Source organism: Mercenaria mercenaria, chromosome 17, assembly GCF_021730395.1.
Source record: "Mercenaria mercenaria strain notata chromosome 17, MADL_Memer_1, whole genome shotgun sequence".
Lineage (NCBI taxonomy): Eukaryota > Metazoa > Mollusca > Bivalvia > Venerida > Veneridae > Mercenaria > Mercenaria mercenaria.
The window spans coordinates 65646181-65718269 of record NC_069377.1 but is presented as its reverse complement, the minus strand read 5'-3'; the positions used below and the strand labels follow the sequence as shown (position 1 = coordinate 65718269).

At 34.7% G+C, this 72089-nt stretch overlaps 2 protein-coding genes across 2 annotated transcripts; both read right to left on the bottom strand.

Annotated features, from left to right (window-relative positions):
- Positions 1 to 19573: 19573 nt before the first annotated feature.
- Positions 19574 to 20878, bottom strand: LOC123537105 (acetylcholine receptor subunit beta-type unc-29-like). Its single transcript, XM_045320668.2, has one exon. The coding sequence runs from the start codon at positions 20876 to 20878 to the stop codon at positions 19574 to 19576; it is 1305 nt and encodes a 434-aa protein (XP_045176603.2).
- A 16641-nt stretch (positions 20879 to 37519) lies between these two features.
- Positions 37520 to 58359, bottom strand: LOC123537541 (acetylcholine receptor subunit beta-type unc-29-like). Its single transcript, XM_045321339.2, has 2 exons — positions 58226 to 58359; positions 37520 to 39375 (listed from the first exon to the last, which is right to left on the bottom strand). Exon 2 carries the CDS (start codon positions 39266 to 39268, stop codon positions 37964 to 37966), a length of 1305 nt encoding a protein of 434 aa, XP_045177274.2. The 5' UTR covers positions 39269 to 39375; positions 58226 to 58359; the 3' UTR covers positions 37520 to 37963.
- Between the last annotated feature and the right edge of the window lie 13730 nt (positions 58360 to 72089).

Sequence of the window (72089 nt, the reverse complement as noted above, 5' to 3'; positions counted from 1 at the left end):
TACTGACAATGCGCTACAGAATGTTATCACGCAATCATTCATGCTCATAGATAAAAAGTTTTGATTACCCGTTAATAGCTAGGTGTCACTGCAGGAAAATGTTAAAAAGTTCAAAAAACATAATTCTAGTATTAATATAAAATACTTATACAATTTTATTGCAAAGAGTTAGAAAACACATCATACATATTCCTTCCCTTCTTTAATAAATGAGTCAATGTTCAAGTCGTAGTTCAATTACATCAAATGCATACAAACTGTTCCTAGATCAGTCTCTGTGTCACTTTCTACCGTAGAGCTACGCTGAATATATTACAAAACAAAACATTTTTGTTGCTGTGATCAAATCTATCGATGTACATTCATTTCAGTCAGCAATACTACTTTATTTTGAAAATATACCGACATTGGTATGATTGGCTGTCCTCTTATTGACATTGTTGTATTAAGTTTTTCTGTTCTTCTTTCTTTGCTTGTTCACTTAATAAAAAACAACAAGCGCTACGTATAATAATGTAAACAAAGACTGAAAAACAGAGACAATATTCATATTTATGCAAATTGGAATTTATTATTTTTGAAACATTTTAAATTTAAATAATATAAAAATATTGCTACGTTTGAATTTTATTACCAAATAAAAATGATATAATAAATCAACGTGACGACGCGACAATAATAATACTGATTTAATCATTCAAAATTCCACATGAAATAAACTTTTGTTGTTATGACCTTTGAAATTCCCTAATGGTACCACTGTAATTAAATAAAAAATACTGGGAAACTTTTGCAGTAAATTCCCCTTTAAGTAATCAATTCACATCCAATAGAAATTAAACTCGATTCACCTTTTAATCACTAACTGTATAGAATTATGAATAGTTGTGTAATCAGAAAACATCTCATTAATGAATACAAGCTATAATGGCTGTACATTATTTATGTAATCAGAAAACATCACATTAATTATTTACGATGTAATAACATAATTCACATTGCATAAGTATGTTATTTGTTTCGAATCTTATCTTTCAAAAGGAGACATAATTTTTCATTTAAAATGCTATCTTTCAAACACATATCTGCCGGTCTCAATGCGTAATGGTGCGACACCACATCTAAATCTAGCCAAAGTGGACATACAGTTATGCAATAGTTTTTGTTCACGCTTTTTTTACACAATATAAAGGTATGTATTATAATGCCTCTTTGTTCTCTTTCTCCAGTAGAGGAATTCACATCATTCATAACTGTTATTTGTAATTCTGTGAGCAAAAATGACTATTAGGAGTAAGTTGGTAAACATATCTCAAAATTGTTTTGATCTTAAATTTTGTCTAACTTTCTCCATTTGACTATAAGAATGCTGACAACATTAATGAGAATGATGCTTATGAATTGCTTTATGTAAAATAAACTTTCACACGTGTCAGGGTCAGTGCCCCACTCAACAGACAAGAGAGCACCTGTGATATATCTCACAGAAAAATATACTTCATACATATATCCAAAACAGCAGAGAAGATATTGATATCATGAATATTAATACATTCAATTCAGAGTTCCTTTAAGTTAGTTCTACACATTTGGTAAACCGGAAGTAATGGCGTAATATCATTTATACGGATAAGCAGAATATAGCCTTGACTTGGCATACGGAAGTGAAAATCATTTTGTGAATTAATGGCAACCCATAAGTAAAAGACATATTGATACGACAACGTCTTTTTAAAGACATAATATGATATTAAAATGGTTGACACGTTAAATAAGTCAAAATATTCTCTCAAAGTCAGCTTGAATTATGCGGATCTATTTATGTGCATGCACTCGTTTCAAAAACAAGGACATACACATTTTATTTCACCATATTATAAAACTATATGTTGAGTTACGACTGTGTGAAATTTCATTTAAATGTACATTGTAGATTTTTTTTTCGCGAAAATATTACTAAAACTGTAATTTTTCCATTGATTTCAATTACAAAAACTTGCGTGATGTTCAATTTTTTTCCAAACAGTCAGGCAAAAAACAAGCACATGGCCCTATGTTTTTTATTCGCCCAATTTTCTTAGCATATTCTGAAATTTTCATAAAGCAGGGTTTCATCAAATGCTACATTGTAGAAAAAAAATGATCTGAACGTGCAGAGCTGCCTTATAAAATGTTCCTCCCTCGAAATATGAATATAGACCTCTGTTGACGCCTGGGTCGATATTTATATTTCTCGAGGTGAACATTTCTTCATATACTGTATATGTTGTAATATTTTATGAATGTTTTTATGAGTCATCATTTGTGCAAATCTTTATTGAAATATTTCATAGTCGTTAATGTAACATATTATGCATTGTTCCTTTCCATCATTTTCATGTTTATTACATATATATGTTATGGCAGAAACATACATTATATAAATGAAGTTGGTTGAGAGTGAAACTGAGATAAAGTTGGATATAGATAAAGAAATATGTTAAAATTAAAACGAAAACATTTTTTTTTTACTTTTTAATAATGATGAGAAAAGACAATTCAAGTGTTTACCATATATTCTAATATGTTTGTCTCTGTTAAAACACGCTTACGCTAGAATGACGTTACTTTAACGTGCGGTGACGTCAAAGTTTTTGTTGCGACCAAGAAAGAGCACTACTATAATTTATCTACTGTTTTAGATTAAAGGCATATTAGAATAGAAATAATTTATAGCAGAAGGATATATAACTCTGCCTCACTTGCATGAAAAAAACCTTCAATACCCAGCTTATATCTAAATTGAACTAGTTTATTACAGTAGATTGTTTCCTTCAAAATAACATGATTAAAACATGTTTCTCGATTGATAAAACTGTGTAACTTATAAAGGGAAAAAACTTTTTTCGATTGTTTTAACACAATGTATACACTCGGGCGATAATACGTCGTACAAATAATTTCACGCAACGTATAATCGCCCATCGTGCATAAATAGTGTTAAAACACTCTTTTGCTATAAATTATTTCTTAATTTTTAAACAATATCAAGAACAAAATCCATTCCATGTAACATTATTTATAATTGGTTAAAGTTACAAAAGGATATATAACTCTGCCTCATTTGCAGGAACAAACCTGCAATACCCAGCTTATATCTAAATTGAACTAGTTTATTACAGTAGGTTGTTTCCTTCAAAATAACATGATTAAAACATGTTTCTCGATTGATAAAACTGTGTAACTTATAAAGGGAAAAACTTTTTTCGATCGTTCGTTTATGTTAAACAGTTTTTTTTTAATTTGTGAATATTTTAGCAGTTATATAAATGACAGTATTGATCACTTTCTCCTCTTCAAGTTGACGTAAAATATTATTATTACTAAATATCTTTTCGCTTCTAATTTTGTTTTAAAAGTGTCACCATTGTACTGTAAAAATAACCAAAATTGTCCATTTTTCTGACAAATTATGTTTGACAGGTACGAAAAAGTATGAGCACATATATATGTTCTCTTGACTTTTTTTTTTATTTATTTGATGTTGTATCAAACATTTTAATGAGATAAATCTTTCTCGTCTTAATCTAAATACAAGTTTATTAAAAGATTAAAAACCGTTGAATTTCTTAAGGTAAAGTTGTGTTTGCTCTATTGTAACTAAAACAGTCATAATTTGCAACGACAAAGAGAATATGCAATAAAAACGTTTCAAATGCTCTGATTAGAAAAACATAGAAAAACAGAACTGAATTGAGCACAGTTTTTATTTCGTACATAATGAAATGCAGTATAGAGTTAACAGAATATAGATCAATATGCATTACAATAGTTCCTACTGAAAGTTAGATATTTTTTACTATTAAAAAGAAGGTTGCCGACAGGACAAAACTGGTAGTAAGAATCAGATTCTTGAAAAGATGAGTGTTTATCTTTGTATATTTACAACTTCAGTAAACAGTACAAGATGATGTTTTGGGGTAGAGAGTATATAATTACACGAATCCCACAACGGAACAGTACAGGGAGAAATTAACGGACGAATCAGGGAAACTGAGGCTGGACAAATGAACGAACAAAAAATATCATGATTTCCACGAGTTTTTACAGTAGGATTATCTCGACCATAGTACCACCTACATTTTCCAACGGTTTTGCCTCGGAAAACATGCAAAACACTCAATCAGGATTTAACTGTATAATCAGCACGATCGAAAATATGTATGATATTTTAGATGTATTGTATGATTTTGTTCCTTGCAAGTCATAAAAGGTTTTCCCGCTTTTTGCTGGTGCTGGAAAAACTCGTCTAACACAGTGTAATCTAATTTATTAACGATTGCGTGTATTCGTACTCTACTATAAAAATAGTGACAAACAGAAAAGTATTTTTTTAAGTTATTTCTTCTATTATTTTAAAAAATGGTATGCAAGAAGAAAACTCGAATCTATCACTGATAGAAAGTGTGGATGGAAATATCTGGGTCTTGGGGTAACTGTTTCTGCGTTACCTCGACAGAGTCTCGTTACCGCCTAAACAGTTACACTGAAACCAGATACTTCAATCAGCATCTTCAACCATTGAAAGATTTTTATATTATACTTAACGAGATCTGGAACTTAGACGTGCCTAATTCTTAAACAAAATAGGAATGTTTTCATATAAATTTCGCTATTCTCGAGGCAAATTACTTTTCACGGTGTTTTCGAAAACGGTCATATAAATGCTTTTAGTGGATATCCGTCGTGTCAGTAGGACATTTTCTAAACAAAAAGGAAATTAATTTATCTAAATATTCATTTTCTATTACATGAAAATACAGTATCATCATATACTATCAGTAATGTTTTAATGGATACGTTAATAATATTTCTATATGAATTAATAATGACAATATGATTTGTAACGAAAATTGTCAGAAGACAATATTTTCAACAAACACAAATGCAAAGAGGTAAATTGCCTGACACGGGATAATTCAAACTTTCTAGAGGTCAATTTACAAGCTTAATCTCACTGTTTTACAAAAAGCAATATCACAGCATTACAAAATGGAGTTGAAATAGTGAATTTGGTAAGATTCTTGCCATAGATACTGTAAGGGAGACAAAGACGCTGAAAGATTGAAATAACAAAAGATGGTGGAAAGTCTAGACCGCAATTATGAAAACATGATAATACGATGTTCAAAAGCCAAAACAGCCAAAATGCGATGGTGAAAATTCGAAATTATTTCGTATTTCATCAGAGTACTTTCAGCCTTTTCACCATCGTTGTTTCGTTGTTTTAACTTTTCAGCATCGCTATTTCATTGTTTCACCTAATCACTATCGTAGCTTCGACTTTTTACCATCGTACTTTTTGACTTTCCACCATCACAGTTATAGATCGCCTTCCTGTGGCACAAGCACACGTGTCTGTTTACCATTACATGACGTAGAACGTAATAACTTCATCTGAAGATGAACGTGCGTTCCATTGTTTTAAATCTTTTCCGCATGTGTGACACGACCGCAGTACTACGATGATGATAAAGGAAAAGTTTTGGGGATGAAGAAAGTTGAAATAACGAAACCACGATGCTGAAAAGTCGAAAAAAAGAAACCATGATGGTAAAAAGTCAAAAGCACTATGATGAAAGTACGAACATTTCACTGTTTTAGTTTCAACATCGTTATTGTCTGTCTTACATCATCGCGGGTAGGATTTTCACAATCGTAGCATCGTTTCGTCTTATCAACATCGTAATATCGTTCTTTTGTTGTTTCGATCTCTAAATACAAATGTATAGGGCGATGACCCTAACGGGACACCGTAGTCTTATTTTCCTTGAAAAAAAGATAAATTTTAAGATAAAAAATACTGAAGGACAAAACCTTTGCACGGTTGATAAAAACATGTTGTAAATGTTAGAGAAAAAAGCCATTCTGTTGTTCTTGGAAACGGTAAACATGTTTTAAACATCAATAACCAGGGCCCAGAAATCAACAACACTTCAAGTAGCATGTAATGAAGGTTTTTAACCAATATTTTTATCTGTCATTATCACAAACATGAAATTACCCATATTTTTGCATATCACTTAAAAATATGGTAATTTAAAACAGGAACACAATTCCAAAAGTAATAACTTTACATTCGAATTATTTTGAGTACGAACATATGTAGAGAACGGATGAGTTCGAACGTAGTGAAAAGCTTTCAAATGTTTCATCCAAATTCTTCGCGAAAATAGATAAAAGCATTTCGACTGATACGTACAAAAACATTTAAATGATTCATAAAAAACAAACAATTGCACAGGTTACATGCTATTGTTATACATTCACGGTTATCAACAAAAAAATGAATCGGCTCCGACTTCTAAAAGGGATGTAAACAAAGGGTGGAGCGAGTACGTACATTTCTGGGGGTAGTGCGTTTGGGTTTGGTAACTGATACAGCAAAGCATACTATGGATTAGATTGCATCTTTTATGCTACAAGAAGAGATTATTAAGGAAGAATCAAGACGCAGATACCAGATGTCAGCCTGCGCAGAAATACATATAAATCTCTGATAAAGCATTTCAAAAATAAAAATCATGTATTAACAGTGTCGGAGAATTGTGTGGTTAGAACGTAAGAATAAAGCGTTGTGTGCCAATTTCGATCTTTTATTTACTCTTTGTATACAAACTGATGACGTCTGACGTTAATGACGTTAAAACGTATAAGTGACCATGACGCGCTAAATAAGAGTGCAGTAATAGCACGCCAATTCACGACATACTGGGGGCAGCAAAAGTAACATTTCACGTGAAACACGTAAAGTACTTAATTACAGTAGTAACTATGATCACTTGTAAATTCTTAGTAAAATTCAATGAAATGATTAAAAGTAATGAAGTTATTACTCTCTATATGGAAATCACACAGTCTCTAATTAATCATCACTTTTTACTTAAAAGTCTCTTTCTCTGAACCTTCATCACAACTTACAGTCTCTGTCTCTATATTCATCTGAAGTTATATTTGACACAACCTTAAAAGTATATATCGTATATTTGAAATACTTCGCGACTTAAACTGTTTAAGAGTCTCTATCTCAGAATATTCGCTCACTTTAAATATATTCACATAAAGCACGCGTAAATTACAGTCTATCAAATTAATTTCCGACAAATAGAATAATGACACAGTTTATTCATTTTCGGAGTCACGAATAACTTCAAGGGGATATAAATTCGCCACTGGTCTGGTTGAACATTTATTTTGGGTCCGAATTTTGGCTGCACGGGTAATTCCATCATTTCCCGGAAGTAATTCCTCGACCACAGCTAATTCCCAACGAGTCCTTGGGCAATCGTCGTCGATCTGCACAATGTCTCCCACTTTGGGAGTTACGTCCGGTGGTTTGGTAGTGTTCACGAAGTGAGCTGAGGTATTCCGATTTCCATCTTTTCCAGAAATGTTGAATAGCCATCGCTACGACTTTCATCCGCTTGTTGAAATTAATATTGCCAATGTTGATTTGATGACTACTGATGTCGTTATCGTAGTCGGAATACGGCAATGATGTTATTCTTCGGCCATACAAGAGATGTGCCGGAGCTAATGGTTCCGGGTCGTCGAAGTTGGATGAAATGTAAGTTAAGGGACGGTCATTCATGATCGATTCTATTTCTGTGACGATTGTTTGAAGTGTTTCAAAGCTTATGCAGGCTTTCCCTAGTATCTTTTTCAATGCGCTCCCAAAAACCCCCGTACCACGGTGCTCTGCTTGGGATGAATTTCCATTCAATTCCTCTCCTATTAAGCATTTCCATCACGGAAGAATATTCAAACAGACGTTTCGAGTAGTTTGATGCAGACAAATATGTTGCGGCGTTATCTGAGATCATAACTTGCGGCATCGACTTCCGGCTGGCGAATCGGCGAAATGCTTGTATAAAGGAATCCTCTGATAAGTTAGGGACTACTTTCAGGTGTACAGCTCTAGTTACAGCACATGTGAAAAGGCATATGTAGACTTTGATTTCACTTCCGGTATTGTCTTTGACGTAAAGAGCGCCTGTGAAATCAACCCCTGTGACACTGAATGGCGGCGACTCTTTCACTCTTATCTTGGGTAGTGGTGGGGTATCTGGTGCTGTGTAAGGTCTCCCAGTAACTCGGCGGCAAATTACGCATTTACACAAAACTGACTTAGCGCATTGTCTTATGGCGGGTATCCAGTATTTCTGTCGAAGTTGCGTGACGGTGGAATTAATTCCTGAATGCAATTGATTTTCATGTGCATCAGTTACAAACAAGACGGTCAGTGGATGCTTCCTTGGTAAAAGGTACGGGAACTTTGTGACGTCGGCCAGTGAGGCGTTATATATTCTTCCATTGCAGCGAATAAGTCCATAGTCGTCTAAGAAAAGCCTTAACTGCCTGATTATGGGTGATCTACACGTCAATTTGGACTGTATCTCCGATATTTCCGTAGAATATGTTACAGCTTGGCATGATAACAACCATTCTTTTTCGGCATCTCAAATTTCTCTCACTGACAAAGTACTGACCTGTCTGTCACTTAGTAGTTTCTTGCAGTTTGAAATAGATTTCAGAACATAAGCTGTAACGCGGAGTAGTTTACGGTAACTGCTGTATCTTTCTATGTCCATAACATCGTGAATTCCTTGCTGAATTGTACACTGTAGATTGGTTAAATTTGTTGACGGTAAAATGTCATCTTCTGTAAATGTCGTCTGCTCGATCTCTGGCGTTTGTAAATTTGAAGGGGCTTTTTCCTATCGTGGCCAGCGAGATTTCTCGAGAAACCACGTCCGTCCTATCTCCCAGTGATTACTGCTGATAAACTGATCTGTAGAAATCCCGCGTGTAAGAAGATCGGCAGGATTATCACATGTGGGACAGTATTTCCATTCATTTTGTTGGGCAAGGCTTTGTATTTCAATGACGCGGTTTTGGACGAATCTTTTAAGTGGCTTGTTTGTGTTTAACCAGTAAAGCACAATTTGACTATCTGACCAAAATGTTACGTCCGATACATTCATGCAGGTGTGTGGCTAGACGTGCGCCTACTAATGCTGCCATAATCTCAAGTTGCGGTAATGTAAGCGAATTAAGTGGCGCTACTCGATGTTTTGCCATCAACAGTTTTGAATCAGATTTGTTGCAGATGTATGCTGTGGCCCCATAGGATTTTGTGCTGGCGTCAACAAAAATGTGCAAATATGTGTCACATTCTGTCGTACTTCCTTTTTCAATGTCAGAAGGATAGATTAAGAGCTTCCTTGAAAACTTGACATCTGTAACTGTATTTAAGTCGTTTGCAAGGACTGTCCAGGTTTGCTGAATATGTGAAGGCAATGGTATGTCCCAGTTGTAATTTAACTTCCACAATTCTTGAAGCAGCAGTTTTGCGCGTATCGTCACTGGACTAAGTAGCCCAAGGGGGTCATAAATGCGTGATGAATATCGCAAAATGGTTCTCTTAGTAACAGTCTCTAACAATGGGATTTCTCGTATGGCAAATGACGTCTGGTCGGCAACTGGTTCCCAGCGCATACCAAGTTCTTTAGTAACCTCATCATCGTCCAAAACTCCTTCCGCTGCAGCTTTGAGACCTAAAGGCGGCAAGTCTCTCTGCATGGTTTCAGCGGCTTTAATGGGGATGTGGTTTTATACCCGTTTTTTATGGGGATGTGGTTTACAAACTTCGTAAGATCTTGGGTCATGGTAATTTTCCAAATGTATTTGGAAAGATTATCAAAAGTTTTATTAAAAGAGGTTACGACCCAACTGTTTTGAGACATACCGTATGTTTAGTGTTCAACCCGTTTACAGTTGGACACTACGCTTCCCTCTTTGATTGCGTCTGACGGAAGAAGGGGAGGACTCTATGATGAGCAGTTTTTAAATCCTACCAGGACTGAACTGTTTTGATATTTGTCTTCTGACCTGTTTCGTCGGACCCTTAAGGGTGTTTCTCTTGTTGCTCTGTCTTCTGAAAAGGCATTGAGTACATACGTTTTTGGTTCTTAAGGTTTGCTTTTTATATATTTATACACGAGCATTTTTGTGTTTTACATGCCATGCCTTTTTGTTTCCATTACGTGTGTTAGAGATTCACCTGGAGGGGATTACTTTTATTTACACTGTCCCATGTCTTTGGAACATGGTGGGGGTAAGAGTGAGGTTGGGTGCGCACCATAAACCGGTTTAAGCTCCCCAGTGGTGTTTTTGCCACTGACCGTTCCAAGGCGGTGCCCCACTGTGTTCCTTTGTTTGTTCGTTTTGTCCTTGTGTGTTGACTTTGTGTGCGCGCGTGTGTGTATGCTTATTGTTCGTCTTGTCCTTATGTGTTGGCTTTGAGTGTGTGTGTGTGTTGTTCGTTTTGTCCTGATGTGTAAGCTTTGAGTGTGTGTGTGTGTGGTGCACGCGTTTGCGTGCTGGGGGGTTCGTTTTGAGGAGGCTGCGCTTTTGGTGCGTGGCATTCCCTGTTTGATATTTCTCTTTTTGTTTTTTTTGACAGATTCGTGTAACTTCAGATGTTTTAAGAGCGTAGCATTTAGTATAAATGGGGAGCACGTTGCGCCAAATAAGACTGCTTTAAACCGGTACGTACACAATGGACTGTCGGGGTTGGCGGGATCGTTAAGCCATAGGAATCGTGTCACGTCACGATCATTCTGATGAAGGCCTACATGTAGAAATGCCTTTTCTATATCTGTACAAACAGCATATTTGTGCATGCGAAATCTCACTAAGATGGATGTCAATTCGTTCATAATAGGTGGCGTGGATTCTAAACAGTCATTCAGGCTTAGATGGTTACGGGACTGGCGACAGCTGCAATCATATTCGATCCGAATGGGTGTTGTTGAGGAGTCCTTCTTGACTTGGTGATGGGGAATGTAATGCACTTGGGACAGGGTTTCAGCTAAATTATCTATCTTCTCAATGAATCCTCTTTGTTCTTGATCCGCAATGATGTCTCCATATTTCTTCAGAATATGAGGTTGACTACTTAGTCTTCTAATAGTATTTTCTGTCCTTTTCCTGGCAATCTCATAATTTGTCGGCAATGGCGGGTGATCTTCTTTCCTTGGAAGTTTTGCAGAATATCTACCATCAGTGAATTCTATCGATGTTTGCTGGTACTGTTCTAGGTAAGCAGGGAGCTTCTGGTCCACTGGGTCAGTTGTAATACCTATACTCTCCAGGCTCCAGAATCGTTCCAAATCACTTTCTTCCGCACGATGTGATGTTAAAACATTAGATGTGGTCTATGTGCTCAGGCGTGTCAGCTTCGATTATCGGTCCGGATAACAGATAACCGATTTTCGATTTGACGGCAGTTGGTCCATTTCCGCGGATAATGTGATCCTCTATTACGTCCCAGTAAAAATCTGCACCAATCAACATTGAGATTGAGAATGGACTATCATCTGTGACGGTATGGGCTAACTTTAAACCCTGAAGATATGGTAATTTGCCTGCAGCATAATGAGCGCGATTACTGATAGGTGTCGCTATTGTCGGCACAATCAATACACGTATCGGTATTTTCTGGTGAGAGTCGGCTACCAAATACACAGTACTGTATCTTGTTACTTGTACTTCCGAAAGATGACAAATTCAGTGCTTCTGTAGACTCACGGCGTACATGTAGTTTCTGTGCTAAGTCCTCTGTGATGAAGGAACGTTGAGCCTCTTCGTCGAAAAGAATATTGGCATCCATATATGTATCCATAGAGTTCACTGTGGCGACAGCCGTTTTCAGTTATACACCTGAGCTTGTATGACGTGACGATGAATGTAGCACGGCTGTTTCCGGTTCTGTTTCATGTACTTTCGGTGTTGAACTGTTAAGGCTTCTAACTGTCTGTTTGTTACATATACTGCTATGATGCTTTTTTTGACAGTAGCGACATCTATGTTTTGAATGACACATTGACACTCGATGTTTTTCGAGACAATTAAAGCAAAGTCTTCTCTGTTTAACTATTCTCATCCTAGCATTAACATCACTAAATTTCTGACATTCGAATGAGCTATGGCTTTCCTCACAAAATGCACATCGAATAGGATTTTTGTGAACATGATTAAAGTTTACCTGTTTGGTGCTGTTCGATTTGTTCTTCTTTGGTCGCGCTCCTGTGTTAAATGACGCTGTTGGTCCAAATTGATCAACATTTGCTGTACTTAGTGAATAACCGGCTTCCATTATGTTAATTTCTCTGTTGATTGCACGCCTAAGTTCGTCGAGCTGCCAGTTGTTATCACCATGTTCGCGAGCTATATGCTTTCTCATTTCAGCTGGTAACTTATCAATAATAATCGGCACTAATAAACTGCCATATTTCTCTTGAAATTGACCTAGGGATTCCAAACCACGAATATATGTCTCCATTTTATCATAGAAATGTCTAAGACTATACAATGTATTGGAAGGCGCAGGTAATTGAAAAAATGCTTGCAGGGTTGCATGAGTGATTTTATGTTGCTGTCCGAACATCTCTTTTAGAATGTCGATGGCACGAGTGTAATTTGCATTTGTCATTGCGAATCCATCAATAACTCTGGCTGCAGTATGCTCAAGTTGAGATTTTAGATAACTAAATTTTTGAACATCGGTGAGATTAACATTGTTATGTATTGTCGACTCAAAGGAGTCCCAAAATGTCTGCCATTCTAAGATGTTGCCACTAAATGTTGGAAGTGAAAGCTTCGGCAGTCTGTGGTATTAGGAATTCGAAGAAATATTACTTACAGACTGATTGTAAATCTGCGACCCTTGGTTGGCTGGTGTTACGTTATCTACTTCACTGAAGTGTGGCTGGTTATCTTGGGGATGTTGTGGTGGCGGATGCCTCTCGGTTCTCAATTCCCCTTGATCATCATGAAAAGCTCTCAGTTGTCGCAGGTTGATTTCCATGTCTAAAGAAAACTCTTCTGCTTGAACTATTTCTTCTTCTATCCCTTCTACGTCCGTTTGCGATAATATCTTCTCGTTCAATGTCTCAATGACTTTCATCTTTGACTCAAGTGATTGTAATATCGCGTCGAACACTATCAGCGCTGATCTCTCTTTTGCATCCTCGATTTTTGTAATATAATTTCTGATAACTCTCTTATGACCTTCTCTCTGCGACTGAAGTTTTTCCAGATTTAGGATCCTGGTCACGGCACAAATAATGTCGGAGAATTGTGTGGTGAGAACGTAAGAATAAAGAGTTGTGTACCAAGTTCGACCTTTTATTTACTCTTTGTATACAAACTGATGACCTCTGACGTTAATGACGTTAAAACGTATAAGTGACCATGACGCGCCAAATAAGAGTGCAGTAATAGCACGCCAATTCACGACAAACAGCACGTGAATTACCTTGTTTGCACACGATTTTTCTCCCGTTTATACATGGGCGGATCCAGTAAAAAAGTAGTTTTTATGCAAGAATGGAATATTATATGCAATAGCTTTAAAGACATTCTGTAGAACTTATATGACATTTGGGAGAAATATCTATTACATCTACTGATTACCGCTCTCTTGAACAATAACTTCAGTTTTGACTGAATTTTGTATGTTTACCGGATTAATACTACTTTCAATATATCAACTTTTATTAATGTCTCATCCATGTACAAAATAAAACAAAATGATCCTAGAAATGCAAATACTGTACAAAAGGCGGAAGTCGATAAATTGTATCTTACGTTAGCGAAAATAAATAAGAATGCTTTATGTTTAATCTGACCTGTTATTTATTATCGGTAGTGGTAGCTACTGGCCTCGGGTTACTAATGGCATATTTGAATCCCAAAGTCATTTTCAAATTATCAATAGTCAAGTTTGTTTATCCATTTCCCAATAACTGCCTTTTTAAAGCGGGGACCTTAGTTGATTGGACTTTTTGTGTACTTAATTGTTACGTATAAATATACTCCTTTTTCTGTGTTACTGGATGTGCTGTTCATGTTGAATTACTGTTATGTATGAGACCCGTCAAACTTCTTAACCCTTTTCGCCTCCCCATACAAAACAAAGATAGCCACGCAGTAAGAGCAGTCATGTTCAAAGAAGAATGCACTTCCCCAAAGCATGACCCTATATACGTGCATGATTACTTCAAAAAAATGCATAGATTAACGTATGGGCAAATAAGACAAAACGCACAATTACAGGGACATTGTTGGGCACTACCTTGGCACTATTAGTGGCCAAAACACCACTTGGGAGTTTGAACCCTAACTCTTTTTCACAGTTATAGGCCATATAGATATACAATTCCGCCTGCCGGGTGTTAAATTGTAAAAAGGTCTGAATACCAAATATTCAGCGCGTCTCAAAAAAAGCCGTGTCATGACATCTTTTCATAGGATGCTATATAATACACTAAAATCAATAGGAGAATTGCCATGGCCGAGAATGTTGCGCAATTTGTAAATTACATCTCCAGAAAAGTTTGGTCGCAGAAGTGTTTTAGACTACTCTTTACAGGGAAATGTATAACGTTTCAACCCATTCAAATCAATGGTTACTGAAATAACGGTTTATACACATATAAATCAACTAAGATAAGCCAAGCTGGGGCAAAGTTTTTTTTACATAAAAAGGGAGCGAGATCAACGATGTTGCATTTCCATACAAGGTGTTAATTTTCTGATTTTCAGATTACGTGGTTGGTCTACATGTACATTAGTGATAAGCGGTCACTGTCTCGTTATTTTTTTAATAAAATTTAATAATATTTTTTAAAATATGACAATAAAATGTCGAACATAATATCGCTGTGTATAATTTCAATTCTAACACGACCAGCAAATTACCTATATACATGTAGAGCAAAATCTATCTCGGGTTCTTCTGCAATAAACCACTCGTGTGCAATGACATCATCCGATCCAGGTGCGTAGCACGGTCATAAAAAGTAGTAACCATTTTTTTTAACACTGCTGATACTAGTATGTCGTGTTAGAATCGAAATAACAAGTTCCCAAGTGTGATTTATCGTAGAATAACCCGAGTTTTTTCGTTCTTCTGCGAAACAATATACCACCCGGCCTTTGTAAATAAATTTCTTTACTTGTAAATGATTATAAATCAGATTTTATGTGGTCTAGTTAGACCTTCTGTTTAGTTTATCAAAAGAGTTTATGGTACGATATTTCGAGAAACACGCGTGTTATAATTATCGGCCTTGATTCCTACTTCGCTAATTGAAACTACATACGATATCTTTTAAGCAGTACCTTCCAAAATATTAGAAGAATATGAGGATTGTCCCAGAAAATCGTGAACTTCATTGTTTATGCAATATTAGAATAATTAAAAACAATTTATCTTACATGGGTTTAATACAACATTTAAGAAAACGCAAGATAACATTTCAAGGTGATACGTTTAAAAATAAAAGAGATATTAAGAAAAAATAAAAATGTTTTAGTGATGATCGACGCACACCGCGCAACGTTATTAACGTCACGTACCGCAAATATCACAACGCCGCCTTTTTTGAAGTAATTCCCATTTTGGGAAATACACTTCTCGTGGAGTGTTATCCATTTCTGAAAGACTTCAACGAACCATTCTTCCATTAAAGAACTATTAAATGCATTCACGGCGCGTATGATGTCACTGTCACTTTCAAACTTTTTTCTACGCTTATAAAATTTCAACTGTGAAAAATATGAAAAATCCAGCGGCGTCAAATCTATTGAATATGCCGAGTGTTCAACTCGTTGATATACCAAAATCGCTAATTCAAGTTCTGTATCCGATGCGTAATGGGAAGAAGCATTGTCATGATGAAAAACCTACCGCATTTATTAGATCGTCTGCCATCGTTGGACGCTTCTTTGCACGACTCAGATCACGCCTCACCACCTACATTGAAAATAAACCAATATTAGTAACTTATTACATGTACATTCAATATATTTTCTGACTGTGATGGTGTATTATTTTTAGTATTATAACATTTATTATTATTATCATCATCATCAATAATTGTTGCTTTTATTATTGTTATAATTAATACTAATAAATTACCTTCGAAAAATACTCGAAATTGACTGTTTTCTCCTTCGACACAGTATGACTCAAAATAACACCCCTTCCATGTCTGAACACTATGTACATCACTTTACCTCAGGACTTCGACGCTTTAGCTTTTTGGGTGGTGGCGTCCCGGGAGTTTTCCACACGCTTTATTCTCGCTTTGTTCCCGGCTCCTAATAGTGCAAAAACGTTTCATCCATGCTACTGATTTTGTCCAAAATGTGTTCATCTCTGCGATACCGCAACAAGAACTTGCGTGGTGCATTGAAATAACATCATTTAAAATCATTTGATACGTCGTTTATTTTAGAAGTAATAAAAAAAGTTAGCGATTTTCTGGGACAGCCTTCGTACTAACGAAAGTTTCTCGTACATTTGGAGCCATATATTGTTGTGAATATATAAATAAATTTAAACAAAAACGCTTTTTTAATTACATCAGGACATTAAACCGGATATATAACATACAAAGAATTTCATATAAATGTCAAGTATTACACTACAAATCCTGCAATGTCTTGTAAATAAGTTTGAACCGGGAAAACTATGAAACATTTTGCCAAAATACCGAGGGAGCGTTAGAAGTTTAGATCAGTATGTTTTACTCGAAACTAGGATTTACAAAAATGATTCAAGAATGAAACTGAAAAAAACATTTTCATTAAAAAATGTTGATGCAAGGTTCCAACTATCTAATTGCAAACAGACTTGTAACTAATACCATTATAAGGTATCCCAGGCCAAACATTAAAGCTAATATATAAGATCTGTTTACCTTTCTTGTACAGTCAGAACGGGGCTGCTGTGTTTACTACTTTACATGTGTAAATTTCTATTCTGAAAAAAATAGAGTCCTGCGGACGAGATCAGAAAACTTTATTCAAAGTGACAACATCTTCTTCTTCCAAATAACTAGCGCAAACTTTCAGCGGTATCTTCATCGATAAAATTGATGGTATTAGAAATAAAATTAGGTCAGAAACAGACTTACAAACCGGTGTTACCACCGAGGAAATTTCGAACACGCAAATAGATAAACTTGTTGAATTCATTCCAGTCTCACAGGGTGAAGTGAAAAAAGTTATTTCAAAATCTACAAGTAAATCGTGTGAGCTAGATCCACTTCCAACATGGCTTTTGAAAGAATGCTTAGAAGAACTGCTACCATCTCTCACTAAAATAATCAATTATTCTTTGGAGAAAGCATATGTATCGAAATCCTTCAAAAGTTAGTTGATCAGACCACTCATCAAAGAGTCAGATCTAGATGCAAATGTTCTGAAGAACTACAGACCTGTATCTAATTTACCGTACGTGTCTAAAATACTTGAAAAGGTAGTCGATGCTCGTTTGGAAAGCCACTTGTCTTTGAACACTCCACTGAGACTGCATTACTGAAAGTTCAAAATTACATTCTCAACTCCCTTGACCAAAATGATGTCACAATGTTAGTGATGCTTGACCTTTCGGCTGCTTTCGATACCATCGACCACAAGACACTATTGCACCGTCTCCACGACCACTTTGGTATCGCAGGGAAACCATTTGAATGGATAACTTCATATCTGAGCGACCGCTACCAAACAGTGGCCATAGATAATGAATTGTCAAAACCAGTGCAAATGACATACAGTGTCCCACAGGGGTCCGTTCTCGGACCAAAATTTTTCACAATGTACACTAAACCAGTTGGTACAATATGCAAGAAACATGGACTAAATCATCATTTTTACGCCGACGATGGGCAGCTTTATTTATCTTTCAAATCAACAAATCCGGTCTCTCAAAAGGATGCTTTACGCTGTGTTGAAAACTGTCTCGTAGAAATCGTATCTTGGATGAACAGCAACATGTTGAAAATCAATGCCGATAAAACTGAAGTCATTGTATTTACCTCTCAAAGAAACGAAAAACATATTGAACCGGTTACTGTAAAAATTGGAGAAGTGAAAATTAAACCATCTAAATGTGTAAGGAATCTTGGTGCTTTTCTAGACTCCAAAATTAGCATGGAAAAACATATTAAGTCAGTTTGTAGATCAGGGTACGAACAGTTACGTCAAATAGGCCACATCAGGAAATATCTAAATACAGATGCTAGAAAATCTCTAGTAAATTCACTCGTCACTTCACGCCTTGATTATTGCAATGCGCTCTTGTATGGTGTCCCGAAGGTCTTGCTGAATAGACTTCAAAGTCTTTAGAACACTGCAGCTCGAATTATAACGAGAATATCGCGTTATGATCACATTACGCCGGTATTAAAAGAACTGCATTGGATACCAGTTACTCATAGAGAGGACTTTAAGATTCTAGTTGACACATACAAAGCATTGCATGACCAATCACCGATCTATGTTAAAGACTTGCTGGAACTCTATCAGCCAGCAAGAAATTTGAGATCCAAGAACAACTCAAAACAACTAATTGTTCCAAAAAGCAAAACTGTGAAGTACGGTGATCGTAGTTTTTCATCAGCTGCACCGAAGTTATGGAATGCTCTTCCGGCTACAATAAGAGACGCTAAAAGCTTGGATGCTTTCAAACGATCATTGAAAACACACTTTTTCTTCAAGGTCTTTTGAAACTCACCTTGCACTGAAAAACAAGCTTTGAAATGGAAATCATTTCCTATTGTTTATTGTTCTTTGAAATGCCTTGGTGACATGTATTACACTACAATATTAGTTTTCTCCTTCCTGCGCAATGCTGTTTCTCTTTTCGACCAAAAAGACACGCTATTACTTGAAATTAAGCAAAAATTGCAACTTGTCGTGCTGCCTGGAAAAGTTGAAAAGTTGAAGGTGGTGCTGCCTGGAAAAGTTGAAAGCTTGAACGTTTTGACACAAAAATTGTCGCAAAGATTTCAACTTCCCTGTCCAAAATTTGCACGAAAAGAGTTTAAAAGAGCTGACTGTGACTTCTCGCACTAAGATAGTATTTCGAGTCTGAACTTCTATGTTCGTCTAAGCTCTTGTTTGCGAAAGAAAGTGAATTAGAGCTCTTAACGTCAAATTGCTGAGGTAGGACTTTGTCGTGTCATGAGCTTAATATTTTTTTAACTTTTCGAGGGAATATTACAGCACGAAAAAATTAAAATTAGCTCTTTTAAATGTACTATCCGTACAAAAGTTTGGGTTGGAAAGCTTGTGTGATATTTGTCGCACCAAAACCTTTTCATTTTTCTCGCGGTAAATTTGTAGCAGGACATGCTAAATTTGAAGTTGGCGGGTCGAAAAGCCTACGACAGAAACAGGATTCCGTAATTTTCTCTATATCATATGTATACACATACATTATATATATGAACATATCCTTTTTAGAAAAAGTTAGATATTAGTTATCCGGATACATTTTCAGTATTCGTTATGTTAAAAGTAAAAGTTATTATCCACAGAATAACACGTCAAATACATTTGGTCGTTGATTTGTGTTAATTAGAAATACTTAATTGTATAAATTTATATCATTTTTTACTAAAAGATGAAAAAGGTATTTCATTAACGTTTACATAGTTACGACTTCGTGTTAATGGTCCTACACTTTCTTTTCCTTTGTGTACACACACATGAAGAAAATGAATGCAGCCAACATAAAAATTATATTGAAAACAACTGTGCATATTTTGTCAAAAGTGACGCTCACTTCTTTCCATGTTATATATGTATTCATAAAAGAACAGGAACTGTATTCGCATACTGAATTATCTTCGATTTCATAACCCGTTGAAAGATCCAATTTGTTTACATTTGATTTGTTTCCAGTTTTCTTCTCTTTCGTTGATGTATTTGCACCTTTTACTGTTTTGTTTTTCTTCTTGCATTTATTCATGTGTAACAAATATTTTGTAAACTTGGCAAATACACCTTTTACAGAGCCTGTGTTGTCATGGTGATAAAATCGTAGACTAAAAATGTTTGCAAAAGTGATTACAATGCTTATCATCAATACTGTTAACAGGTAGAAGCTGAATACTGGCATGGGGTTTGATGTTTTAGGTAAGTTTTCACCAACAAGTGTTAGAAAAACTGCAATAGCTAGAAGAACTGTTACACTGTACGAAATACGTTCCCCGCTGTCAGCAGGAATCACAAATATCACTGCATTCAGAAACGTCATCGCAGTAATTGGCACAACGACGTTCACAAGAACGAAAAGTGGTTTTCTTGCAAAATGAACACGGAACAATACACTGGAATTTTCATAACTTACTTGTATGTCTGAACCTTTTAACTCCCATGTTTCACTTTCTGTGTAATAGTGTGTACTTACTGCGTCTGAGACAGGCTGCAACGACATTTCATCTTGTCTATACGCCACTGAAGAAAATTCGAATCCACACCAGTGGTCGTCCCATGGATAGTACTTAACATTGGCTTTACACATGGTCGACCACGTGTCTGCTTGAATAACTATAGCAACACCTTCGTGGGTGAAACGGATCCTTTGCCAAGATTCGCCGACTTTGTCTAACTTGTTCACACTGTTAGTGAGGATCAAATATGGCGTCCAGAATTTACCACTCTCTGAAACAATATCTACCATTCCGCCATAATCCGTAGGATTCCATTTCATTAAATCATCTGTCCATATTAATGTAAGACCACCAATAACGGTAAGGCTCTCTTGGACCTCATTAAAATCTTGAATAGAAACTAGGTCAAAGTTAACGTGTACAACCAATGTTGATGACTGGTTTTTAACTGGTCTGAGACTCTTTTCATAGAACAACGTTTTGTTTCTTAAAAGTGAAACAGCCTCATCGTATGTCTGACTTGAAACGATATGCAAGTGAATGGAAATAAAGGCAAACATGAGAAACTCGGTTCGGCTCAATTTCATCTTTACACTCGGTGTAAGAAGACGTTCTTGTTTTACAGCCCGTTTTATATCATTTATTCCTTTTCGCTAAGAATTCCTCTAACCAGTATATTTGACTTATTGAAAAACCTGAAAATATAATATTTCATTTAATTTCCTACAAACAATAACGTAATTTATACAAAAAAATGTACAATGAAATTCATACATTGCCAGAAATGCCGATTTAGTCCCAAGACTAATCGATGTAGTATGACCCAGGGTCGGACATTTTTAATTTGTCTTAATGTAACATTAGTACGACCATGGGTGTTAATTATATATATGACAACTGTTACAAAGTTTCATTATGAAACACAGAAAATGTTATCTGCTACTGTTAAAATGTCTTACTTGTGAACATTAAATATTTGAACAGTCTTGTTTGAAATGATTTTTGATATCTCCAGAACGACACAACACTAATTATCAAACAACTTTCAATATTCCAAATACATATTCAGTTCTGTAACATATCCATTTCCCTGATGTTACAACAGCAATTAAATAGTGATTTCAGGAATATAAAACATTCATAACTAAATTTCTCTTCGTAAGCAGTCATTATTTCTAATTTACATTACAGTGATATTCAGTCGATAGTAATTACTCCCTGATTAGCTATTTGTCTCCGAGCTGAATCGTCAATTTCTATAACTAACTATCAGTGATGAGCACAAGCAATCATGCATGACAAGTACTAATATTTTTAAAGTATTGTGACATCAGATGCCTAATCCGAATAATTCAAAAATGTATTTTAAAAGCATAGTTCCTTAAGGATGCATTTTTAATCATGTTTGTTCTACTGATTGCTTGCAGTTTTAGTTAGCTAAATATGTTTTCTTCTAATCTTTTTGACTATCTGTCCATTTAATTTGCAAATTTCAAAATAAAGCTCATTATTTCACTCCTATATATTTTCAACCAACTGAAAGCCTTTCTTTCTATCACATGACAATGCAATAGCAACCAGTATTGTACTGTGTGATTTAAAATGCATTCACATTTTCTTTAATATGTATAGCATACAAAATCTACAGTCCACAAACTCCATGTTTTATTCATATTGGACTCCAGTCCAAAAAATCCATATTTTTTTCACATAGGACAGGACAACTACATTTAATTATTTGGAATTACTTCCCTTGAATATAGCGGCAGCAGTATTGTTTTAAAAAATGCGATTACTTTTTTAATTCTGAACGAAACATCTAAGTTTAAGCACTCGATTTCTTAGTTAGGCTATTTCCTATCCAATGATTATAGTTTCGGTTCAAAATTTCATGATAAGATGTTTTCGATTATTTTAGTGTTGGAAAATTAACCTACGTATAATAAATCAGAGAAGAAGATATTAATTTGTGTTGTTGTTTTTCAGTTAAAGGTGTGATTTTTATGTCTATCTTTTTATGGTGTGAAATAAAGAGGTAATTTAACAGTTTTAAAAAAAATACTGAATTTAATTGGACTCGTTCGCAGCAGAAATAATTCATATTTGGACTCGGCATTCGACTCATCCAGATATGGATTATTACTGTTGTGTACTGGTCGAACATAATTCGGTATAGTACTCGACACTGTTAAATAACCTCATATTATTATCTTTTTGTGCCGTCTTTTTCCAAATTTTGACAAATCTATGTTAACACCGTATCAATATTTGTTCTTGTATGGCAATACTTTTGTCATGAAATGCTTTGCAGGAAGATCCGTTGCAGATGTTGACAGCAATTCTTTGTCAACCTTTTTGCATACGATATGATGTAATTATTCATTTTCACATGTGTATATTGCAAATCCATTTAGATTAATAAAATAGATAAAACAATTACATTTTTTATGTATTCATATTACTGTTTAAAGTGTTTTAAACATTCACAACCCAATAGCACTTTGGAAATATTTTCAATAAATGCAGTGTTTTTTCACTTTTGATTCGTATGATATATTTAGAAAAAGTATCACTATGCATAATATATTCGTATCGCGTATAACAGAACCGGAAAGAAGGCAGAAATATCATTGAGATTTACTACTTACCGGTCTCCTAGAAAATCCCCTCACATTTCACCAAAATTTTGTATGATTACAATGGCAATATAATACCTTTTCTCAGAATTGACCTATTGGTATTAGAAACTCAAATACTTGCCTTTTGTAGTGACGTCGAAGATATTCGATATAATTTGTTATTTTCATTAGTGAAAAGGGACAAAATACTGTTTTGAATCTCCCCTGTCAATATTTTTTGTATCAAATGTAAACACATTTACAAAACGGAAAGTTGATCCGATACTTTTTACAATTTACTCTGATTGTACCTAAAGTACACGTTACTTAAACCCATTCCATAACTTTTATTATGGTCTTTTAAACTCTTCAATGAGTTTAGAACAATAATTAGACTTTTACAAATTATTGTTCAACAATTACTGGATTTATATCGAGGGGTGAACGCGAAATAGCTCTAAGTGCATAAAGATCAAGAAGCACTTAGACTTCATTTGCAATGACCCCTCGATACCATTATCATTGTCGCCGACAGCCTTATGAAGCATACACGTCACTCTAGTTCTGTTAATGTCTTCCTTCAGGACCTGTCAAAATATTTGAATCATGCTGATCTCCAAGTTTTATTTTATGACTGTGGCTTTGATTTCATCATATGATAAGAAAATAAAATATCTTATTCTTACCACTTACAGCTGCAACAGCAAAGCAGTATACTTTCACTTCAAAGAAAATACAAATGAAAACTGTAGTTTTATTGGCGTTGAGTTCGTATGAAGAGACAAAATTCGTGACACGGCTTTGTTTAACACGTCTTGTTGGAACTTGAATCATTGTGCTTTTAGACATGATGTTGCTTACTTTAATCAAAGGTTACAATTAAAAGCATTTGCAAAGAAATCTCGTTTAGAAAAATAAAATAAACCATTTCATTGTTAACACATAATGAAGCGACAACACATGGCTATATTACAAAAGATTTATGATACGAAAGCTGCAGTTTTAGTGGAGTAAATACGCATTTAGTTAATTGAGCTTCTAGCTATTTTGTTGTAATGTCGCCGTTCCTTTCAACAAGCTTTCAAGTTGCACGTTCTCTAAATAGTAAGCGTAAATTTAAACCTTTTTTTTCTTCAAATATTATAATTCACTTAGTGTTAGTGTTCACGTAATCGATTATGGCTATAAAATACATAACCCGTATAAAACATTTATAAAAACGTTAATCTAATCGATGAAGTAGAACTCGTAGCAATAATTAATGTGATCGGTACTCGTTTGTTTTTAAATTTTATTTCAACCTTGAGTTATGAAGACGGAAGTTAAACTGAGGAAATGTGTTGACAGCGGTTGAAAAAAGTGCGAAGCATATGGCATATGTCTCTCAAAACAATGTAAAATGTAACAAAAACAAGATACAGCGACCTTTATCTTAGTAATGCCAAACCTACAAGATAACTGTTGTTCATCAGCAGTTAAGGAGTAACTTGAAAAAACAACTTGCTAGTTTAGATAGCTGCGGCAGTGCCTATAAATGTAATATTTTTTTTTGTGTTCTGTACTATGCTTACATGATCAAATCTGACATAAGAGATGTGAGATTTTATGTAAATCAAAATCAAAATAACCGACAATACAATTAATTGATTCAACAGTAATTTGAAATGACCTGATATAGAATTTCCTCACTCAGTTATTTATGTTGATTCTAGCCGTGGTCATTTAGCTGATTCCATTGAGAATATGTCCGATAAATAGTGTCGCCATGAGAATGCTGATGATAATACAGTTTGGAAGCGTAATATTTTACATTGTCAACCTATTGATCTGTTTTACTCTAAAACAAATTTACTGTAAGACAGATCAAAGAGAGAGTGAAAGAGTCACGGCCTAATAATATCATAATTAGTTAACGCCTGTATCATATTAATGTTTTACGTAACCAATTTAATGGTAACTAAAGTCTGTCTTATCTCATTTTGGACCTCAACTTTGGGCTGATATTAAGCAATGAAACGTGCTTTTATGAATTAAAAAGTCACTCATTGTCGGAAAAACAGGCTTTGAGTTGTAATACAAACTAGCGTTTTGAAAAAAGTAAAAATGAAAATAAGAAAATGAACTTACGTTGCACGAAAGAATCTAATTCCTTTCTATGACTCCATTAACTTCTCCTGGCCAGAGAGTCACTAGCGAAAAATCGACGTGATCGAGGTTCTTCAGTTTTTCAGACACGATTGTGAGCAAAGTAATGATTAAATGGCGCAAAGAAAAATATTTCCGAATAGCCAATTGTCTCTTGTCCATGGTTTTGTGCAACACATGATATCTCACGATAGGCATTTCGCAGTGCTCGACGAAAATCACCTACTGATCTATATTATCGATTCATTTTACGCCATTGATGACGTCATATACTTATTACGTTACTGTAGGCTAATTTCATTCAGCATCATGTATTTGCCGGAAAGCACAACGTCTCAGACAAATTCTTAGTGAATTGGCGCACTTGAATTTGTACTTTTATAAAAACATTTTATTAACAAACATTTTCACAAACATTTCTCGGAAAAATCTAGCTCTGTATATTTTAATTTTCATTTGCGTGTTTTTAAGAACGCCCCGGACAACCTTTGGTGGACAAATTGAGCACGACTTAACACTGTCCTAAATGCCGTATGTTTATTCATATAATAGAATGTAGAGCAAGTTAAGACTGTCGTCTACTCACAAGATAAATATATTACCTGTATCAAGTTAAAATATTTCCTTTTTCTATTCTTTAACTTACAATTTATGTTCGGCGGGAAATAACTAATAATTACGACGGTTCCGTGTTGGAAGTAATATCCGGGTGAAATGAAATGAAAGTGATAATTACGTCACGAGTTGGACTAGATTAATTATTTACTATTAAATTCCTTTAATTTTAATTCCTTTAATCCTTCAATCTTTTAAAACGACGACCATTTCAATGCACAGTTGCCATGTCAAAAGCTTTACACATCCGAAAGTTGATCCAGACAATCAGACTGACAGCGACAGTGTTTCGAAGATGTTTAGGTAAATAACTGAATCATGCATATTAACCAATAATTGTAACCACAGTAATTTTCAAAAGCGTAATTAAAAGACCTGTACGATAAAAAAGCACCTCCTCTTGCGTATTAGTTTCAGACTTGGAACAACCATGACTGTTCCAGTAATCAGGTCTGGTTCTAGATGAATGTAGATATTCAAGGCAGGAGAATTTTGATTCTTTACTATTCATCGTCAAATTGGTCAGTTACTTTATATCCTCAGTCTGTGATAACATGCAGGCAAAGGGAGACCTGAAACTTGTGTTCTTTTCATGAAGCTTTCGAGGCATTTCACAATGTTCTCTGTGTTGTTGTTTATTTTGCCAAGATTTTCACCTACTTCTAATGCTCTTTCTCTCGTGTTAAGTCAAGGCGTATAATCATTGACATTACCTCAGCAGCATCTATACTGGCAGTAGTCGGTAGTCCGAGGCAGACAGCTAGTCCTTTTCCTTTGCTCTTTTCAGATGGTTTACAGTTGGAAAGTTGCCAAACTGGTGTTGCATATTCAAGTTGGAGTTGCACTATGCTTTAGAATCTCACCATTCTACTAACTTTTAAGCGCAGAATTTTAAATATGTTTTACAATATATGACGTCACTAAAATATCACGAGCGATACAGTGTAAGGCAATGAGTGGCGCGATGTGTGAGCTCTTATGCGGGCTTATCAAAGAGACAAGTTAGTATTAAAGAAGCAAAATTTGATATAAAGTAAATAGCTGTTAGTGGTGCAAGTCCTATTACAGGGATAAAATTTAAGCCAAAGGCGGGGATGGTGACGGCTGCTTTATGCAACAGCCACAAAACGGCGAACTAATGCCGGACGAGGTGTATTTGAACGATAATCTAGCAGAATCTTTCGAGACCCATCCGGCGGCAGGTAAAATCGGACATATTAGTTTTAGCTCATCGGATGGCGCCAGGGAAAAGTTCAGAGAAAAATTAAAATCTAGCGGCGACCAGACGAATATTTTTCCTTTGTTTTCCCTTTAGATTTTCAAACTGGGAACAACAGTAGAGTACTACAACTTGTAACTAGTCGAAATATTACATTGTAAGACAGTATTCAATAAGTTTTCAGAGAATAAAATAGCCTAGTGTACAGATTATATGTGGTTTGTAGTTAGAATGCCAGGTAAAACTTTTATGTTAGGATGGGCCTCACAACATATACCACGTAAGTCGTTAATTAGCAGTATATGATTGAGTATTCTAGAGCAGTTAATGTTTGCACTTTGTCTGTTTTTCTTTGTTTTCAAAGATGATAATCTAGGACTACATTAGAGTCTCCTGGAAACAAAAGAATTCAATAGTTGTTGCATATCATTAATAATTCTAACTTATTAAAAACGTTTTGGTCGTTATTGTTTGGACCGAATATACTTATTGAAATGCCTTCTTCTTGGCGAATGCGCTTTCTGTTATACGATCTACAAATGTTCTGAAACATTCATGATTTACTTGTGAGATATATTTAACATTCAATTTTTGTTAATGTCTATAAGGTGTTCACAATGTAACGCTGTTCTTGTAGATCGTAAACCGGTTGCCGAAGTATTCACTTGCACTATTAGCTCAGTCTAAGCATGTACTGTAAATTTCTATTCACGTTACTGTTGCCTTATCTTTTCATAAAATATATGTGTATCTACTTCCCTGAAAAGACATAATTTAAAAACCCTGAACTCAAGTTGTTTACTAGTTCAAAGGTATTAATGCATTTTAAGATACCGTTATCAATCAATACTTTAAAATCTGTTTTCTTTAAATAGTTTTCCGACTTAATGTTAAACCACAAAGTGAAACGAAAACTAATAGACACCAGAGCAATAAACTTTATTCTATTTGTAAGTTATAGATATAGTATAAATATTACATTTACAGGTTTATATCATCATTTCTTAAGTACAAGAATATCCTATGTTAAGATATACATGCATTTGTCTACAGTATTATACACAAATGTTTAAAGAAATAAAAAGGTTTTTATATGCTAAAAGAAAAGACAAGACAGAACTCTTTAAAAACAATACAGCTTTGTCTTCTAACTTTTTATTAGTATGATGGTCTTTTAAGAATATTGGTGTTCCTGAAAGAGAACAGGACCTACCCTGAGTTTATACTACTTTGTTTTAGCTCGATTGTGATGAAAGCTTCAAGCTTATTGGAACCACTCTCGAGTCCGCTTCCTGGAAAAACCAGTACTGGTGTCATATGAGAAGTCATGGTCGTGACCCCAGTTGGGCTCGAACCCAAGACCCCTGGATTGAGCGGCCGCCATCTTATCCACTAGACCACCGCTCCCCTTACTTTTAGAAGGTCGATGGCACAAGTGTAATTTGCATTTGTCATTGCGAACCCATCAATAACTCTGGCTGCAGTATGCTCAAGTTGATATTTTAGATAATTAAATTTTTGAACATCGGTGAGATTAACATTGTAATGTATTGTCGACTCAAAGGAGTCCCAAAATGTCTGCCATTCTAAGATGTTGCCACTAAATGTTGGAAGTGAAAGCTTCGGCAGTCTGTGGTATTGGGAATTCGAAGAAATATTACTTACAGACTGGTTGTAAATCTGCGACCCTTGGTTGACTGGTGTTACGTTATCTACTTCACTGAAGTGCGGCTGGTTATCTTGGGGATGTTGTGGTGGCGGATGCCTCTCGGTTCTCAATTCCCCTTGATCATCATGAAAAACTCTAAGTTGGCGCAGGTTGATTTCAATGTCTAAAGAAAACTCTTCTGCTTGAACTATTTCTTCTTCTATCCCTTCTACGTCTGTTTGCGATAATATCTTCTAGTTCAATGTCTCAAAGACTTTCATCTTTGACTCAAGTGATTGTAATATTGCGTCGAACTCTATCAGCGTTGATCTCTCTTTTGCATCCTCGATTTTTGTAATATAATTTCTGATAACTCTCTTATGACCTTCTCTCTGCGACTGAAGTTTTTGAAGATTCAGGATCCTGGTCACGGCACCAATAATGTCGGAGAATTGTGTGGTTAGAACGTAAGAATAAAGCATTGTGTACCAAGTTTGACCTTTTATTAATTTTACTCTTTGTATACAAACTGATGACGTCTGACGTTATGACGTTAAAACGTATAAGTGACCATGACGCGCCAAATAAGAGTGCAGTAATAGCACGCCAATTCACGACAAACAGCACGTGAATTACCTTGTTTGCACACGATTTTCCTCCCGTCAATACATGGGCGGATCCAGTAAAAAGTAGTTTTTATGCAAGAATGGAATATTATATGCAATAGCTTTAAAGACATTCTGTAGAACTTACATGACATTTGGGAGAAATATCTATTACATGTACTGATTACCGCTCTCTTGAACAATTACTTCAGTTTTGACTAAATTTTTTATGTCTACCGGATTAGTACTACTTTCAATATACCAACTTTTATTAATGTCTCATCCATGTACAAAATAAACAAAATTGTCCTAGAAATGCAAATACTGTACAAAAGGCGGAAGTCGATAAATTGTACCTTACATTAGCGAAAATAAATAAGAATGCTTTATGTTTAATCTGACCTGTTTTTTATTATCGGTAGTAATAGCTACTGGCCTCGGGTTACTAATGGCATAGTTCAATCCTAAAATCATTTTCAAATTTTCACTAAGTCAAGTTTGTTTATCCATTTCCAAATAACCGCCTTTTTAAAGCGGGGACCTTAGTTGATTGGACTTTTTATGTACTTAAATGTTACTTATAAATATACTCCTTTTTTCTGTATTACTGGGTGTGCTGTCCATGTTGAATTACTGTTATGTATCAGACCCGTCAAGCTTCTTAAACCGTTTCGCCTCCCCATACAAAATAAAGATAGCCACGCAGTAAGAGCAGTCTTGTTCAAAGAAGAATGCACTTCCCCAAAGCATGACCCTATATACGTGCATGATTACTTTACAAAAATGCATAGATTAACGTATGGGCAAATAAGACAAAACGCACAATTACAGGGACATTGTGGGGCACTACCTTGGCACTATTAGTGGCCAAAACACCACTTGGGAGTTTGAACCCTAACTCTTTTTCACAGTTATAGGCCATATAGATATACAATTCCACATGTCGAGTGTTAAATTGTAAAAAGGTCTGAATACCAAAATATGCAGCGCGTCTCAAAAAAGCCGGGTCATGACATCATTTCATAGGATGCTATATAATACACTAAAATCAATAGGAGAATTGCCATGGCTGAGAATGTTGCGCAATTTGTAAATTACATCTCCAGAAAAGTTTTGTCGCAGAAGTGTTTTAGACTACTCTTTACAGGGAAATGTATAACGTTTCAACCCATTCCCATCAATGGTTACTGAAATAACGGTTTATACACACATAAATCTACCAAGGGTAGCCAAGCTGGGGCATTTTTTTACATAAAAAGGGAGCGAGACCAACGATGTTGCATTTCCATACAAAGTGTTAATTTTCTGATTTTCAGATCACGTGGTTGGCTTACATGTACATTAGCGATTAGGTAGCAGGGTACACTTGCGAAAATGTTGAGCACGGACGGTCTTACATGTAGCGAGTCGCAATATTGCACTTCCCTTATGAGCAGAATCAGGGTGGCCATTTTATAAATTGTGTGCATGTTTTGTGCTTTTAATTAATGGCAAGATCAGGATTCTCATACAATAATAAAGAAAGTTATCAAAACGAAAGGTTTACACCATCCATGAAAAATAGCATGCCAAAATCATCAATTTTGCACTGTTTGAACAGCCTGCAATGATCCCGCTGCAAGAACAGTGCCCAATTTTATTGCATTTCTCAATTTAATAGTCCTTATTGAACGTCAGGATATAAACGGAATGGGGGCCCATCCAGCTCGTTTTTTCACAAAATAGCGAAAATGTTCCTGAGTATCAATCAACAAGCACAGAACCCTTCCGTAATTTGAATTTTTCCGCGAAAAGGTGTCTCATTGATCATACAAAGCTATCAGCAGTTAGTTTTCCAACTGACATCACAATTTTACATGTATCGGCGGTATAAATTTTCTAAAGAATTAATAATCATTATCTCTCACCTTAATTTTCAGACATCGAAAATCACGAAGTTCTATTTATAACAAATATTGACGGGGGCCAAAATTCGAAATGTACCCTGCTACCTTAGAGGTCACTGTCCCGTTAATTTTCTAATAAAAGTTATTAATATTTATTAAAATATGGCAATAAAATGCCGAACATATTATCGCTGTGTGTATAATTTCAAAGAAATTTCTTTACTTGTAAATAATTATAAATCAGATTTTATGTGGTCTAGTTAGACCTTTTGTTTAGTTTATCAAAAGAGTTTATGGTCCGATATTTCGAGAAACATGTGTGTTATAATTATTGCCCTTGATTCCTACTTCCTACTTAATTGAAACTACATACGATATCTTTTAGCACTATCTTCCAAAATACTAGAAGTATACGAGGATTTTCCCAGAAAATCGTGAACTTTATTGTTTATGCAATATTAAAATAATTAAAAACAATTTAACTTACATGGAGGTTTAACACAACATTTAAGAAAACGCAAGACAACATTTCAAGGTGATACGTTTAAAAATAAAAGAGATATATTAAGAAAAAATAAACATGTTTTAGTGATGATCGACGCACACCACGCAACGTTATTAAGGATGTACGGGCGTTTTTTTTCAGGATATCCGCCATTTTGAAAAATGTTTCTCCGAATAGTGCTTTCGAACAAAAGTTCTGCCAAAAATTAATGATAGATAATTAAAATATGGCTAATAATGTACCATTTAAGCAAATAAATTCTACTTTTTGCGAAAAAAAAATTTTTCACCCTTATTTTTGGCTGGTATTTGCCTAAAATTGACGTAAGATTTACAATGGGGTAGGGGTAGGTAATGTCAAATATCTATTAAAGTAGATTAGGTTTGGTTTTGAAATTTTCCCGACTGATACATATAATAATGAGCTTTAACTGAAATAAAAGTTTTCAAGATAGCACATTATATTATCTAGAAAACATATATTAAAACAAAAAGAACAAAAAATATCAAAATTCACCAATTTTTAACAGTTTTTTCTTAATAAATCTCTTAGATGCACGGTGACCCCAACTTTTTTCTTTCCATTTTGAAGCATTTTTGTGGGTCATTAAAGCTGCAAAATATTTTGAAAATCTTAACGTCAGAAATGTTTTTGTAGATCTAAATACGTTTTTTCCATTGGCAATAAAGTTGGTGGGGTAATTATGTCAATATGTGATTATGAAAGAGAATTGTTAGTGACATTTATGCTTATATAATACTGGCATCACCTTGTATTCATATTAACCTGTAACACCTGAAATCCCTATAACATTAAGTGGGATATTATATGTTTCATAAAGTATCACCATTTTTCTAATTTTACAAAATTTCAGAAATGCTTAAGCAGTGGGTGAAGAAAATGCCCTATAAAATGAAAACGAGTTCGGTGACCTATGTTTTTTCTTCTCTTGTTTGTCTTGGAAACAAATGTTCTTCAAGCTCACAGAGTATGAAAAAATTCTTTACGTTAGAAAAAATTCGCTCCTGCATCCTTAACGTCACATACCGCATTATGTCAGAACGTCGTCTTTTTTGAAGTAATTCCCATTGTGGGCAATACACTTCTCGTGGCGTTTTACCCATTTTTGAAAGACTTTAACAAACCATTCTTCCTTTAAAGATTTATTAAATGCATTCACTACACGTCTGATGTCACTGTCACTTTCAAACTTTATTCCTTTTATTACTTTATTTTTTTCATCCGTCTACATTAGGCTGAAGAAATACTCAGTTTTTTCCAGTTTCTACTTTTATCTTCTTCTAAGTTCACTTTTCTACGATGTTAATCATTTAAAGGTACATATCTTGTTGCAACCTGTCATAACAAAAATTTATTTGTATGTATTAGGAAAAGGATTCATATAAGTTATCTTGTAACTTTTTTTGTTACAATGATGTTTATGTTATGTTTACTTGATTGATTGAAATAAATAAATAAATACTGTTTAAATACTGTTTAAACTAAACTTTATTCCACGCATATAAGATTTCAACTGTGGAAAATATGAAAAATCCAGCGGCGCCACACTGGCACCAGACCAGAAAGAAAATGCTTCTGTACATGTTATACCCGACCCCTAGGTATTCTATAAGAAGCATGGTCGTGAACGGGAAAATATACTAACCCATTTCAATCGCGCATTTCACAAATAAAACACGCAGTTCGGTAAATGTGTAGTATGGATATTAAACACGCGATAATTTATCTTCCATTCTGTACCGGTCACATTTCTTCAATAATTCTTGTCTTAGAAAAACAACGCGTATTTTACAGTTTTTCAACGTTATACAAAAAAACTTGCTTGAACTTCCCTGGTGAAGTTCCGTTCTAGATTACAGAACCATTCTGATTGGCTGATGTGAAAATGTATGTCAATCGTCATTTTACTACACGTGTATGCTAAAATACGTATGTGCAGGATAAATGTGCAAAATGAATTAAATAAACAGAACAGATGTTTACCAATGTATGATTTCAAATTCAAAATCACATACAAGATGAATCTCATTCATCATTTCGAGTTTTATTGTATAACTGTGAATATTTTTCATTCTGTTTTTGTTTGTTTACATTTCGCCTAACATGTGCACACTGCTGTGACCTCTAGACCTCATTAGGGGAGTTCACGCAAGTTTTTTCTGTAACGTTGACGGAAGCATAAAATATGCGGAGCATCTCTGCAACATGGAATATTGAGACAATGTGACTGGTGCACGATAGAAGATAAATTATCGCTTGTTCAATATACTAGGTACGCATTCACCGATCTGCGCGTTTTAAGTGAGCAATATACGATTGAAATGGGAAAGTATATTTTCCCGTTCATGACCATGGTTCTTATAGAATACCTAGGGGTAGGGTAAAACATGTACGGAGGCATTTTCTTTCTGGTCTGGTGCCAGTGCGGCGCCAAATCTGGAGAATATGCCGAGTGTTCAACTCGTTGATACCCCTAATTCAAGTTCTGTATCCGATGCGTAATGAGAAGGAGCATCGTCATGATGAAAAACCACATTTTTTAGATCGTCTGCCATTGTTGGACGCATCTTTGCATGACTCAGGTTACGCTTTACCATCTACATTGAAAATAACCAATATTAGTAACTTATAACAATTACATGTACATTCAATATATTTTCTGACTGTGATGGTATATTATTTTTATTATTATAACATGTATTATTATTATCATCATCATCATTAATTGTTACTTTTATTATTGTTATAATAAATTAAAATAAATTACCTTCGAAAAATACTCGAAATTGACTGTTTTCCCCTTCGACACAGTATGACTCAAAACACCCCTTCCATCTATGAACACTATGTACATCACTTTACCTCAGGACTTCGACGCTTTAGCTTTTTGGGTGGTTGCGTCCCGGGAGTTTTCCACACGCTTAATTTTCTCTCTGATTCCGGCTCCTAATAGTGCAAAAATCCATGCTACTGATTTTGCCCAAAATGTGTTCATCTCTGCGTGGTGCATTGAAATAACATCATTTAAAATAATTATTTGATGCGTCGTTTATTTTCGAAATAATAAAAAAAGTTCGCGATTTTCTGGGACAACGTTCATCATACAGTGTTCATACTTACCAAAGTTTCTAATACATTTGGAGCCATATATTTTTGAGAATATATAAATAAATTTAAACAAAAACGCTATTTTAATTACATCAGGACATTAACCCGGATATATAAAATACAAAGAATTGCATATAAATGTCTAGTATTACACTACTTTGTCATCCAATGTCTTGTAAATAAGTTTGAACCGGGAAATCTATGAAACATTTTGCCAAAATATCGAGGAAGCGTTAGAAATTTAGATCAGTATGTTTTACCTGAACTAGGATATAAAAAAAATGATTCAAGAATGAAACTGAAATCCATTTTCATTAAAAAATGTTGATGCAAGGTTCCAACTATCTAATTGCAAACAGACTTGTAACTAATACCATTATTTAAGGTATCCCAGGCCAAACATTAAAGCTAATATATAAGATCTGTTTATCTTTATTGTACAGTCAGAACGGGACTGCTGTGTTTACTACTTTACACAGATATCATTAAAGTCGTCTTTCACATATTTCAGTTGGTCAATACTCCGTTCGGTTCTTTGGAGCCATTAATACTGTACTCAGCTCTCTGGTCTGCAAAAATGCCTTGGTGACATGTATTACACTAAAATATTTGTTTTCTCCTTCCAGCGGAATGCTGTTTCTCTTTTCGACCAAAAAGACACGCTTTTACTTGAAATTAAGCAAAAATTGCAACTTGTCGTACTGCCTGGAAAAGTTGAAAACTTGAAGGTGGTGCTGCCTGGAAAAGTTGAAAGCTTGAACGTTTTGACACAAAAATTGTCGCAAAGATTTCAACTTCCCTGTCCAAAATTTGCACGAAAAGAGTTTAAAAGAGCTAACTGTGACTTCTCGCACTAAGATAGTTTATCGAAACTTCTATGTTCGTCTAAGCTCTTGTTTGCGAAAGAAAGTGAATCAGAGCTCTTAACGTCAAATTGCTGAGGTAGGAATTTTGTCGTGTTATCAGCTTCAACTTTTTTAACTTTTCGAGGGAATATTTCAGCACGAGAAATTAAAATTAGCTCTTTTAAATGTACTATCCGTACTAAAGTTTGGGTTGGAAAGCTTGCGTGATATTTGTCGCATCAAAACCTTTTAATTTGTTTCGCGGTAAATTTGTAGCAGGACATGCTAAATTTGAAGTTGGCGGGTCGAAAAAGCCTATGACAGAAACAAGATTCCGTAATTAGTCTCCTACTGGTTGAAAACCAGTTTCGGGCACTATAGGAATGCGCTTTTCCGTCCGTCCGTCATTCCGTCCGTTCGTCCTTCCATCCGTCCGCAATTTCGTGTCCGGTCCATAACTCTGTCATCCATGAAGGGATTTTAATATTACTTGGCACAAATGTTCCCCATGATGAGACGACGTGTCTTGCGCAAAATCCGGACCCCTAGCTTAAAGGTCAACAGGGCTTTTTTCCTGTCCGGTCCATAACTCTGCCATCCATGAAGGGGTTTTAATATTACTTGGCACAAATGTACCTCATAATAAGACGATGTGTCATGCACAACTTTCAGACCCCTAGCTCAAAGGTCAAGGTCACACTTGGCAGTCAAATGTTAACATGGCATGAACAGGGTATGTTTCGTGTCCGGTCCATAACTCTGTCATCCATGAAGGGATTTTAATATTACTTGGCACAAATGATCCCCATGATGAGACGACGTGTCATGCGCAAAACACAGACCCCTAGCTTAAAGGTCAAAATCACAATTTGAGATCAAAGGTCAACAGAGCTTTTTTCCTGTCCGGTCCATAACTCTGCCATCCATGAAGGGATTTTAATATTACTTGGCACAAATGTACCTCATAATAAGACGATGTGTCATGCACAACTTTCAGACCACTAGCTCAAAGCATGAACAGGGTCTGTTTCGTGTCCAGTCCATAACTCTGCCATCCATGAAGGTATTTTAATATTACATGGCACAAATGTTCCCCATGATGAGATGACGTGTCGTGCGCAAAACCCCGACCCCTAGCTCAAAGGCCAAGGTCACAATTCGAGGTCAAATGTCAATAGGGTTTTTTTTCCTGTCCGGTCCAGAACTCTGACATACATCAAGGGATTTTAATATTACTTGGCATAAATGTTCTCCATGATGAAACGGCGTGTCATGCGCAACACCCAGAACCCTAGCTTAAAGCTCAAGGTCACACTTGGAGATCAAAGGTTAATGGGACATTTTTCCTGTCCGGTGTATAACTTTATCATGCAAAACAGCAGTTGAATATTACTTGGCACAAATGTTCACCACTATGAGAGGGAGTGTCATCCACAAGAACCTGGTCCCTAGGTCGAAGGTCAAGGTCACACACAGATGCCAAAGGTCAGATACAAGAATGGCTTTGTCTGGAACACTTCTTCTTCATGCATGGAGGGATTTTGATGTAACTTGATATAAATGTTCACTATCATGAGACAAATTGTTGTGCGCAAGAATCAGGTCCCTAGGTCTAAGGTCAAGGTCACGCTTAGGGGTCAAATGCCAAATTCAAGAATGAATTTATCCGGAGCATTTCTTCTTTAGGCATGGAGGGATTTTGATGTAACTTGGCACAAATGTTCACCACCATGAGGCACTCTTGTTTTTTTAAGATTATTTCCCTTTGTTTTACTATAAATAGCTTATATTGTAACTTACTTATTACAGGCCGTAGGGAAAAATCAGGACCAGTTTTCTGTGGTACAATATGCATGTTACATCCATTTTGTAGGTTTAGTTTGACCTATCTCTACCTAGTAAAGAGTTTTGTGTGGACTTATATGGATTTTTTACTATAAATAACGTTACCTTTTTGATAATCGGCCAAAAATGCTATATGAAAACAACTATAGGGTTTTATATATACAAATTTTAATCCAAGGTTTTTGTTTATAACATACTGTATGTATATATAGTACAATATTGTTTATACATCATTGACAGATATCAGTTCATTATGCTATAATGCAATAGAGAAAATTAGATGCCTTCTAGTAGGGGACTTTGTATTGCATGGCAATACTTCATTCAATTATTTTCTCTATATAATATGTATGTATACATACATAATATATATATGAGCATATCTTTTTTTGAAATAGTTAGATATTAGTTATCCGGATACATTTTCAGTATTCGTTATGCTAAAAGTAAAAGTTATTATCCACTGAATAACACGTCAAATACATTTGGTCGTTGATTTGTGTTAATAGAAATACTTAATTGTATAAATTTATAACATATTTTACTAAAAGATGAAAAAAGGGTACCATATTTCATTAAAGTTTACATAATTAAGATTTCGTGTTAATGGTCCTACAGTTTCTTTTCCTTAGTGTACACACACATGAAGAAAATGAATGCAGCCGATACAAGAAAGATATTGAAAACAACTATGCATATTTTGTCAAAAGTGACGCTCACTTCTTTCCATGTTATATCTGTATTCATAATAGAACAGGAACTGTATTCGCATACTGAATTGTCCTCGATTTCATAGCCCGTTGAAAGATCCAATTTGTCTACATTTGATTTGTTTCCGGTTTTCTTGTCTTTCGTGGATGCAGTTGCACGTTCTACTGTTTTGTTTCTCTTCTTGCATTTATTCATGTGTAACAAATATTTTGTAGATTTGGCAAATACGCCTTTTACAGGGCCTGTGTTGTCATGGTGATAAAGTCGTAGACTAAAAATGTTTGCAAAAGTGATTACCATGCTTATCATCAATACTGCTAACAGGTAGAAGCTGAATACTGGCATGGGGTTTGATGTTTTAGGTAAGTTTTCACCAACAAGTGTTAGAAAAACTGCAATAGCTAGAAGAACTGTTATACTGTACGAAATACGTTCCCCGCTGTCAGCAGGAATCACGAATATCACTGCATTCAGAAACGTCATCGCAATAATTGGCACAACGACGTTCACAAGAACGAAAAGGGGTTTTCTTGCAATATGAATACGGAACAACACACTGGATTTTTCATCACTTACTTGTATGTCTGAACCTTTTAACTCCCATGTTCCACTTTCTGTGTAATAGTGCGTACCTACTGCGTCTGAGACAGGCTGCAACGACATTTCATCAAGTCTATACGCCGCTGAAGAAAATTCGAATCCACACCAGTGGTCGTCCCATGGATAGTACTTAACATCGGCTTTACACATGGTCGTCCACGTGTCTGCTTGAATAAGTATAGCAACACCTTCTTTGGTGAAACGAATCCTTTGCCAAGATTGTCCAACTTTGTCTAACTTCTTTACATTGTTAGTGAGGATCAAATATGGCGTCCAGAATTTACCACTCTCTGAAACAATGTCTATCATTCCGCCATAATCCGTAGGATTCCATTTCATTAAATCATCTGTCCAGGTTAATGTAAGACCACCAATAACGGTAAGGCTCTCTTGGACCTCATCAAAATCTTGAATAGAAATCAGATCAAACCTAACATTTACTATCAATGTTGATGACTGGTTTGTAACTGGTCTGAGACTCTTTTCATAGAACAACGTTTTGTTTCTTAAAAGTGTAACAGCCTTATCATATGTCTGACTCGAAACGACATGCAAGTGAATGAAAATAAGTGCAAACATGAGAAACTCGGTTCTGTTCAATTTCATCTTTACACTCGGTGTAAAAAGGCGTTCTTGTTTTACAACGTGTTTTAAATCATTTATTCCTTTTCGCTCAGAATTCCTCTAACCAGTATATTTGACTTATTGAAAACCTGAAAATATAATATTTCATTTAATTTTCTTGCACACAATAACGTAATTTATACAATGACATTCATACATTGCCAAAAATACCGATTTAGTCCAAAGATTAATCGATTTAGTATGACCCAGGGTCAAACATATTTAATTTGTCTTAATGTTGCTTGGAATTAGTACGAGCATAGGCGTTATTTATATATATATAACAACTGTTACAGAAGAATTTTCATGATGAAACACAGAAAATGTTATCTGCTATTGTTAAAATGTCTTACTTGTGAACATTAAATATTTGAACAGTCTAAATTCATCATTTGAAATGATTTTTAATATCTCCACAACGACACAACAATAATTATCAAACAAATTTCAATATTCTAAAAACATATTCAGTACTGTAATATATCCATTTCTCTGATGTTACAACAGCATTTCAGAAAAAGGTATAAAACATTCATAACAAAATTTCTCTTCTTTAGCAGTCATTATTTCAAATTCACATTACGGTGATACTCAGTCGATAGTAATTACTCCCTTCGTACCTATTTGTCTCCGAGCTGAATCGTCAGTTTCTATAACTAACTATCAGTGGTGAGCACAAGCAAACATGCATGACAAGTACTAATATTTTTACAGTATTGTGACATCAGATGCCTAATCCGAATAATTCAAAAATGTATTTTAATAGCATAGTTCCTTAAGGATGCATTTTCAGTCATGTTTGTTCTACTGATTGCTTGCATGTTTAGTCAGCTAAATATGTTTTCATGTAATCTTTTTGACTATCTGTCTATATAATTTGCAAATTTCAAAATAAAGCTCATTATTTCACTCTTATATATTTTCATCCAACTGAAAGCCTTTATTTCTATCACGTGACAATACAATAGCATGCAGTATTGTACTGTGTGAGTTAAAAGCATTCACATTTTCTTTAGTATTTATAGCATCCAAAATCTACCGTCCACAGTCTCCAGTCCAAATAGGACAGGACAACTACATTTAGTCATTTGGAATTACTTCCCTTGAATATAGCGGCAGCTGTATTGTTTTAAAAAATGCGATAACTTAACTCTTAATTCTGAACGAAACATCTAAGTGTAAGCACTCGATTTCTTAGTTAGACTATTTCCTATCCAGTGATTATGGTTTCGGTTCAAAATTTCATGAAAAGATGTTTTCGATTATTTTAGTGTTGGAAAATTAACCTACATATAATAAATCAGAGAAGAAGATATTAATTTATGTTGTTGTTTTTCAGTTAAAAGGCTTGATTTTTTTATGTCTATCTTTTTATGGTGTGAAATAAAGAGGTAATTTAACAGTGTTAAAAAAATACTGAATTTAACTGGACTCGTTCGCAGCAGAAATAATTCATATTTGGACTCCGCATTCGACTCGTCCAGATATGGATTATTACTGTTGTGTACTGGTTGAACATAATTCAGTATAGTACTCGGCACTGTTAAATAACCTCATATTATTATCTTTTTGTGCCGTCTGTTTCCAAATTTTGACAAATCTATGTTAACACCGTATCAATATTTGTTCTTGTATGGCAGTACTTTTGTCATGAAATGCTTTGCAGGAAGATCCGTTGCAGATGTTGAAAGCAATTCTTTGTCAACCTTTTTGCATACGATATGATGTAATTATCCATTTTCACATGTGTATATTGCAAATCCATTTAGATTAAAAAATAGATAAAACAATTACATTTTTATGTATTCATATTACTGTTTAAAATGTTATAAACATTCACAGTCCAATAGCATGTTGGATTCATTTTTAATAAATGCAGTGTTTTTTTTTCTCTTTTAATTCGTATGATATATTTAGAAAAAAGTATCACTATGCATAATATATTCGTATCGCGTATAACATAATCGGAAAGAAGGCAATTGTTATACAGAAATATCATTGAGATTTACTACTTACCGGTCTCCTAGAAAATCCCCACACATTTCACCAAAATTTTGTATGATTACAATGGCAATATAATACATTTTCTCAGAATTGAACTATTGGTATTAGAAACTCAAATACTTGCCTTTTGTAGTGACGTCGAAGACATTCGATATACCGGTAATTTGTTATTTTCATTAGTGAAAAGGAACAAAATACTGTTTTGAATCTATCCTGTCAATTATTTTTGTATCACATGTAAACACATTTACAAAACGGAAAGTTGACCCGATACGATACTTTGTACAATTTACTCTGATTGTACTTAAAGTACAGCTTACTTGAACCCATTTCATAGCTTTAATTATGGTCTTATAAATTCTTCAGTGCTTTTAGAACGATAATTAGACTTTAACAAATCATTGTTTAAACAATATTGGATATACATCGAGGGTTGGACGCGAAAAAGTGTTAAGCTAATAAACATAAAGAAGCACTTAGACTTCGCATTGACCTCTCGATACAATTATCATTGTCGCATTGACCCCTCGATACAATTATCATTGTCGCCGATAACCTTATCACGCAAATACATGCCCCTTCTTTAAATCTAGTTCTGTAAATGCCATTCCTTCAGGGCCTGTCAAATATTTGAATCATGTTGTTATTTTCATGAATATGACTTTGATTTCATCATATGATATGATAATAAAATATCTTATTCTTACCACTTAGCTGCAACAGCACAGCAGTATATTTTCACTACAAAGACATAATACAGTTGAAAATGGTTTTTAATTTATTTACAACAAGTTTCGGCTTTCAGTGCCTTCATCAGGGGTATAATGTTTACAATGAATAACGTTGATGACGTCATGTAGAACAAGACGTCATAACAACGACGTCAACACGTATGCAACAGCATGGCGTAATTTAACATTTCAAAACATTATACATATAATACAGAAATGCACAATGTAAAGGATCTATGAAGATACATTATTTCCAGAGAAAATGCAGATAGCAAATAGGATATTAAAAGTCTGGAAAAAACTTGAACATTTATAATGCTTATTACTGTATTTTATATATCAAAAGTATAGAATTGACTGATTATACAGAGAAAAATGTAAAAAATGTAAAGCATAAAAATTAAAAATCTTAATTTAATCATTAGTACAAATATTTCGAGTTTATTCCATTTGGATAAACTGTGTCTAACTCATGCATCCAGTAAGTCTCCTTCAGTAGACGTTTCCAGTCAGCATTTATGTGTTCTATGGGCATGAAAGAAAAGTCCAATTGTGTGAAGGTTGGAATTAAAATGTTCAGAAACATTAGTCAAAGATTCGGGATAATGGTTTTTATCCTGTCACTTGCAGTATTTTCGACCCGATATCAGGGTGCCGTATATCTTTCTTAATATACCGTCAGTTGATCATGTGACCAGTGATATACGGTCAATTGATCATTTGACCTTATGATCGATATTGTTGTCATAAGAAATTTTGCAACGAAACCATCATCACTGTGTTGGAAATGTCCGAACTAAGAAAATGAGTGGTTAAATAATGAGTTTTTATTCAAAAACGAAGAAGTTATTCCGATTTTGCCGGTAATCACGTCATTATATAAGTGACGTCATTACGAATATGACGTCATTAAAGCGGTTGTCGCACACTTATTTTTTTGTAAAATAAATCGCCAAATATCGGAAAATAAAGTAGTGGCAAGATAAATAGAATAATAGATTAATGCCTAAGATGGAGACAGTTTATCTCGCTCGGCTCCGGACGTTATCAGGTTCGCCTTCGGCTCACCCGATAACCTCCTCCACCTCGCCAGATAAACTTTCTCATCTACGGCACTAACCTATTATTCTCGATATATCAAAACGATGACTATTCATGCGTTTAGAGCACATCTGTTGGTCTGTCCAAAATATTGAAAATTACACCTTTTACATGTAATAACATAAATTACATTTTTGGAACTACATGAAAGACTCTTTCTAATTATGTAGTTTTTCAAAGTTGCAGAAGGTGTAAAAATTGTAGATTCATTTATAGTTGAACAATGAGAGCAGCGAGCTCTATTACATTTAGAAATTTGACCATACATACTTGGTCTTGTAAAAGAAGTATGAACCAGAATATCATTTAAACTAGTAGGTCTCTTGTAAGCAACATTAGGCCTGAATTTAGAAAGGTACTTAACACTCTGCCTATTAGAAAGTTGTAATAAATCCAGTACTTATTCAAAAATTCCCAATGTTAGGTAGAGATGGATTGTATGTACATACAAAAGGAATTATGTTATTAGAAGTGTCATCATACTAGTTAGTGCATCATCCATAGATATTGGCTTTATTTTATCAGAACACTTATCAATTATTGACATAGGACAATTTCTTTTGATAAAAAAGTTTTTAATTTCTCCAGTTCCTGTACAAAAGAACTATCATTCGAGGTAAGACGTCTGTAACGCTTTGCCTGACTTAGAGGGATACTCCTTTTACAAGACATAGGATGAAAGAAAAATACAAAGAAAAATACAAATAAAAACTGTAGTTTCATTGGCGTCGAGTTGGTATGAGGAGACAAGGGTCGTGACACGGCTTTTATCACAGGTTTGTTTAACACGTTTTACTGGAACTTGATTTAGTGTGTTTTTAGACATAATGTTGCTTGCTTCAATCAAAGGTTACAATTACAAGCATTTGCAAAGAAATCTCACGTAAAAAAATAAACTATTTCATTGTTAACACCTATAGAAGTGACAACACATCAGCATGGTTATCTTACAAAATACTTATGATACGAAAGCTGCAGTTTTCGTGGCGTTGAGTAAATACGCATTTGATTGATTGATATGCAACGCCATGACTGTCTTCTGATGTTTATTTAGCACTTTATGCTGTTTTTACATCAATATATGAAGTGCCCCTACTTGTATGTGCAGTGCTTATGTATGTATATGATGTGCTTAACACTTATATGCGGTGCTTCCATCTGTATTTGCGGTGATTTTAACTGTGTATATTGTTGTTTCAACTGTGTATGCGGTGCTTTTTATAGTACATACGGTCCTGCCATCTGTATTAGTGGTCTTTTTTACATTATATGCAGTTCTTTCTACTGTATATGTGGTACATTCAATTGTATATCCGATGCTTTCAACTGTATATACGATACGTTTAACTGTATATGCTGTACCTTTATATTTATACCCGGTACTTTAAACTTTATATGCGATGCAAATACCATTATGTGCAAACTACATTATGAGATCGGAATATTTATACGAAAGTTAACGATTATTTCCGAAAACATCCGACTAAGGTAATTTTCGCGTAAATAAGCCATACCTTTTTGTAAAGGTAAAAGGTAAAGGTAAGCTTTATTTAACGTCGCATATAATCCAACACATAACACGAGCTACAAAGCTCTTGTGCGACAAACTAGGTATCCAGTAACAGATACTTATCTGTGCTTATTTTACCTCCTGGTTCTACCCTTTCAACACCCTTTATATCTAATTTAAATTTATTTTATATCCATACTTTTTTGTTTTATATCTAATTTTAATTTATTTTATATCATTATACAGAAACGATCTCACAAAACAAAAATAAATGATTTACGTCCAGGGAATATAAGATATTCCTTTTGGAATTACCTCCCTTGATACGTAAAATTTACTTATTTTTCAAATTTTTCATTTTGTTTGATCTAAAACTATTTATTCATTCGTTCAGTTTTGCTGTTTTAGTAATTGTTTGGTGGTTAAATACAAAATTTTGTGAATATGTCTGTTTGCCACCGCTTATTTTTTTTTTATATAGAATGTAGTATATTCTCTCCTAAATTGCGGTTTAGAGTAAAGAAATAGCTTATTTACTTAAGTTCCATATCAAATACAGTCCCGTATCAAACACGGGGCATTTACTGTGTGTTAAACGGGACGGAGATTGTGCTAGTGAAATGTTTCTGCATGCATATATTGTCAATGTTCCAACTTTCAATTTAATAGTGTGAAACTTCACTGAGAATTGAAGACAGCACGAAGCAGACTGAAACGTACAAAACCGGTGACAGAATATATAATTTCAATATGCCTGATCATAACATAGATGGTGTTGCTGTTAGAGTACATGAAAGAGAACAGTAGATACTAGTGACAGATCAAGGTAACTGAATGGATCTACGAATTGCAGACAGAGACACCAAATGGACTAAACACGAAAATCCAACTTGGGGTTCTTTGGACAGAATATCAATAAACTCAATCTATTTAAGGCTTATTAAGTAACATTAACTTTTCTGGAGGAAAATAACGTTTTGTATTAGTTTTTTCTGTATTGTCAGTCCACACCTTTAATGTGTTGATTTGAAATGTATTTCTTTTCTATATCATGTCCTTTATTCTGCCTTTAACGTACATTTATTAGATTCCAATACATTTTGGTTTTAATTTCACAAATTCCAATGTTAATATAAAAACTTCAGTTTACTTCCCTTTATACGTAAATTTTGCTTATTTTTTACAGCATTTATTTTGTTAGATCAAATACTATTCTTTTACGACTTTTATTTTGTTTCTTAGTAATTGCCAGATACTTGAATGCAAAAGTTTGTGGATATGTTTGTTTGCCATCGTCTATTTTTTGTAATATATTTTTGATATATATACCTACATTATCCTACGTAAGAGTAAACCTGAATATATGTACACCGTATTCCGTGAACAATATGGACTTGTTTTGATATGCTTCTGTATTTAAAAATTATTTAATCTACTCCCCATGATTACTTTTCATACTATGTACTTTCATATTAACTGGATAGATACGGACATTCTCTATGACATAATCATGTGTTTCGATTTTTAGCGCGACTTGTCAGTAACGTTTAACAACGTTACGTCAATTTCAGGTTTGTTTAAGAAATAATATATCTCACTAGTGATTTGTCGCTGAATAACTCATTGTTTGGAGTTCAGATGCGAAGGAATTATATCACGAGGGCTCGTGATATAATAATACGCATCTGAACGACAAACAATGATTTATTCAACAGCAAATCACTAAATGAGATATATTATTTCGATTCTAACACGTACCCTAGGACTTTAAAGTACATCCTTGACGACGTTCATTAAGTATTTGTCCGTTTTCAATCGGTTTCTTTTCCAGCGCGCCGCTATGCCGTTTGACGCTATGACGTAATAATTGATTATTTATTCAGGAAGGATAACACAGCACATTCAGGTGGATTTCTTGTTTATGCTTCATCTCATTTAAAACCCCAAAGATTATTAGACTTGGAGAATTTCCTCCCAGAATCAGTATGGATTGAAATTAAGGATAAAAGTAGATCTGTTTTGATATGTACAGTCTATAGACCACCACACTATACTGTAGACTTCTGGGACAAACTAAATATTTGTATTGAAAAGGCTTCAGAGAAAATAAATAACATAATATTAGTCGGAGATATAAATGAGGACCAACTTAACTCACTTAATAGAAAATTTAAAGATACTCTTAATCTGAATAATATAAGAAATATTATAGAAGAACCAACTCGTGTAAGTGACTATTCAAGTACATTAATTGATCCTATTGCCATTTCAAACAACATTATCACATATGAATCTGGTATTTTTGAAACAGACCGACTTATAAGTGATCACTATGCCACATATGCTCATATAAAAATTAATTTTAAATTTAGTGCTCCTTTTAAGCGGCGTGTTTGGAACTATAAAAATGCAGATTTTGATAAACTAAACCATACTATAAGATTAACAGACTGGTCATTTCTTTTAAATGGTTCAATTGATGAAGTTTTCTCATCTTTTGTCAGTAAATTTCTTGACATGGCTAAATCACGTATTCCAACCTACTTTGTAACAGTACGTCCCTGTGATAAGCCATGGTACAACTCCGAAATACGCAGAACATCAAGAAAACGCGATAGATTTAAACAAAAGGCTGTGCAATCAAATAATATTTCAGATTGGAATAACTTCAAACGAGTTAGAAATAAAGTAAATAATATGAAAAAGCATGCCCAAGAAATATTTTTTAATAACATCGAGTTTTCACTATATGATTTAAATAATACAAATCCTTCACAGTATTAGAAACTGGTAAAATTGCTTATTAAAGAAAATTCGACCAAATGCGACAAAATACCACCACTTAAGAATGAAGATACCTCTTATTCTGTTTCTGATGGAGAAATAGCCAATACCTTAAACAATTATTTTGTTTCAATGTCTACAATTGATGACTCTCAGATTTTCCAGATTTTGTTTCAAAAACTGATGCCTCTATTAACAATATAAATATCACAGAACAAGAAATTTCTGATGTTCTCTCCAACTTAGTAATTAAAAAGGCAAGTGGACCTGATGAAATAAGCCATCGTATGCTGAAAGAAACTGCTAAAACATTATGTCAGCCTCTTTGCATTATTTTCAACAGGTCAATGCAAGAAACCTCATATCCAAGTAGTCTAAAACTAGCTAATGTAATGCTGTTGTTTAAAAAGGGTGACAAAGACATTCCATCCAACTACAGAACAATTTCATTAATCAGTTGTCTTGGTAAGACCATGGAAAGAGTAATCTTCGAACACTTATTTTCATTCAAATAACCTCATGCACAAAAACCAGTCAGGTTTTCTTCCTGGTCATTCAACTGTATATCAACTAATTGATATACATTTTGTATATCATCAAATTTGTAAAGCATTTGATGAGAAAAAAATCACTTGTATTGTCTTTTGTGATATAGCAAAAGCATTTGACAGGGTTTGGCATTCTGGTCTTTTACACAAATTAAGACAATACGGTGTTACAGGCAAACTTAACAAATGGATTGAAAATTATCTTAGTGACAGAATGCAGAGTATTTGTAGGATCTTCATTTTCTGAAACAAAATATATAAATGCCGGCGTTTCTCAAGGCTCTGTTCTTGGCCCTCTCCTATTTCTAATATATGTTAATGACATAGCTGATTCTTTAGTAAGTACTGCACGACTTTTTACTGATGACAGCAGCCTTGCAGTATCATCTTTCGATACTAACACAATTGAAGAAACGCTTAATTCAGACCTTCAAAAAATTAATGAATGGTCAAAACAATGGTTGGTAAATTTTAATCCGCTAAAAACAGAGGTTGTTACGTTTTCCTTGGCTGATAGATCACTCCCAAAATTAGTCTTTAATAACACTAATCTGTCTCCTGTCCAGCACCATAAGCACCTAGGGGTAACGTTAAGTAATGATGGCTCTTGGCATGAACATATATCTAACATAACGTCTTCAGCATCGAAAGTCCTAGGTTCAATGCAAATGTTAAAATTATAATTAAAAAGTGCTACACTTAATCAAATATATATTTCCTATCTAAGACCTATTTTAGAATACGCATCCGTGGTTTGGGATAGCTGCACTGTTTTTGAAAAAGAATCCTTAGAAAAAATGCAATAAGAAGCTGCAAGGGTAGTAACTGGTCTTACACGTTCTCTTTCAATCAATAGATTGTTAAATGAAATTGGCTGGGTGTCTCATTCAGACAGACGTAAAAGCAAAATCTCATATTAGTATACAAAGAAAAACATGGTCTATTAATATTGTTTTTTAATTTCCAATTGTTTTCTTTGCATTCTCTCCTAACTTAAAAACAATGTTGACACATGTTTATAAATAACAATACCCTTGTATGAAATCCTAATGTCAGATAATTTCGACGATGCTCTTTAATTTTCGTAATAAACTTGATCTCATAATGTTGTTTAAAGATAATAAAGTTTGCATATACACTTGAAATCACCGCAAATAAAGTTGAAAGCATGGAATATGAAAATCGAACTACTATACATAATGAAAAGCGGACCAACGAAAGGTGAAACAACCCTATATACCGTTAAAAGCACCGCATACACATTAGAAAGCACCACATATAAAGCTAAAACCGCCGCATGAAAATGTAAAACCAATTCATATACAGGTCGTAGGGAACCAACTAAATTTCCATAGGCCCACATTGTAATGTTTCCGGTCATGGGACTTTTCTAACATTTAATCTTTTGATGCCACCTACTCAAGTTGAAAGAACTATCCAAGAACTATCGAAAAACTGCAGGAAATATATATGCTGACCATCACTTTTGGGCACTTTTTCTCTTTGAACTCGGCTACCCATAGTTCGGCAATGATTTTTTTTATTTTTCATAAAAATGCTCTACTGATAGAACATGCATATTTCTCACACAAAACGCATCATTTCGTATTATTTTAGCCAGTAATCATGGATTAGTTTTATCTTATGAAATAAGATAGTTTTCAAACACATCCAACATATTTTGCACCAATGGGAGATCACTTTACATGGTAGATATATACTGCAGAATACCATATACTTTTTCAACCAATCAGAGGCCTCGTTGGTTACTTCCCTCTGACCTACAGTTGAGCCGCGCCACGGGAAAACCAGCATAGTGACTTTGCGACCAGCATGGATCCAGAACAGCCTGCGCATCCGCGCAGTCTGGTCAGGATCCATGTTATTCGCTTTTAAAGCCTATTCCAATTAGAGAAATCGTTAGCGAACAGCATGGATCCTGACCAGACTGCACGGATGGTCGCAAACCACTATGTTGGTTTTCTCATGGCGCGACTCAGTTGTAAGTAACACGCATACATTAGAAAGCATATCATATAAAGTTAAGAGCACAACATATGTAGTTTAAAGCATCGCATATAAAGTCAAAAGCAAAACATTTAATGTGAAAATCACCGTATATACAAATAAGAGCACTCCGTATACAGTTAAATCCGCATATAGTTAAATGCACAGCATATAAAGATAAAGACGACGCATATAAAGATGAAAGCACCGCATAAACAGTCGAAACGATCGCATACAAAGTTTTATTACATACCTAAAATTATTTTCCATTGAGTTTCAATGGACCACGAACGTGCAATATTTTTCCATATTGACGTGTCGGACGTGGAATGTTTTCTTAACGTTGTAATGGAAAGAATCGCGTGACGTCCATGGCGTTCACGCGCACGTTGCGACAACAAGTTGACGTCATTTTCGCGGAAAATATTAATGCGCGTCAGTTTGATTTGTTTATTACATTTTCGGAGAAATTCTTTTTGTATTTTTCCTGTCTTTCGTTACAGACATCAATTAATTATTTAGTAATGGGTATGTAATAAAAAGGTTATCAACCTTGTCTGTGGATATATGCACTCGTTCTCTCGCGGATAATATTGCGCTCCTAAAGTCGAGCAATATTACCGCTGCAGAACTCGTGCATATATCCACATACAAAGTTAATAACCTATAAAAATATACTGCACAATCAGATGGAAGTATTGCATATACACCTGAAAGGACCGCATATAAAGATAAAATCACTGCACATACTGATGTAAGCACACAATATACAGTGATAAGCACATCATGTACATGTATAAGCACTGCACATACAAGTAGAAGCACTTCAGATACAGATGTATGCACACCATAAAGTGCTAAATCAACATCATAAGGAAGCTATGGCGTTCCTTAGATTGAGCTTCTAGATATTTTGTTGTAATGTTGCCGTTCCTTTTAACAAGCTTTCAAAATGAGTTATACATGCGCCTACGCTTTATGATATGCTTAAATATAAAGCGGAGGCGAATATCTGAAATAACAGTTGAAAACAAACGGATGCACTTAAAAAGCTTTCCAAAAACAAAAAATATATGAATATATAAAGTACTGTTAGATGGAACTATATTTCTACTGCTGAGTTATCTCGATGCTGTATGACATCTGTTTATAACCAAATATGATTACTACAACACCTTGTGCTAGGACATACTATAAGTGTCAAATATTAAAGGGCTTGCATTTTGGCTATGTGTCGAGACCCTATAATGGATTACAAACTGTGTTTATAAGGCTTTTTTTCTTCAAATATTATCGTTCACTTACTGTTCACGTCATCGATTATGGCAATAAAACACATAATCTATATAAAATCATTTATAAATCCGTGAATCTAATCGCTGAAGAAGAACCCGTAGCAATAATCAATGCGATCGGTGACTCGTTTGTTTTTAATTTTTATTTCAACCTTGACCTTGAATTATTAAGATGAAGGTTAAATTGAAAAAAAATCCTTTGTTGACAGCGATTGAAAAAAGTGCAAATCATATCTATCAAAACAACGTAAAACAACAACAACAACAAATACTTTTATTTTCAGTCAGGTTACAACATGGTAACAACATGACAAAACAAAGCAAACAATTTCAACAATATGTGGGTTTTTTAAGCATAGAACAGTTATTTTCCCTGGGAACAGTTAATCGTACAGAATTAAATAACTATCATTCAGCTTTCGGGGAACTGAAAGTTGACAATTTTATGGTTTTCACTTAAATTTACGCATAAAATTACAGACCGTCTCTAACTTAAAGGCGTACGCTAGAAATCCCTGTATATGAGATGGGCGAAAATTTTCCCAATAACAGAATTTCTTTAAACTTTGGATATTGAAGGACAATCATCTAAGAAACAAAAAAATATTTATTGGGAAGATTTTCGCACCAAATTCTAGCATACGTCCTTAAGTTCATAAGTAATTCATAACATAAATGATATAAATATTAATTCTATGCCCTGTTATAAATGTTTTGTTTACAACTGTAGTCACAGTGAACACAATAAAAAGTATCAACTAGTTGAGTAAATACACTGTACTTATAGTACAGACACATTTAAGATAATTTACATAAAATTCGATTGGTTAGGAGAATTGATGGATGTGCACGTGGGAATCGAATGTAAAATGTAACAGAATAATACAGCGACCTTAACTTAGTAATGTACCTACTAGGTAATTGTTGTTCATCAGAAGTATCTTGAAAAAAAAGAAAACAACAACAACTTGTTAGTTTAGATAGCTGCGAGAGTGCCTATAAAATTCATATTCATATTTTTTAGTTGTGTCCTATACTTACATGATCAAATCTGACATTAAATTTGAGATTATATGTAAACCAAAATAAAAATAACCGGCAATACAATTAATTGATTCAACAGTAAATTGAAATGACCTGATATAGAATTCCCTCACTCAGTTATGTATGTTGAAGTTTGTTTGTCGGGTCATATAGCTGATTCCATTGAGAAAATGTCAGGTACAATGGTGCCGCCATGAGAATGCATATGGAATGACCTGATATAGAATTTCCTCACTCAGTTATTTATATTGATGTTTGTTTGTCGTGGTCATATAGCTGATTCCATTGAGAATATGACCGATACAATGGTGCCGCCATGAAAATGAAATGACCTGATATAGAAATTTCCTCACTCAGTTATTTATATTGATGTTTGTTTGTCGTGGTCATATAGCTGATTCCATTGAGAATATGACCGATACAATGGTGCCGCCTTGAGAATGCGAATGAAATGACCAGGGGCAGTATTCATAAAGCATCTTAAGTATAAGTATAAGAAATTGACTTTTTACTTAAGTATTACTTAGGTAAGAAATTTATTTTACTTAAGTATATTTGTTATTCATTAAACAACTTAATAAGTAATTCTTGGCTTTTATTGTGGACGAAAACATTAAGAAAAAACAACAACAAAAAAACATTAATTTCAGACAGATACAACATGCCCAATTATGTTTCAAGTGCTTTTATCTGAAAAATAACACATTAATCGTACTCACGACGCCATTTTGTTTTCTGACTTAAGTCATTTCTTACGTATCTTAAGTTTTAACTGTTTTATGAATAGGACTTAAGTTTTTTACTTAGACTTAAGCTGACACCACAAGCTTTAAGTAAAATCTTCAACTTAAGTCAAAACTTATACTCAAGATGCTTTATGAATACGGCCCCTGATATAGAATTTACATTATCAACCTATTGATCTGTTTTTCCCTAAAACAAATTTTATGTTAGTATGCCTTATCTCATTTTGGACCTCAACTTTTGGCTGATATTCACTTAGCAATGAAACGAGTTTTGTATATTAAAAAAGCACCCACTGTCGGAAAAAAGGCTTTGAAAATAAGAGAAAGAACTTACGTTACACCACTGGCACCAGATCAGAAAGAAAATGCCTCTGTACATGTTATATCCTACCCCTAGGTATTCTATAAGAACCATGGTCATGAACGAGAAAATATGCTATCCCATTTCAATCGTATATTGCTCACTTAAAACGCACAGATCGGTGAATGCGTACCTAGTATAATTGAACAAGCGATAATTTATCTTCCATCGTGCACCAGTCACATTGTCTCAATATTCCATATTGCAGAGATGCTCCACATATTTTATGCTTTCGTCAACATTACAGAAAAAACTTGCGTGAACTCCCCTAATGAACATCCGGTCTAGAGGTCACAGCAATGTGCACATGTTAGGCGAAATGTAAACAAACAAAAACAGAATGCAAAATATTCACAGTTATACAATAAAACTCAAAATGATGAATGAGATTCATCTTGTATGTGATTTTGAATTTGAAATCATACATTGGTAAACATCTGTTCTGTTTATTTAATTCATTTTGAACATTTATCCTGCATATACACATTTTAGCATACACGTGTAGTAAAATGACGATTGACATACATTTTCACATCAGCCAATCAGAATGGTTTTGTAATCTAGAACGGAACTTCACCAGGGAAGTTCAAGCAAGTTTTTTATGTAACGTTGAAAAACTGTAAACTACGCGTTGTTTTTCTAAGACAAGAAGTATTGAAGAAATGTGACCGGTACGCAATAGAAGATAAATTATCGCGTGTTTAATATCCATACTACACATTTACCGAACTGCGTGTTTTAGTTATGAAATGCGCGACTGAAATGGTTTAGTATATTTTCCCGTTCACGACCATGGTTCTTATAGAATACCTAGGGGTAGGGTATAACATGTACAGAGGCAATTTTTTTCTGGTCTGGTGCCAGTGCGTTGCACGAAAGAATCTAGGCCCGCTCTATGACTCCATTAACTTCTGACAATCTGGATAGAGCCACTAGAGAAGGCCACTACAAATCGGCGTGATCATGTTTCATCAGTTTATTAGACACGACTGTGAACACAATAATGATGATTAAATGGCGCAAAGATTTTTTTCGAATGGCCAATAATTATTGTCTCTTGTGCATGGTATTGTGCAACACATGATATCTCACGATATAGGCATTTTGCATATCTGGACGAAAGTCACCCACTGATCTATATTATCGATTCGTTTTACGACACTGATGACGTCATATCCTTAATACATCGCTGTAGGCTCATTTCATTCAGCATCATGTATGTTCCGGAAAGCACAACGTCTCAGACAAACTCCTTGTGAATTGGCGCACTTGAATTTGTACTTTTATAAGAACATTATATTAACAAATATTTTCACAAATTTTTCGGAAAAATCTAGCCCTGTATATTTTAATTTTCATTTGCGTGTCGCATGTTTAAAGTGTGTCGAGGCCGAACTCTTACATGTGTACTTCGAAAGAATGTGTAAACCATCTCCGTTTAATAAATAACACCTACAATATGGACATGTTTAAAGTGTATGGATCCCGAATGCAACCCTTGCTCCCTTGCCACATGGTTATTGTTATATAAATACCGGAAACATTTTATAACAAAGTTCCAAGCCTCTAAAATATAGCACATTTCATATGATGGCTGAAAATTCGACAATAAAAATATTAATATAAAGACAACCTAATGTTACTTCCATTATTAATTAAGAAAACTTATATTAAAAATATGACATAATATTATCGTTTTGTCTTCTCCTTCTTTCGAAGGTTTAGTTGAAGGTACTTACTGTTGCATACTTTTGAAATTATAAATCTCTGAAAAAAGCAAAGCTGTCGATTGTCGGTGGTTGCTAGAATTGGAAATGTTCTAACATCGGATCAAAGTACACGCTAAACATGCGTAACGTATGGTAAAGAACACGTATCTCGTATGACAACGTACGTGACGTATGAAAACAAATGTAGCAAATTTGGCGTTGTAAGCTGTGAAATACTTTGCCTTTACGTAACATTATATCAAGGTGAATTCATTATACATTGTAAATGTATAATAATTAAGGCTTATCTTTATAAATGGAGAAGCAATGCAAATATTTATACTAAAAGTACGTTTACTTAAACTAACTTTGTTTGTTCTGTCAGATTATTGGTGTCATTTTACTGATTTATTTGTAAAAGCTTTTAACCCCTTTCAAATATCCATTTAGTTGTAATTCATAGTACACATTAATGACAATTGTTATGAAATACATAATGAATAAAAACAAAATTATTTTGTTGCGTTTGTCAATAACGCACATTTATACAAAGCGTTATGTTCAATCGATACCGTGATTCTTTGCCGATTCCATTAAAAAAAAACCCACAAAAACTAACGATGACAGATTTGATTGATACTGAACAAAATATATGCCAGTTATTACAATAGAGAACATAACGCTCATTGAAGCGATCCAGTTTGCATTTTTAACATTTTTTTTTGAATCTCATTTTGTCTCAGTTATTGATGTATGGAACAAGTTGTAACTGCCAACAGCTTTTGCTGATTAAAATTGGAACTGCACAAATTCAGAAGTCACGTGCCAATGCATGATATCCGTATCTCTCTGGACGAATTGACGCGTGGAATTAAGCAAATTCTAATATGACTAACAATATTTTAATCATCACAACGATATGATGTTGACATCACGTCGACGTGGTACTTAGCACCATGTTAGCATCGAGAAATAGCTCTTTTAAATTTGATCAAATATATAACTTAAAATATGTTTAAAACAAATGTCACATAGCATAACTGTCTTAATTAATTTTCACGCATACTGAGTTAGTTATCAAGTGTGCAGAATAATTCGCCATCAGTTGTGTGCTATTCTGCAAGATGTAATACCATTTCCGATCCTGGCGTGTATAAGGTCACAATACTTTAAATGGATTTCCCTATATATTCTATATAAAACTGACATTTTTAAAGAGTTACCAAACTTAGTTAGACCCATTTCAGAGAACAAATCCTTACCTCATTTTAAAGAGTTATGATAAACTGATATAAAATGAAGAGAAAAGTAGGGGTCATGTATCTTATAAGAGAGATTTCTCTTGTCACATTTATTTACTGTAAAATCACATCAAAAGCACATTGCTGTGGCCTGGAAGTACTACTCATACTAAAATTGAGTTTCACTTCACCAAATACATTCTACTCTGCCATTTTCCCTACCAAAATCTCAAACATACATCCACAATGACATTTAAACAGAAACTTGCTTAAATTTAGACCTCTGTTGCCATGCCAAGTGAAAAATTAGTGTTCAAAAGCCTGCAGCCATTACGCGACTAGACCAGATGGCTCCCACGCTGGTTCCTTTATATTAGATAGGCCGATAAACAAAGAAGCATGACGATTTACCATTTGGCGCCATACATGCGTTAATAAACAGTTCTATCATATCATATCTAAATTTTACAATAAAAGATATATTAGAATCGAAATACTGGCCGAGTGGTTAAGGCCGCTGACTTCAAATCACTTGCCCCTCATCGATGTATCGATGTGGGTTCGAGCCTCACTCGGGGCGTTGAATTCTTCATGTGAGGAAGCCATCCAGCTGGCTCACGGAAGGTCGGTGGTTCTATCCAGGTGCCCGCTCGTGATGAAATAAAGCACGGAGGGGCACCTGGGGTCTTCCTCCACCATTAAAGCTGGAAAGTCGCCATATGACCTATCATGTGTCGGTGCGACGTTAACTCAAAAGAAAAAAAAAAAAAAAAAAGATGCGGTTCGCGTTCAGGTCTATTTAAGAAAGGTAATGAATATACATAAATATTATATGAGTTTCATGTTGAAAATATAACAAATCGTTCTTAAAGAATGCAGTTATGTTAGTTTATAAGGTGTAGACGCAAATTGATTTTATACGATATCAGTTTATAAATTTCAGCCAAACTTTAAAGGGTGTTCCTTGTGTGGTACTCTCTTTGTCATTAAAACGGAAAGAAAAGGTTGTAATAGTTTTTTTTTGTCTGAAAGCATATACGAATTTCGAAATAGTGTCACGCAGATGTTTCTTATGTGACTCTATACCAACTTCGTGCAGGATATTATGATGTGTACAAGTTAAGGCAAAACTTGATATTATTCATCGCTAGAACAGAAGGAACTTTATACTTTCGCACTAGTGTTTCTTTCTGACTCACAAAGAATGTTTTATAAAACAGTTCGTTAAAAGTGCCACAACAATACGCATCTTCTTCATACATTGAAATCTAAAATTTATAATTCTTCTCATGAGAAACTGCTGGTCTGACTTCGTAAAGTCACACACATGCTTCAGCGTGACCCTCTACCCTAAGGTTTCTAAATTATTTAGATTCATGATGAACAGGCAACCAGAGCTATGGATAGAAATATCATCAAGCCACAAAGCGATGATTTCACAATATGATAAATGTTTCTTGAGTTTTCATTTACCAGTATTTCCAAACTAATATGATATAGCTGAAAAATCTAAAAATGCTCATGAAATCAGCTTTTTATACATTTTACTTGTTTTCATCTCTGTATATTGTTTAGGTTATATTCTAAATTATTCCGATTCGTAATGAAATATAGGCAACAAAAACTATGGATAGAAATATCTTCGAAACATCAAATTATGGTTAAGCACTGTTTTTCAGTGACCATTTACCATTCATTGCTACCTATTTAGTTTCGAATGAAAATGTAGTCACGTGTTACCAATAAGATTAAGTTATAGCGTTTTTTTGGGGGGCGGTGGGGGCGGTTTAACGCCGTTTTTAGGTTGAAACCACGAAGTGGTTGAGACCTATAATTACCGTAAAAATATCAGACTAACCATTTTCACTGAATGGCAGATTAATCCGCTGTAAGTTTTTTTCGAGCTAATCGACAGATATTCTTATTGATATAAACTGTTTTCTGAACATTGTTCTACAGTCGGTTGATATTTTCATACATATGTAAATACAATAAGGTAAAAGAATGCGTCATTTCGTATTAAAATTATGTTTTTAAGTCTGTTGATCCATTGAACATGGCTGAGTTGAAAAGCGAAGGTGTATTCCTTTAAAACACTTCAGGAAAACCCCAGACGTGACCGAAGCGCACGAAAATATGACGTGAAAAAATAGTTCAAAACGTATAATAAAGATTTCTCTAGTTTAGCCTTAAAACATAATGCACTCGTCAGTAATAAAACAGCATATGATCTGAATCATTTTTTTTTTGGTTGTATAGGATATAGGTCTGCACGCGATTCGCTCTACCTGTCCTGATTCGAATGACAAGGGAGATCACTGTGTAGGAGTAAGCTAAATGATAAACTGCTTTATTTCATTTAAAAATAGATTTGCTTCTGAATTACTTCCCTTTATTCTTATTTTACCCTTGTTTTTGTACAGCTTTTACAATGACCGATTCATATTATTTATCATTGAACATTTTATTTTATCGTTTTAATATCTTTGTAAGATTTATGTAAAAATTTATTTATAAAAGTTAAGCAAATGATCGTGTTGCATGTGCACGTCTGGTTAACTTATTTACATATTTGTCTCGATATTTAATGTAACAACCTATTTTAGTATTTACAAGATAAATAATTGACGTTCCTTGCAAATCCTGAATATATTTAGATATTAGCGATACTTTACTATTGGCCAGTTTTTCAACTCTAGCACTAAGAAAGGCTCAAACCAGTATTAGTTAAGCCATCGCTCAACCTTGTTTTCTAACGGATTTTTACAAATACCCGGCGGGTATATTTGCGATGTATTAGCTAAGCCTTGGTCACACACTATGAACATGTAGATACAGTCATCGTACCGTTTCGCTGTATTTTTACATATATAAAACGTGTTACTTTAGTGATTTACTACTTTCGAAAAAGAAATTCTCACAGAAATCATAGAAAAATACAAAGACACATTAAAACACAAAAGCACTAGCACCCGTCTAATGAATGAAAAAAAATGCTGGGAAAAGGTGAATTTAATTCAAGGTAAGACTACAAGCATTCCTATGTTTGCTCATTGTCTTATTGTTTTCATTATTCCTAAATGTCCCACCTTTCATGTACAAAACACGTGCAATATGCACTTGTAATTAGGAATGCATTTGTAAATTTAAATTAATAGTAAAGGTACTGAAACAGCACTTGCAAATGCATGAATTTCAAAACCCACACGTCATTGAAAGGAGACGTATATATGTAGACATATACTCAAATTGCACTTGCAAATGCATGAATTTTAAAATCCATACGTTACTGAAAGGAGATGTATGTATACAGACGTGCGTATCCATATATATATGTCCACCTTCATATTTGTGTGTTACATGTAATTATAATTAATTACATGCACTTATATATTTATGCTTGCACATATATTTTGAAACGTCTACAAACGTAGGGAATTTAGTAAAGTTAATATTGAAGAGTTGAATCTGTTACATTTTAGCTCGACTTTTCGAATAAAAAATAGAGCTTTTGCATTCGCCCCAGCGTCCATGTCTAAATATTCCGCCTCCATCTTTTCTTAAACCACCTATGCCCCAGGTTTAAAATAACAATATAAAGATAAGCCATTGTTGACACCGCTCAAAGTAGAAAAATCCAATCGAAGGTTTAACTTTTGTCGAGTCCCGTTATTCACGTGCTGACTTAAGTGTTGTAAATATATCCGACACGGCTTAAGTCGGAGCTTAAGTCTTTACTTAGTAGTTGAAAAACTGGCCATATGACTTTTAACAACATTACATCAGTGTCGGATTTGTATTTTAATTGTTGTTGAATTGAAAATTTCACATGAAAGTTGTCATTTTGATACACGTTAATAAAACAGAGTAAAAGCTACATGGCCAGTTTTTCAACTATTAAGTAATGACTTAAGCTCTGACTTAAGCCGTGTCGGGTATATTAACAACGATTTAGTCAGCACGTGAATAACGGGGCTCGACAAAAGTTATTAAACCTTCAATTGGATTTTCTACTTTGAGCGGTGTCAGCAATGGCTTATCTTTCTATTGATATTTTAAACCTGGTGCATAGGTGGTTTAAGAAAATATGCAGGCGGAATATTTAGACATGGAATTAAATTTCCAGTATGAAGTTAAAGCAGGAATGTTGAGGAGGGAGGGAATGATACGGGACTGAGCAAACCCTTCCATTATGTACGACGATTTGGACTTTTGAACAGATTTTTTCTCAGTGAAGCTAGTATTATATATGTTTTACTTTATATAGAAGAAAAACTTAAACAAACGGCGACGGCGACGCCGACGCTGGGGCGAGTGCAAAAGCTCTATTTTTTATTCGAAAAGTCGAGCTAAAAATGTAACACATTCAACTCTTCCATTTTAACTTCACTAAATTCGCTACGTTTGTACAAGTTTCAAAATATACGTGCAAGCATAAATATATAAGTGCATGTAATTAATTATAAATACATGTAACGCACAAATATATAGGTGAACATATATATAAAAGATCATGGATACGCACGTCTGTATATATACGTCTCCTTTCAATGACGTGTGGATTTTGAAATTCATGCATTTGCAAGTGTAATTTGAGTACCTATACTATTGATTTAGATTTACAAATGCATTCCTAATTACAAGTGCATATTACACGTGTTTTGTACATGAAACGTGGAACATTAAGGAATAACGAAAACAATAAGACAATGAGCAAACATAGGAATGCTTGTAGTCTTACCTTGAAATAAATTCACTTTTTTTCCCAGCATTTATTTTTTCATTCATTAGACGGGCGCTAGTGCTTTTGTGTTTTAATGTGTCTTTGTATTTTCTATGAGGAGTAGTAAATCACCAAAGTAACACGTTTTATCTATGAAAACGTACAACGAAACGGTCCGATGACTGTATCTGCATCTTCATAGTGTGTGACCAAGGCATAGCTAATACATCGCAAAAATATCCGCCGAGTATTAGTAAAAATCCGTAAGAAAACAAGGTTGAGCGATGGCTTAACTAATACTTGTTTGAGCCTTTCTTAGTGCTAGAGTTGAAAAACTGGCCAACAGAGTTTTTAAAATAGATTATTAAGCAAAATAGAATCAAAGCAGTACATAACAAGAATTTATAGTCGGTTAAAAATCTCATCAGAGCTAATGTTACTTGTAATTGTCTTTCCGACTCAATTAATAAATCTTATCTTATGGCCAGTTTTTCAACTATTAAGTAATGACTTAAGCTCCGACTTAAGCCGTTTCGGATATATTTACAACGCTTTAGTCAGCACGTGAATAACGGGGCTCGACAATTAAACCTCAGATTGAATTTTTCTACTTTGAGCGGTGTCAGCAATGGCTTATCTTTCTGTTGTTATTTTAAACCTGGGGCAAATGTGGTTTAAGAAAAGATGGAGGCGGAATATTTAGACATGGATTTAAATTTCCAGCATGACGTTAAAGCAGAAATGTTGAGGAGGGAGGGAATCATACGGGACTGAGCAAACCTTTTCGTTATGTACGACGATTTGGAATTTTGGATAGATTTCGTATTAGTATTAGTCTAATGGCCAGTTTTTCAACTATTAAGTAAAGACTTAAGCTCCGACTTAAGCCGTGTCGGATATATTTACAACGCTTAAGTCAGCACGTGAATAACGGGGCTCGACAAAAGTTAAACCTTCGATTGGATTTTTCTACTTTGAGCGGTGTCAGCAATGGCTTATCTTTCTATTGTTATTTTAAACCTGGGGCATAGGTGGTTTAAGAAAAGATGGAGGCCGAATATTTAGACATGGATTTAAATTTCCAGCATGAAGTTAAAGCAGAAATGTTGAGGAGGGAGGGAATGATACGGGACTGAGCAAACCCTTTCGTTATGTACGACGATTTGGACTTTTGGATAGATTTCGTCTCAGTAAAGCTAGTATTAGAGATGTTTTACAAAAAACTTAAACCAACGGCGAGGCCGACGCCGACGCCGACGCTGGGGCGAGTGCAAAAGCTCTATGTTTTATTTGAAAAGTCGAGCTAAAAATGTAACAGATTCAACTGTTCAATTTTAACTTTACTAAATTCGCTACGTTTGTACACGTTTCAAAATATATGTGCAAGCATAAATATATAAGTGCATGACTTGTAATTAATTATAATTACTTGTAACGCAAAAATATGTAGTTGAACATATATATATGGATACGCACGTCTACATATATACGTCTCCTTTCAATGACTTGTGGATTTTAAAAATTCATGCATTTACAAGTGCAGTGTGAGTACCTATACTGTTAATTCAAATTTACAAATGCATTCCTAATTACAAGTGCATATTTGTACATGAAAGGTGGAACATTTAGGAATAATGAAAACAATAAGACAATGAGCAAACATAGGAATGCTTGTAGTCTTACCTTGAATTAAATTCACCTTTTCCCAACAATTTTTTTTTTCATTCATTAGACGGGCGCTAGTGCTTTTGTGTTTTAATGTGTCTTTGTATTTTTCTATGATTTCTATGAGAACTTCTTTTTCGAAAGTAGTAAATCACCAAAGTAACACGTTTTATATATGTAAAAATACAGCGAAACGGTACGATGACTGTATCTACATGTTCATAGTATGTGACGAAGGCTTAGCTAATACATCGCAAATATATCCGCCGAGTATTAGTAAAATTCCGTTAGAAAACAAGGTTGAGCGATGGCTTAACTAATACTGGTTTAAGCCTTTCTTAGTGCTGGAGTTGAAACACTGGCCATAAGAGATGTTTCACTCTATATAAAAAAAACTCAAACCAACGGCGACGCCGACGCTTGGGCGAGAGCAATAGCTCTATTTTTATGCCCCCCTTCGAAGAAGGAGGGGTATATTGTTTTGCAGATGTCGGTCGGTAGGTCGGTCGGTCGGTCGGTCGGAATGTAGACCAATCCGTTTCCAGATGATAACTCAAGAACGCTTGGGCCTAGGATCATGAAAGTTGATAGGGAGGTTGGTAATTACCAGCAGATGACCCCTATTGATTTTGAGGTCAGTATGTCAAAGGTCAAGGTCACAGTGACCCTGAATAGTAAAACGGTTTCCGGATGATAACTCAAGAACACTTGGGTCTAGGATCATGAAAGTTGATAGGGAGGTTGAAAATGACCAGCAGATGACCCCTATTGATTTTGAGGTCAGTATGTTAAAGGTCAAGGTCACAGTGACCCTGAACAGTAAAACGGCTTCCGGATGATAACTCAAGAACGCTTAGGCCTAGGGTCACAAAAGTTGATAGGGAGGTTGGTTATGACCAGCAGATGACTCCTAATGATTTTGAGGTCAGTATGTCAAAGGTCAAGGACACAGTGACCAGGAACAGTAAAATGGTTTCCAGGCAACAACTCTAGAACGCTTGGGCCTAGTGTCAGGAAAATTGATAGGTAGGTTGGCCATGACCAGCAGATGCCCCCTATTGATTTTGATGTCATTAGGTTAAAGGCCAAGGTCACATTGGCCAGGAACAGTTAAAACGGTTTCTGATCTTCTTGTCCAAAACCATAGGGCCTAGGGCTTTGATATTTGATATGTAGCAAAATCTAGTGGTCCTCTACCAAGATTGATAAGATTATTTCCCTGGGGTCAAATATGGCCCCACCCCGGGGGTCACATGGTTTATATAGACTTATATAGGAAAAAACTTTGAAAAGCCTCTTGTCCAAAACCACAGGGCCTAGGGCTTTGATATTTTGTATATGACATCATCTAGGGGTCCCTCTATTAAGACTGCTCAAATTATTCCCCTAGGGTCAAATATGGCTCCGCCCTGGGGGTCACATGGTTTACATAGACTTATATAGGGAAAACTTTGAAAATCTTCTTGTTCAAACCACAAAGACTATGGCTTTGATATTTTGTAATGTAGCATCATTTAGTGGTTCTCTACCAAGTTTGTTCAAATTATCCCTCTAGGGTCAAATATGGCCCCGCCCCAGGGGTCATATGGTTCATATAGACTTATATAGGGAAAAACTTAGAACCTTCATGTCCATAACTTACATCATTCAAATTTGGACCACATGTATAGTTTTGAGTGGCAAGATTAACTTTGACATGAGTTGACCTTGATCTTGACCTAGTGACCTACTTTCACATTTCTGTAGCTACCGCCTTCAAATTTGGACCACATGCATAGGTTTGTGTACCGAAAAAAACTTTGACCTAGTGACCTACTTTCACATTTTTGAAGGTACAGGCTTCAAATTTGGACCACATGCATAGTTTTTTGTTCCAAAATAAAATTTGTCCTAGTGACCTACTTTCACATTTCTGTAGCTGCAGCCTTCAAATTTGGAGGACATGCAAAGTTTGTGTACCGAAAAAAACTTTGACCTTGTTGTTGACCTAGTGACCTACTTTCATATTTTTGAAGGTACAGGCTTCAAATTTGGACTACATTCATAGTTTTTTGTTCCAAAATAAAATTTGACCTTGATTTTGACCTAGTGACTTGTACCGATATGAAATTTGACATTGATTTTGACCTTGAGCTACTCTTGAAATTTGAAACATTCAAAAATGGCTCAGTGGATCACTCTGTAATCTCTTGTAAGGTTAAAGGTCAAGGTCAGATTAAACCAGAATGGTAGAACTTTTGTTTACAGTGAGCATATAATTTCTGTTCCTTGTGCAATTACTGAATGCATCAAGGGGGGCATTTCGTGTTCGACGAGCTCTTGTTTTATCAGAAAAGTCGAGCTAAAAATGTAACAGATTCAACTCTTCAATTTAACTTTACTAAATTCGCTACGTTTGTACACGTTTCAAAATATACATGCATGCATAAATGTATAAGTGCATGTAATTAATTATAATTACATGTAACACACAAATATGAAGGTGGGCATATATATATATGGATACGCACGTCTGTATACATACATCTCCTTTCAGTAACGTATGGATTTTAAAATTCATGCATTTGCAAGTGCAGTTTGAGAACATATACTATTAATTTAAATTTACAAATGCATTCCTAATTACAAGTGCATACTGCACGTGTTTTGTACAGGAAAGGTGGAACATTTAGGACTATAATGAGCAAACATAGGAATGCTTGTAGTCTTGCTTTGAAATAAATTCATTTGTCACCTTTTCCCAGCAGACTTTTTTTTCACTTATTAGACGGGCGCTAGTGCTTTTGTGTTTTAATGTGTCTTTGTGTTTTTCTATGATTTCTATGAGAATTTCTATTTCGAAAGTAGTAAATCACCAAAGTAACACGTTTTATATATGTAAAAATACAGTGAAACGGTCCGATGACTGTATCTACATGTTCATAGTGTGTGACCAAGGCTTAGCTAATACATCGCAAATATACCCACCGAGTATTAGTAAAAATCCGTTAGAAAACAAGGTTGAGCGATGGCTTAACTAATACTGGTTTAAGCCTTTCTTAGTGCTAGAGTTGAAAAACTGGCCATTAGAATATCAAATATGGGTGTTTGCCTGATGTGAAGTTTCTCGATGCTGGCCTACATACGTGTCCCCGATAATGAAACTGTTTGATTTCTTTTAAGCAAAACTGAATCAAAGCATAGCAAGGGGGCATTTGCGTCTTCTCCCGACGATTTTCATGTGTATAGTTCTTTTTCTTATCTCAAAACTGCATGGAAGTCGAAACAGCAGGATCTTGGGGTAGATACAGGTCTAGTTTCTAGCTTGGTGGACCCCACTGATTTCTACTGTTGTCTTAGCAGGGTCGGTCGTTTGTACAAACATTTTTAACAATGTAGCGGAGTTTAAAGACAACAACCCATGAACTAAAGAAGTAGGGTTGCAACATTTTTAATGTTTTGGTGTCACGATTACTTAAGTTGTGACATCAGTACATTTTATTTCTAAGGCCGGCTAAACAAGAAGTTGATTTCGCAGAAATGTGTAGAATTATACAACCCTTTGAAAAATAATTAGATATTTCTATTCTACTCGATACTTTGAACCTAGCTACATAGAAATACTTTTTAAGTATGTCTTCTAGCTTATAGACTAAGTTAAGAATAAGATTCTTATTTGTCAAAACATTATTCTATATATCTGAAAATTGTGTTTTTGATTTGTGGAAGTCGACAAAATGGCACTTCTTAATAAGTAGCCTTATTTTTTGATACATAACGATTTGTCAAGAAACCATTCACTCAAACATTATATGTACAATAGACTGGTGAAGATAGAAAGTAGTATTGATAAGGTCAAGAATGTGTATTATTTGTCGTTGCCTGCTGCCAACTGTAGATTTGTTCTTTAGTTTTCGAAACGCTATAACATACTGTAATCCAAAGACCGACACGCAGAGGTACATCCAAGATGGTATACATGTGTAGCTTTTGAATTCTGAACCTTTCTAGAACAGTTCTCACATATATGCCAATGCTGCTAGAACAGTTGATAATCCTCGTTTAATTTATCTATTAAGCCTCACAGTTTAGCAAATGTACAAAGTCATGGGAGGTGAGCAAATTTAAAATCTTGGTGATCAGATTACTTGGAGAATGATCTTGAAGTTTAACTTTTGAGGTGTTGAATGTTTGGAGTTGAACTTTTCTGGGTGTTGTGCCTGCAGTAAGTGCATTCTGATACTGTACGATGTGCATTGCATGTAGTCTTCTGATTTTACAATATTATTTTCATATCCTTCTAATTTACGCTTGATAATTCTTTTGATTTACTAATTTATCACCACAGTTTAGCAATTCTTGGAAATATGCTTCAGCTTACAATTATAGGAAAAAAAACTTGACACATAGCAAACATAAATAATATTTGAGTTGAACTATTGGAGATCTGATTACTAAGAGAATAGCGTTTGATACCCTGGTGAGCAGTAGGACCACAATGACACTTCTGTTTGTTATATCTTTCTTGAATGATAAGCGTAGTTTGGAAACATGGGAAGCGCATTTATGTACACAATGCGTTTGTAGTTTCTGTTGAATAAACATTGTTTGGAAAAGCAAATATGGTATAGGTAGACAGGAGAAGATACAAACTTTACTTTAACTTTACAAAACAGCTTCGACTAACTTTTTGAAGCATATAACGTAGCTTAAAATATCAGCAGACATTCTTCTTACAAGCAAGCATAAATAAAGCTGATATTTGACATGAAAATAGGTTTTACTATTTGGGAAATATCTATTTATATGGACTAAATTCGAGTAGACAATGGTGGCATATCCGGCGAATAACTACCTTCATGCCTTAAATACCAGTCCCTGTGAAAGTGAAGGTTACATACACGCTTCTTACTAGTTCGATAAGTAAACGTCGGACTTCAATATTTTACGGTTTTGACATTTCATATAGGCCGATGTTTTATCGAAGTTTTTATAAATTTCCCGGTAGACCTTTCCGCAAAATATCTTGCGGAAGGTTTTACAAGTTCACGGTGGAAGTGACTACAATGGGATAGGTGAATACCAACAACGGACAAAGAAAACATGCATTGAACATACTGTCTTACTGAAATTAGAGAAGACCTGTCCTCACTTTGAAATGAAATTTTCATGCATTCGCTTTTGCATCACAACACGCATTGCGGCCCGTTACTAAGGTATTGTCTGTGTAGTGTGCATATGATTATAACTGATGGGTGTAACCAGCATTTATTGGTTTTGTTAAAATAAAATTTATTTCATTAAGTTATGAGTTCATATAAAAGCGTTTTAAAAATCTAGTCTACATGCATTCGGCGGTACAAGTGCGTTAAATAATGGCCGCAGGTTTTTTTTTACTAGTGCGTTGTATTGTTCATGATATTTAATTAAATTACGCTAGAATAGTCTGTGCTTTGTGTAGAGGAAGTAATTCCTTGCGCAGTTTGAATTGCGGTAAACCAATATATCACGTGTTTGAGAGTTTCCTACATTACACTTCAATAAAATAAGGTTGAAATTTTTGCTATGTAAATGGCTGTCATTCAATTAAACTTGACAAAGGAACATGTTGAACGTCCAAATGTTAAAAGGCGCCCTGTGCAAATTTAATGTTATTGAACTAACTTCTTACTAGAACCACATGTTTTTCGAAAGGTTTTAACCTTTCTGTGCTTTCAGCGCTTTGATTCAACAGTAGTTCAGTCATGTAACGGCGGGCAGTTCATCTAACCAATGTTCCTTGAGTCTGTACCAGTACAAACCTGTTCTCCGCAAGTAACTGCCAACTTTCCCACATGATTCAGAGGTGGATGACTAATGATTTTAGACACAATATCGTTTAGCAAAGAGTCACGGAGAACATACGCCCCACCCGAGAAACGAACTCGCGACCCCGCGATCCGCAGACCGACGCTCTACCTACTGAGCTACGCTGGCAAAGTTCTATCATGATCAGACTGCACTAATGTGCATGTAGACACATACACACAATTACAAAACAATTATACATGTTGTAATAACTATTGAATCAATTTATCAAACTTTAATAACATAGGGAACAGAACTGAAACACATTTTTGAAGGTCACTTATTATAGCAGGGACGATCATACTTTTAAAGAATACACATATAACTGGTTTCCGTGTTACAAATTAAAATAGACTATAAAAACTAAATCATTTGAGCATGAAATATTTTGTTTTTGCTCTAAAAATAGTAATAACATTTACAGATTTACAGAGAACTAAGTAATATTCTATTCGGCAATATGAGAAATTCCTCTCTCAATAAATTTCCAACTATCATAAATCACTGGAAAAGTATTTTACTTCTTTTATTATCAAAAGCATATATCAAAGTTTTATTATTCTGTTTCACTTCCTTATGGTGATTAAAATAACAAATAGGTGAGCTTTTACTTCCTCTAAATTCTGAAGTGGAGTGTGAAATATATGGTGGTTATCAAAACATCCGAAATTCATATATGTAATTTGTTGTGGTTTCACTGGACGGAATTGTCTTCGACAATCCGTCCAGAAAAATTAAATAAATATTCTCATGAAATCAATTTTCATATAAACCTTGCACGAAGACTGTTATTATTCAAGTTCATTATAATCAGTAGGGCCACCAGAGGGAGTGGTCACCTATTTCAATGAAATATTGAAAATCTAAGATATATTTCAAACAGGATAAGTTATATTTCAAATCAAAGCGCTGAAAGCACAGAGAGGTTGAAACCTTTCGAATTATAATCTGAAGAAAAACATGTTGTTCTGGTAAGAACTTAGTTCAATAACATTAAACTTGCACAGAGCGCCTTTTAATATCTGGACGTTCGACATGTCCCTGTGTCAAGTTTAATCAATTGACAGCCATTTACATAGCAAAAATTTCAACGTTATTTTATTGAAGTGTAATGTAGGAAAACTCTCAAACACGTGATATGTTGGTTTACCATAATTTAAACTGCACAACAAATTACTTCCCCGGCACATTACACAGACTATTCTAGCATAATTTAATTAAATATCATGAACAATACAACACTAAAAAAACATTTACAATCAATTATACATGCTTAGACGTAAAAAAATACCTACGGCACTAGTAAAATAATCTGCGGTCATTATTTAACGCACTTGTACCACCGAATGCATGTAGACTAGCTTTTTAAACTGCTTTTATATGAACTTATAACTAAATGAAATCAATTTTAATTTAACACAACCAATAAATGCTGGTTACACCCATCGATTATAATCATATGCACACTACATATTAGACAATACCTTAGTAAAGGGCCGCATTTTTTTTTATAAAATCCGAGCATGAGAATGAGAATATTTTTCGTCTTAAATCATTCTTTATAATAAAAAAAATTTTACAGTTTCGTGTTGTGTTGCAAAAGTGAATGGATGGAAATAGATTTCTTTGTCCGTTGTTGGTATTTACCTATTACGTTTTAGTCACTTCCACCCTGAACTTGCAAAATCTTCCACAAGATATTTTACGGAAAGCTCTGCTGGGAAATTTATAACTTCGATGAAACGTCGGACTATATAAAATGTAAAAATCGTAAAATATTGAATTCCGACGTTTATTTATAGAACTAGTAAGAAGTGTGTATGTAACCTTCACTTCCACAGGAGCTGTTATTTAAGGCATGAAGGTAGTTATCCGCCGGATATGCCAACTTGGTCTACTCGAATTTAGTCCATATTTAATTTAATAGTTTTTTCCCGACTAGTAAAGGCTATTTTCATGTCAAATATCAGCTTTATTTGTGCTAGATTGTAAGGAAGAATGTCTGCTGATGTTTTAAGCTACGTTATATGCTTCAAAAAGTTAGACGAAGCTATTTGGTAAAGTGAGAGTAAAGTCTGCATTTCCTGATGTCTACCTATAGTATATTAGCGTTTCCAAACCATGTTTATTCAACAATAACTACAAACTCATTGTGTACATAAATGCGCTCACCTTGTTTCCAAACTGCGCTTATCATTCAAGAAAGATAAAACAAACAAAAGTGTCATTGTGGTCCTAATGCTCACCAGGGTATCAAACGCTATTCTCCAAGTAATCAGATCTCCAATAGTTCAACTCCAATATTATGTTTGCTATGTGTCAAGTTTAATTGTTGTTTTTTTCTATAGTTGTAAGTTGAAGCATATTTCCAAGACTTGCTAAATTATAGTGATAAACAAGTCAAATGGTTTATCGCGGCCAGAAATTTGTACAAACCGGACAGAAGTTGCGAAATTGTCATTTGTGCAGGAATGAAGCGTTTACCATAATGTCCAGTACTGGACAAGTATAGTGACCATGCACGGACACAGCCAATTTTCTCAGAGGGGGTCCGATCCCCTGCCCCACCCGCCCTGGAAATTTTTCAATTTGGCACTTCATTTTTTGCATTCTGGGACAGTTTTATGGACTAACCTGTTAAATTTGCGAAAATGATAAAATCAAGCTTTCTTGAAGGTAAAATTCTTAGTTTCTTTTAGATAAATAATATGAATTATGTCGGGGTCGTATGTAGCAGCAGCCGCATATACTTTACATGCAGTCCTAATGTTGCCTTTTTCGAAAAACATTTTCTTTCCTTCTTGTCTTCTTTCCTTTTTTAAAGATTTTCCCGAGGGGTCCGGACCCCAGGTCCCCACCCCCCCCCCCCATCTGGATCCGCGCATGGTGACATATCATGCTTTCTGTTTATGCAGGTAAACTTGTGTTTGGTTAAATTTCAGCAGAGCACAATTGTCTGAACAGTGTACAAACTCATTACGGTTTTTTCAGGCAAGGGTGGAAAAAAGTGGTAGACAATGAAAGCAGTAACATTTTTATTAAAAAAAATAAACAATGAGACAAACATTTCCAACATCTTTGGACGGTTCAAAAATCCCATGTTAAACATACGATAAAGCCCGAAACGCGTGAAAATGTTCCGAATGTAAATCGGGTGAAGTAAGCGCTCTATGTAGATTATGCATCTAGATTGATTAAACTGGGCGAGTCTACTTACTTATTACTTGAGGATGAAAAAAAACGTGTTTTTTAAATGTTGCTCTTAAACAAGGGTGGCGGTTGAACTACTAAAAGTACAACAACAGTTGATTCACAACAAATCGTACGGTATGTTTTATAATCAGTAGAAGCTAGTCGTATTTACGCTTATGAGACCTGTTTCACCCATAAGTAAAGAATTGACAGGTCCATCATGAAATATTTTCCCCATCGTGCAAATACTTGTCCTATTCAATATGATCGCGGCCTCATCGGCCGCGATCAATTAGCAAATAAAAAGAATTATCAA

What these genes read in the sequence shown, in the direction of transcription:
- LOC123537541 (XM_045321339.2), bottom strand. Translation starts at nt 39,268, where the DNA reads ATGAAATTGAACAGAACCGAGTTTCTCATGTTTGCACTTATTTTCATT.
- LOC123537105 (XM_045320668.2), bottom strand. Translation starts at nt 20,878, where the DNA reads ATGAAATTGAGCCGAACCGAGTTTCTCATGTTTGCCTTTATTTCCATT.